The following is a 72,089-nucleotide window of genomic DNA, read 5'->3' as shown; positions in this document are numbered from 1 at the left end:
TTTAATATGTTGTTTTTGACCTGTTTGTTCTAAGCTACCTTTGAGGGCCGATAGGAGATATCAGGTTTGGCTTTTAAGCCTGTATGCCACAGTGTTTGAATATATATGAGACCAACAAGGGCAGGAAACTTTTTATATTTAGAAAAACGTGCAGCATATTCAGTAACATGCAATAAGCCAATGCAAAAGCTGGAAAACAAATACAACTGAGCATGTTGCAAATGAAACATTGATGCTGAAAAAAGCTGAAATGTGCATTATCATCGAATGCATAAGTGACACAAAGTCACGCAAAGAATATTAAGTAAATTGTAATGAAATTTCATATTTAGAGAACAACTGTGAAATGAAAAAGCTGCAAATGTCTTCAAACGAAGTGTTCCAGGCCTGTAAAGGCACCCAACAGAACAGTTAGTTATGAAAGGGGACACAAGGAAGTGAATTTATTGTTTAGACATGAAAACATAGTTTGACAACAGAAAGTCGGGGATTTAAAGTGCAGTATGATACCAGGGGAAAGAGAGCTGGGATGCCTGGAGCTAGCACTAGCCACAGGGCTAACTCAGCCGTCTCTAACACAGAGCCTGATCTGGCATGGCCTTCACCATCCCTGCTGTCAGAGTCCCACCTCAACTTGCTGTAATTATCCTGGCTACTGTTAAACATACTCTCTATCATTAAAAAATGCTGCTTTCTCAGCTGAGAACCTCCTACCTGGGCCTGTAGCTTTTGTCTCCTGAAGGTCCAAAGTTTCCAGTCTGTGCCGGGTTACAGTACTGCTAGCGGCACTGCTAACTCAGCACTTATATTTTGCACCCAGTAACCATTTCTAAAAAAATGTCTGGGTTTTTGTGTACTTTATAGTGTTTGGTGTTGCATGGCAGCACCAAATTATGTGGTCCAATAATCATTTTACATCCTTGTCTCTGTCTGGGTCTGTTGGTGCAGATGCAGAAACCTGGGTGTCAGTTCAGTGAGAGCAGCCCCAGGATTCCTGGAGCCGGACTAGGCATGAAAAGCACCTGGACTTATTTGGTCTTTGGGGTACCGGGACCAATTTGTCCCTGACAGAGCTGACAGTTTAAAGCTCAGTGGGTCCAGTTGTTACCCAGGGCAGACGGATGTGTCATAGATAGCTCAGTTAGCCCTTCAATCAGTGCAAGCTGCAGGCATCCCAGGGCTGCCCCAACAGAACTCTAACATAGCTCTCTCATGTGAGACCTGTTTCAAATCTCCTTGTTTCTCTTATTTAATGCCATCAAAGCAACATATTCACTTTTTTGTTTCCCTCATATGCTCTTGTCAACAATAAAACTGTTCGTTAGTGCTCATGCAGGCCTACGGGAGTTTGAAGACTTGATTTGCAGCTTTTTTCTATTTGCATTTGTCTTCTGAATGTTTTTTTTTACTTTGTCTTGTTTAGTACTTGCAGCTATTTGTCTTTTTTTATTCATTTTACTTTTTGCAGCATGTTGCTTTTTTCCTATTTGCAACATATTGCATCTGTTTCATACATTTGCAAGTGCTTTTTGAATTTGCATGTTTCCTAATATGCTGCGTGACGTTCCCAACATAAGTCGTTTTACCATTGCACTTGTTGACCACCATACGTACCACATATGTATTATGTGGATATGTGAAATATGGCAGCACCTTTATGAACCCTCCAGTCTGCCAGAAAGATCTGAGATAAACTGGTTACCAAAATCCCTCTCAGTGTCATAACCCAAAGCTTCAGATAGTCCAGTATTGCCTTTATTCTCCTTTCAGAGGTTTTCACGGTAACGTGTGTCATGTGCATGAAACAAAAACCCACTAAGACTTGAGGAGAGCTATAGTTTCTCTTTCTCTGTTTCCAGAATCACATCAAACTGTTGGAACTGACAGTGTGCATCTTTGATAAAAGTAAAGAGAAACTATACTGTATATGCATGTTAGGTTTTTTCAGAAACCACATAGAAGTCTATTTTATCATTTCTGTCCAAATAGAAGTGGCCTTTTTTTCTAACGGTTGCTGCCTGTGAGGTAGCTGGTTGTAAATGTCTGCAGCTCCTGACACAACCACAGGACAGGCATGGTAGCACTTTTAGGGGTATCCCAACTAACAAAAGCTAAAAACCATGCAGGGTTTCAAGTTGAGCCTACATGTTAAAAATCATGAAGATAATCAAAGTGACTTTCATAATGAGTTTGAAACTATGCCCTCACTGACAAGAGTTCATGTTGTAGCCAGAAAAGCCTTCAGAATATGGGAGAAATTCATGTAAAGACTCCAAATTAGGAAGAACATTGTACATCAGTGTTACTCAACCCTGCTCAACCAAGCAAAACTGTTTAAAAAAATACCTTTGCAAGAGCCACAATCTAAGTGGTGAAACAGTGGTAAAAATGGGTTGAAGTGGCAATAAAATTAAGTTAAAGTGGTAAACTTGTCAAAAAGTGACAAAAAATGGGTAAATGTTTGCAAAAAGGTGGAGGAAAAAGTGGCAAAAATTGATTAAAAATAATTTACAAGTGGCAAAAATGGTCAAAAGTGGCAAAAGGCAGCTTCAAAGTGCAAGAAGGGGCAAAAAATGGCAAAAAGGGGAAAAATTGAAAATAGCAAAAAGCACGATAAACAAGGCAAAAAAAATGAGTCAAAAACGAGTTATAGGTGGCAAAATTGGTCAAAAATTGTAAAAATGTGGCAAAAATTAGTGAAAAGAGACTAAAATGCACAAAAGTGGCAAATGGTAAAAAACTAGCACAGAAGTGGCAAAAAATGGGTGAAAATTGGCAAAAATGGGGAGACAAAGTGGCAAAATTGATTAAAAACGAGTTGCAGGTGGCAAAAATGGTCAAAACAACTGTAAAAATTTGGCAAAAAATGAGTGAAAAGAGACAAACATGGACAAAAGTTGCAAGAATGTGGAAAAAAGTGTCATTAAATTGAAAAATCGCAGATTAAATGGGTGAGAAGGGGCAATACATGGTCAAAAAAGTGGGAAAAAATTGCAAATAGCAAAAAGCAGGACAAAAAAGAAAAAAAATGTAAAAAGGGCAAAAAGAAGTTGCAAACTTGGGCTTAAAAGCTGTACAAATAGATTAAAAGTGGCAAAAAAAAAGGGGGGAAATTGCAAATAATGAAAATATACATAGAAAAAGAAAGGGTTGACCATTTAAAGAAGACATATTTTACCCCTTTTTCCTTTTAAGTATGTCATTTTGGGACACCTTTAGAATACTTATTGATGATGTGCAGCTCAAAAATCTCTTCACTTATCTTATACTGGCGATAGGAAAACCCCTATTTTCAGCAGATCTCGCCGACTGCTGACCTTACCGTTCTCTGATTGGCCAGCTTGGTCAAAGCTTCCTGGGGGCTGAACAGTGGGCCGAACTGTTTTCTCAGCCCATTGATCACTGACTTTTGCTTAGTTTACTTATTGTGCTTTTAATCAGCACAGGTCAAGACTTAGTAATGTAAAGGTACACAACGTTTCACGGCATAGTTTTGGGTAAAAGGGCGGTTAGTTATGAAAACAACTGATGACAAAGTTTAGCACACATACTGTCCTTTATTCACAAAACAATCGTTGGTGAAGTGACGAGCGCAGAGAAAAAAGTTTGCAGGCGGTCGGCTCGATGAGACAAACAGTTCCCACCGCTTTCCGCTGCTTTCCTCCTTCGGGAGCGCGTACAGAGTAGATTTATAGTCACAACCAAAAAAAAAACACAAATAAGTTTAGAAGACATGCTGACCGGAATAAATCCACACAAGAGCAAGAATCCAAACAACAGCACCGGGGAGGGGGCGTGGCTGAGAACGAGCTGCCGGGAGGGCGGGTCTGAGAGCCTCCTGTGGGAGGAGGGGAGGGAGTCATCTGCTCAGAGCCGTCCAATGGGGATGCCGGAAAACGAGCTGACGTCAGCTCGTATCAAGTCTCGCAACGAGCTGTTCAGAGAGGCCGGTAATCTCGTTTGCAGGGTTTATGGAAAGACGCGTATCTCTTGATAAAATGAAATCGGTATGGTTTAGAAAGGATCCTCAACTTTGTAGCATTGTATGCAAGTGTTAAAATATGACTTAGTATAATATGTCTCCTTTAAGCCAACTGTGCAAGAGTGGGAAGCAAATTGATTAATGTTACTTGCAATGTATAATTTCTGAGGTTAAAGTTTACCTTTTTTCCAGTTTTCTGGGGAAAATATTTCAAATAAAGACATAACAGAGCCACAAATCATCACCAAAAAGCCACGCCTATCACTGTTGTACATACTGATTTGGACTTTCAGTGTGAATTATACATGCATTTTGGACCTCAACAGCACCTTTATGTGGTGTAGCTTTGGAAACTGGTATCAGAGTTGTCTTCCCATGAGAACAAAGCTCCCACCTCTGCAGACCTATAGAACAAGACAGCACATGTCAGAAAAGCTCCTCTTCATGCATGGCCTGAAAGATAATTGCTATTATCATCTTTTTATTACTGAATTCTTTTCCCATTAGCTCCATGGACTGGCAGAGCTGTCACATAGGGCGTGCTTGTTATTGGTTCTAACCTGTTCAGACTAGCAGATGCATGACTATGGATGTATTCTAACGTCACACCAGGAAACGATGTAGGGAATACTCCAAGTACTCGAGTCTTTTCTCAGACATTTCTAATCAAACTGTTTCAGTATGGAACGATAAAACAATAACTAGACACTGATGTTTACTAAATCTGTTTCTGAATGTGCTAGCTCACGGTGTGCAGTGATGAACACTGATATTAGCTGAACTCGGTTGAGATGAATGTGGATGCCACATCCAGTATGTGATATATACAGAATGAAGTTTCAGGATTGAGGTATAAATTGAGAAATTTCAACCAGTCTTGGTTTTGCTGTTGAACAAAAATAGATGTTTTCTCATGTGCAAATCACCACTGACGGTGTTGGCAATACAGCATGGGAATTTTTCCCCATCATTAAATGATTACGATGCAATTTATTGTTTTTTTTGTGCTAATGTTAAATGCAGGTATTTAGTTACACTACAAAAGATTGTTTCCTCATCCACAAGTGACTAGACCTCGTTCCTGTGTTCCACAAACCACGAGTGTGAGCGTTTTTGACCTGTTGATGTTCACTGCCTGACAGAACAGAAGCAAAATGGTTCACTTAATATCCTCACATTTAAGGACAATGACACATAAACAATCACTCATTTAGCCATGAAATGTTTGACTTTCACTAATTTGTGCTCCAGAGAGAAATCACAGGATGTATGAATGTATTGACATGTGACCAGCACACAGAAACTAAGAGGTAAATGGCATATTTTTCACCTTGAATGACTGAACAGTGTGGCACATGAAGGATTGTAAATATGTAAAATAAAATAGACTACAGAATATGGGAAAACCTAAATGAGCTCACAGTCCCTTTCAGTGGTTTATTTCCTGAAGGCTTTTTTTTTTTGCAGAGCACAGCGTGCAGCATGTGAGCACAGAGAGTCTGACATACATGAACATTACGCTGCCATTGTGAACATAAAAATGCCTTATGTTAGATGCTAAATTGTGCCTCATTTTTCTTTTTTTGGGGGTTGTCACTGAAATGTGTTTTACATATTTAATGTAACCATACTTTCCAACCGGTCATTGTCTTGATAATGGGAGGAGTTTTGTTGCTTAGAAGTGTGGCACAATGCTTTGACACAGATAACGACAGTAGTGAGGAGAATGGACGACTTTAATGAGACACAACTGCAGCAGTTTTGGTTTGTTGGCTTCAATTTGCAGTGCTGTTACATTGAAAATACTAAACTAAAGTTACTATTCAATGCTGTGACTGAAGTATTATGCAATATTTAATAAATCATTGAAACCATCTCGTGTTAGCTCTTTTTCTGAGTGATTGAATCTTTAAAGTCATACATATTTTTCAGTTTCCTGCTGAATTATAAATGCATTTCAATTAGGGCTTAACAATTTGCAAAAATAATCAAATTGCAATTTTTTTCCCAAATATTGCGATTTAATATGCGATTATTCTTGGGTTAATCTTATGTATTTATTGACAAATTCAAGCAATAAATAATTCCATAAATAAGACCATGTGTATTGAAAACAATGAAATTATTTCCGAAGCAATTAATCCATAGTAGCATGAATCTGAGTATGAAGGTGCAACAAGCTTTAAGCCACGGGTGTCAAACTCAAGGCCAAAGGGGGCCAAATCCGGCCCATGGCACAGTTACACCCGGCCCACCAGATCATATATTTTTATTAGAACTGGCCCACCAGTATGAGGGCTGCAGATTTCCTCCAGTATAAAAATGAAACTTAATCTTGATGATTTAAAATATCCTTGTTGAGTCATGAAAACTAGAAAAAGTAAACAGTAAAAATAATTAGATAAAAAGTCAGGAACGTGGGGAAGAAATTAGTGTTTTCTCTATATTTTCAATTTTGAATCTCACAGTTATGATTCAAAGTTATGGATTTGAATTTTTATTTCATATTTTAACCTTTACATCTCATAACTTTGACTTTTTAATCTCATATTTTTACCTTAAGATTAATCATTTTAAATTTTAAATCCTATTTAGACCTTTAAAAGTCAGGATTTTGACTTTTATCTCATGTTTTGACCTTTTTCAACTCCTAACTTTTAATTTTATCTCATTTTTTCTACCTTAAAAACATATGATTTTTAATTTTACTTCATATTTTGACATTTGAAACTCGTGATTTTGATGTTTACCTCATATTTTGACTGTTTAAAATTATGATTTTAAAATTTATCTCCGTTTTCGACTTTCAAAATTCATGGTTTCAGTATTCTATCTCATATTTTGTCTTTTAAAAACATTATTTTGACTTTAAATGTCATGTTTTTACCTTTTAAACTTATAAGTTTGAATTTTTATCTCAGATTTTAAGTTTTTAACTTATCATGTTCACCTTTTAATCGCAAAATCATTTACCATCAGTGCCAAGTTTTTTCCCCCAATACTGTAATTCATACCTGGTAAAAATAAGGTTGACATGTTATGGTTAAATATTGACCCTGTAAAGGCCCCCGGGTTGGACCCAAGTTCAGAATCCGGCCCCTGCTGTGATTGAGTTTGAGGAATAGCCCACGCTTTTGTGGAAACTAGTCCAAAACTCTTTTTCCACTAGCATTCGGTTGACTGGGACGGGGACAGTTGATCAGTTATTCAAGGCTAATGTGAGCATTTGTTTTTCTTATATTTTCTTTAGGCTAATGTAGTTTAAATAATTACAGAAAGGATTTTTTATTGAACATATGTTATTAAGGTGGTGCTGTTACTTTATTAGTTTAAAACAGACAAACAGGGGCTTATGGGACATAATTATGCTAGCTGGTGGCAAAAAAAAGCAAAATTGAAGTTGTCAATTAGCATTTTTTGTGTTGTTTATTGGGGGTCTGCACACATTGAATTTGGGAACCTCTTGGGAGAACATAGAGCATGCACAAATGATTTCTATCATTAGGTTTCTGGGCTAATTTTCTTCCTATGAAAAGTATTTTTGTAAAGACAGATGAAGTTTATTATTTTCCTCATCTCATGAATTACAGCAGGGGTGTCCAAGCTTTTTCCTTTGGGAGCCACACACAGAAATATATAAGGATGGTGGGGCCCCTTTTATGTATCTCTCCTCGATATTTAAGTTAGTAAAACCATTTTAATGTTGGTTAAGATATATTCAGTAATTGGGACTGCTTAAGTGGCTTGTTGATTGCTTACAAGCCAAATAGCCAATCATTTTAAGGATTTTGGGAAGGCCAATCAGATTTCAGCGGGCCCTAGTCACCACTGGCTCCGCCCCTGGAACATTAGGACATTATGAATCAAGGTGTTTTTATTATTTTGGTTTTCAAAAGTGTTACTATTTATAGTGTAGTCCTGAAAAAAACAGCATTATATCCTTTTTGTCAAAATTTTTGTTTACAGTATTAGTATGGTAGCACTGCTTTGTGCTGAAACTAAGTAGTATAATACAGTGTAGCACAAGCTTCATTCTCTACTAAGGGGCAACCAAAAATGGGATGCTGGCCACATTTGGCCCCCAGGCCATAGTTTGGACACCACTAAATTACAGGTTCAGTCACCTGATAAATGCGTGCCCCGCCCCCTGTGTGATATCCCATTAAAAAGGTTAGGTAATTTCTAGTAGGAGCGATGATACCACCGCTAGAGCAGAATAGAGTTTGTATTTTCATTAACTGGATGAAGACATAGGCTAAAGCCCTTTATATTAACTGTCCCGTTTTTGTTTAACTGTCCCGCTAAAACTGCATTCACAGAAATGTCCCAGTTTCAGGCTAAGAACCAGGTGAACTCTTTTCTTCAGCTCTAAGACCCTGGAGCTTCACTTTTCAGCATACATGACTTCATTCCCTACATAGTGGGAAGCTTGTTAAGGCCTCATTCATAAAATACGGGACGTGTTTCCTTCTATTACTTTACCCTTGGCATTTTCTCCCCACTTTCAGCTGAGATCCTCTGTCAGGAATTCAGGTTTTGGGAGCGGCACATTCCACATCCTGAGATTTAGCTCTACCATAAATGGTAAGCTAGCATATAACAGGGTGACGTACACCGGCGGGCCTACGTCTCTAAACAAACTTGAAACTCATGTGAGAGGAACGTAAAGTGAAGATGTATCACTCCACCTGACTTTTAAAGTATCCTAAAAAAAAAATACTATCGGTGGCCGTCCTTTTGAAGGATACCAGTTCATTGTTAAACACATACAATAGGCCTTAGGTGGCTAAAAAACCTCTAAATTCACAAAATCCTTAACCACTCTCAGAAAGCAGAATTTTTGTCAAAACTGCATCTCGAATACAAACACAAGCCTTGACCTAATGATTTAAAAGTAATACTCATGTCTTTGAAAACAGTTATTTGCAAAGATTCAGCGGCTACCTTTGCATGTTAACTATGTTTTATATTTTCTCATAGTCAAGCTATGGCATATTGGTATCTTTATGAATGAATTTCCCTTCGGGGATAAATAAAGTTATTGTGTTGTATTTTATTATTTGAATAAAAAGAAATAAGATATTGATTTTCACATCAAAACACAAAATTTTCCACCCATTAAATGGTCGCTGGAATAAAAAAAGCAAGGATGGCGAAGTGTTATTAGGCTACGAAAGTTCAGTAAGATGTGGATGAAGAATGAGGGTGCGGTTAGTGTGAGATTGTCCCAGACAACATAACCAAGTGAGCCATTGTCTTATTACACGATCTTTGTACACTTACTTGTACAAGCATGCAAACTTCAAAACTTATTCGTCCAGCCATAACCTGAGGGCCCACCCCTCCCCTTGCTGCTGATATCGATCACTACACGTGTGATTTGTAGTAGGAAGTGAGCTCGGAGCTGGAGACAGATCTCAAAAACACTTTAACAGCCGATTTACTGTGTTACAGCCAACGTCAACGATATGCCACTTCGGATAGTAATGCAGGGTCCCGGACCCTGGGGATTCAGGCTGGTTGGAGGAAAGGACTTCGAGCAGCCACTGGCTATTTCCCGGGTAAGTTTGCTATCAACTACCAACATTATCCGTAGTTATTGTGTAACCTTACCTGGGCTTGTCCCGACCAAACACTCCCCTGTCCTGTTTGGTCTCGACTTATGAGGACAAGAATGATGCGGGGCTAGATGACATGCTAGCTTGAGCTAAGTTTACCAGGCTTTACAGAAACTAGCCTGACATTAATACTAAAAAAGTTTTCTGACTGTTTAAATGTTAGAAGGCTGTTACTTTACGGTACTGTCAGCTCCTGGCAATAGTCCGCTTCTGCGTCGTTTAGTCCTTGTAGAGATAAGCAGAGCCTCATTTGGTAGGCGTTTTCACTGTGTTATTGCATTTTTTCAAACCAAACGCATTAAAGCAAAACTTTAAGGTACATATTGATTCTTTTTACTAATATCTCATCATGTATCGTCAGTTCTTTATAGCCTGGTTTTTATTTGTAATCTCCCCTTGCAAGTGTTAATGGCCTTTACTAAAACACCTCAGACATGACTAACAATGAAACTCTAAACTTCATTAACTGTTAAACATAATGTGGCTCTTTGCTGTGTACTTTTCCTGAGTGGGCCTGAGTGTTGTCACAGTAGCCTGCCTACTCCACCCATGGAAAAGTGATTAGACCTTCCTGGATTGTTCCAGACTTCTCTCTCTCTCTCTCCTCCAAGGCTTTCATCTTTGATTGTGTCTACCTCGGAGGAGAGCTGATTATTCACATGGCTTTGTCTGTATTTACTGTAAATGATCAAATGTCTGACAGGTCCTTTGCAGACAGGGTTTGAACACACGAGGCTTGATAATATGGGAAGATAAAACGCTGTTAGCCTTGGTTTACAAGAATACCAATCAATCTGTATTTGTATAGCGTCAATTTATAACCAATGTTATCCCAAGATCCTTGACAAGCACTGCACTAAGCAACATTTAGCAAAGCTGCAGTTGGAAGGTAAAACTGTCCCTTTAATAGACAGAACCCTCAAACAGAACCAGACTAGGAGATCTAGTCTGATCTGGCATACATTCTTTTTGTAGATTAGCCAAAATAATCTTTTAAAGAACTACTCCTCTGTTTTATTTAAGAACCAAAAAGTGAAATTTACTTACATTTCCAAGTAGATCCAACAAGACTAATCTTGATTTAACTTATTTTTTATTTGAAATACATGTAATTTCAATTAAACTCAGCTTGTAATAATGACTCATGCTTTCATGCAGTTAAACACAATAATTTAAGTTATATAATTTGTAATTCCCTCCCACTGTGGTATTCATTAGAAACACCTTTAACAATGCTTGCAAAGAAGGAATCTGCATACATTTCCACATTTTCTTTATTACCTCTGCCAAGGAGGTTATGTGATCAGGTGGGTTTGTTCGTTTGTTAGTTTGTTAGCAACATAACTCAAAAAGTTGTGGACGGATTTTCATGAAATTTTAAGGAAATATCAGCAATGGCATAAGGAAGAACTGATTAGATTTTGGGAGTGATCCGGATCACCGTTAACCTTGCAAAGCAGATGGACACGCCCATTTCCTTGTTTTTCACTGGCGAATCAATCTTGCAAAGCTCTCATCTGAAACGTTTGGGCCTGGTTAGAAAGTGACAGGACCAATCAGCGACAAGGGGCAGTACTTTCAGGCGCAGCAGAGTTGTGGTGTTGGTGCAGTCATGGAGGAAGAGATTAGCGTGGATGCTGCTAAAGCGCCAGTTTTATCAGAACTTGACAACATTTCTTTGTTAAAGGAAGAACAAAGAACAGCAGTGAGTTGTTTTCTTTTCAAAAACGACAAAAGTTGAGTACTTACATTTCTACAGTCGCCATGTTTTGCGTTATTCCTCAGTAGCTGCGCACGCACTGCTCGATAGCAGCTACGTCACGTGTTTTGTTGCTCTTACTGGCTCGCAGAGATGTGACAGAAGGTTCATCCAATCACACTCCGAGCAATAAATAGGCCTAATTCCATAAATAAGACCATGTGTATTGAAAACAATAAAGTTATTTCTGAAGCAATCAATCCATAGTAACATGAATCTGAGTATGGGGGTGCAACAAGCTTTAAGCTAGAGAGGAGGCAGCTGGGGTCTGACTTTCCTGAAGTAATGCTAGGCTTCATCAGTTTCAGATAGAATGAGCTAACTTTTTTGCTGGTATTGAAAATGTGATGTCATTTGCTTTGTTTAAGGGCGTTATCATTTTTATGTTACTCATTTTGATGAAGAAAAACATATATAAAACACTAAAAGGAGGATTTTTGTAAACCATTATAAGAAAATGACACTTGAATGTTTGCATAATGTGCATAAAATCTCTGCCGTGGCAAAAAACTGATTTATTAAACTGGTATTTTGACACGTTTCAAGTTAAAGAAATATTGCAACTCCTGCAATTTGGGAATTGCAGCAGGCTATATTGCGGTTTAATCTAATTTGCAATTAATTGCCCAGCCCTAGTACGATCAGGTATAGGTGGATGCCTAGGGCGCTATGTGTCCAGGGGGCCCTCGGTGGGCCCTGAACACTTTAAATGAAGCCCCTAATGTAAAACACCTACCAGTCAGCTCCTCTCTCAGCTCTTCTAGGCTCAGCATATTTTTGCATTAAAAAATATGTTTATATATCAGTATCAGCTAAAACAGGTTTTGGGAATATCAGCAAAAAATCCAGTATTGTGCATCCCTCCATGTAATGTGCAAACCTGCTATAAATGATGAAATCTGTTTTCACTGTTGTAGGTCACCCCTGGGAGTAAAGCTGCTCAGGCCAACCTGTGTATTGGCGACATAATCTTGGCTATTGATGGAGAAACAACAGAGAGCATGACTCACTCGGAAGCGCAGAACAAGATCAAGGGGTGCATAGAGGAGATGGTGCTCTCCATCGACAGGTAGGATGTAGCAACATGAGGAAGTCTGATGTGTCACACAGTGAGCCCAGAACACATGAAAGAGATCAAACAGCCAAAGTCCACACACTTGGAGGAGTGGGGGGGTTGAATTGTATTTCTTCTTTAACTGAGAATTTCCCTTTATAGAGGGGGTTGTATGCAATACTGTGTTTAAGTCTGTGTCATAATTGAAGATGATGCCATGCAGCTGCAATTTTTAAAATGGGCCTGAATGAAGAGGAACACTAAAGGTATGGTGAGGTAAACTGTGAAGGAAGCCAATGCCAAGATGAGACTTGTCCTCAGTGTTGCATTTATAATCACATGCATAACACAACCCCCCCCCCCCCCCCCCCGAAACACGGAAAGGGCCCAGGTATTTAATGTTAAACATAAATATGTTTCTGGTTCTTTGTTTTTTATTTATTTTAAGTTTGTGTCTGCTCTGTTCTGCAGGTCAGAAAGTAAAATGTGGTCACCACTTTCATCTGAGGAAGGGCGGTCACATCCTTTTAAGATGAATCTTGCATCACAGCCTCAGGTACGGGCTTGCTGTCTCAACTTTAAATCATTGAACTTTGATAATTACTGTTCGAACTCTCTAATTTAGAATGAAGTCAGAAAAAGAACAAGTAGCCATACAGTTTCCTGAAGTCTGAGCACTATTTTTCCTCTGCTTGAGGCTTTTTCTGTTGTTGCCTTACTGCCAACCATGAAGTCATTGTTTACTTCCCAACAGGAGGTTTCCTAGGAGATGCTAGTTTATCAGCCAAGCCCTGATGCAAGCTTCACTTCCTGTCCACTGAGTTGAGGCCAAAGTATAAATTCATGTAGGAAACATTATGATGTGTCCCAGCTCGCTGTGTTTTCAGAGGTCACTGATGTTGCATTTTTCTAACACACAATAGCATGTGTTTATAGCACTTGTTTTGCTTCAGCCACTTTGGTGTCTTCACCATTTCATTTCTGTAAAACCATGACTTTTTACTTTTTATGCCATTATTACATTGGTCAAGTTAATGTTGCATCTAGGTATCTAGGTGAACAGAACAGTTTTTGGTTATTTTAAATGTAAAATGCTTGGAGCCTAAGCTATATTTGGAGGCATTTCTGTGTTCTTACTTGGAACCATAAGCTACGTTTGATGTTTTGTGTGCCCACATTGACAGCATGCCAGTGTCACAATGCTTCCAAAGACAGTTGACTTTAATTCAGACATCACTGTGGTCACAAATTATCCTGCAAAATTATGAGTTACTTTGCATTAAATTAGAAGCAGCAGTTGAACTCCCGAGGAACCTGCAATGAAGTTGTAAGCCCAGTAAAGAGCAAAGATTTAAGACAAGATGAAACTGCAAGTAACTGCCAGCTTCAGCGAGGGCCGCCTTTACTTTCATTACTAGAAATGTGTTTTCCTTTAGTTTGTGAGTCTGATACTTCTCTAAAATGTAGGTGCCTTTATTAACATGAAATATGAATAAATGATAAGCTAAATGTTGACAGGCTCTGCTACTTCAAATAGCTTAGATGGACCAGAGACTAAAGCAGAAAAATATCTTCTTTTAACTAGGGATGTACAACATTATCGGCATGATATCGGCATCAACAGAACATTTCTGCTGAAAGTTACATCCAGTATATCAGCCGAACTGTCAGACTCAGGTAGGGATAGAAGGGGTCTCAATCATGTCTGCAGCTGGGTCTTAGCATTACAGCAGTTATCCTCACACTCCAGATGCACTCCTTATTGGAGGGCCCATCAGGTAAGAAGGAAATCCAGTGCTGCATTCCATGTTGAAATCAGCAGGATAGACGTTAATTAGTGCACTTACAGAGCTAACTTGGATAATGTGTTCAAGATTGACTGGGAAATTTGAGGATTAGAGGAAAGGATATCAATGTGGCAATATTTCAGTAAGAGTAACCTACTATTTGAAAAATGTATTTCAGTATTTACATATAATTTTTTCAGCCTATTTTTAAAAAATATATATTTTTAATGTCAAAAAAGCTTAGCATTATAAAAAGAAATTCTGTGTTTTGTTAATTTTAATTACTGCACTGAAAACGTACTAAACCGTGACTTTAAAACACACCTTCTGACTACAAAGTAGGGCAAAAAAGAGAACAAGAAAAGCACTCAGAGAGCGCAGACCTCCGCCATCAGCCCTATCGCCCAGTGAAGAATCCTTTAAAATCACTCCTAAAATCTAATTCACCGAGTACTCCTTCCCTGGAGGGGTGGAGGCACGGTGAGGCAAAGCATTGGCTTCACTACGTGTGGAAGTCATGGCAGAGGGTGAATGTTCCTCTATTCCTCCCAGCATTGTGAGTATTCTTGCTACAATTCGCTGTCTTTCTCTCAGTTACGCTCCGACTCATCTCCTCGACCGGGCGTGCGTCTTGCAAACTCTACAAACTCCAAAAGTTTGAATAAGTTACTCATGTCCGCCATTTGCTGGTGTAAAGTGGTAACAGCGCAGACCTCTGCCATCAGCCCTATCTCCCAATAGTACAGAATCCTTTAAAAATTCCTGGATCTAGACGGTGATCTGGATCACTCCCAAAATCTAATCAGTTCTTCCTTATGTCATTTCTGGCATTTCCTGAAAATTTCATGAAAATCCGTCCATGACTTTTGAGTTATGTTGCTAACAAACGAACAAACCCACCCGATCACATAACCTCCTTGGCGGAGGTAATGATAATCCACATCACATTCCAAAAGCTGTTGTAGTTTTTGTTTTTTGGTTTTTTTTTTTTATTATAAAGGTATTAACTTTACCTGAACAACTGGTATGGAGATCCATAATCTCATGTTGTTATTGCCAGTAAGGAAAGTTTATATTTTACTATACAACTCCTCAGTAGCTACTAAGACAATAAATCAAGATTCAGATTAAATCGCAGTAAGTCCTTCTAAAATTTTCAAATTTAAAATTGCAGAAGTTGCAGTATTTCTTTGACCAGAAATGTGTGACAAAAAACTGTACAATATTTTTTGCAGCAGAGATGCTATGCTCTACACATCATGTAAACACTGAAGCATCGTTGTTTTCAAGCATTTTTACCCACGCCGATTAAATCGTATCTTTGTTTGTTTGTATGTGTACAAGATAACTCGAGAACGGAAAGTTGGATCTTCACCAAACTTTCAGGGAATATTGGGATAGTGACAGGGAAGAATCGAGTAGATTTTGGTGATGATCCGCACACCCGTTCGGTTTTTCTCGGACTTCGAATTTTGAACACCATAGTAATCAATGAGAGCGTGAGTTCCTCGGTGGCGCTGCTTAGGCGTGGGTCTGCGGCCTCAGACGGCCATTCTAGTTTTATTTGTTAATGTTTTAAATGACAAAAGTGGTCATGCCCTTCAATACAGAAGAGTATTGTACAGAGTTTTTCAGCCCTGCTCAACTGTGATGGACATGTAAGACACACAACAAGGGGAGAAGTCAGTTTTAAATGTCTGACAGCCTACCACCATCGGCCGTATCCTGTCACTTCTTGTCACCAAAATAAAACTTGGCTTCCATCTGAGTTTCAACCACAGAGTTTTATTTTGAAGGTCGCCGGTATCTCATCTGTGCCATGGCAAAACGGTCGATGGTGAACATTTTCTCCCCAGAATTTTCCCTTACCTTAAACTATTGCAATAATTAGTGAAAGTAGGGATGCTCAAGTATAGCAACCATCAGAACCACAATTATTTAGATTGAAATAGAGATCGTGATTATTGGAAACAATTACTCATTGATTTATGCACTCTGCATTACAGAACTCAAACACCATTTAACACATTGAAACACATGCATTAAAAGAAAAAATAAATTAGTTGAAAAAAATCTAAATGCATAAAATAATGATGCATGATGAAAATGGATAAAATGCTGTGTAAGATCAAACAGTGAAATATTAACCATATTTAACCCTAACACCAGGAATAAATCATTCTACGTTATAACCAACACAATATTAGATCAAACCAGGGCTGAACAATGTTGAAAAAAAACTTAATTGTGATGATTCTGACTCATATTGCAAACTGAATATGAATCATTTTATTGAAGGGAAGGGTAAATTTCTATGTCATCCTCATATTTAATCAGAAAAACTTATAAAAATGAAGAAAGTAGGAGTTTTTTGTAGACTATTCTAAAAAATTGAACTTGAATGATTGCAAAATATCTAATGCATAACATCTCTTCTGCAAAAAAAAAGAGTTTTACTCCAATATTTTGACACAAATTTCAGATTAAAGAAAAATGGCAACTTCTGCAACTTGAAAATTGCAGCAGGCTATATTGCAGTTTAATCTATTTTTGATTTATTGCCCAGCCCTTCTGACAGAACAGGTGCAACACAGCAACATGCGCAGAAATGTCTGATCCTGATCGTCTGGTCTTCATGATCATTGGAAAATAAAATTCAGATTGAAGTTGAAACTGGATTAATTGCCCAGCTTTACATGAAAGTGTAGTTTATCATGTGGCTACGTGGGATGTGTGCAGCTCTGACGCTAAAATTCCAGAACAAGAGGAATCACTAACTTCCAACATTTTAAACATCAGTTATAATAGATTGATCAGTCGGCATTGCAGCCCGAGCTTAAATCTTCGGTCTGAACTGGGCTTCAGTGAAAATGTTTGTTTCTGTAGATTTTAGTAACTATGATTAACTTATTGATGACAGTGGCCTGTTTTTTACATTTCAGTTGTCAACTTTGACCGTGAATTGTCAAAAGTTGTTACCACCATTGCATAGACCTGGCACTGAGTGATGCATGTTTCAGACTGAATTCCACATCTTCACAGATATCTTGTATGTGCATTCACCATCCTTACTCTGTTCCTCACAGTATTCTTTGTTCTTTAACTGTGGCAGGAGGTGAAACACATAGGCTCCACCCACAACAGAAGTGCTCTGCCGTTCTCTGCCTTCGGCTCCAAAGTCGTGACTAACCAGTACAACAGCCCCTCAGGTCTCTACTCCTCAGAGAACATCAAGGACTTCAATTCAGCTCTGGACGATGTCAAAACCATGGCTGCAGCTCCCAAACCGGACACCAAGTAGGTTAAGCTAAAATGACCATGCTTAGTGATTCCACGTCTTTTTCTCTGAAGTTAGAGCCTCTCAAACTTTAATCTCAGAAAAGCTAAAACTCCTCATGATCCACACCAAAAATAAAAGAGAGTGACACATAGCTGTCAAAACTTCAGTTTTACATTTTCCATTGTGAAAACCCATAGAAAGTATACCTACGCATGTTTTCTTTCCAAACGATCTTTGTGTTAACGATTTAATAAGTGTTTAACATGATTTTAGTTTAAGTGTAAAAATCTAATTGCAATACCTTCAGAATAGATTTTTTGGTTCTCTGCTTTGGGGTCTCAGACCCCAGGTTGGGAGCCAGTACTTTATTATTCCCTTCTGATGTTCAGACTTAGACAGGAGGGAGAGATTGTTGTTGATGCCATGTGATGAGTGCAGGTTTTTAAATAAATGCCTTGTGTCCCTCTCTACTAGTAGCACCACTGCCAGTGTGTGAAGATGCTTTAACACGATAAATGCTCCTGCTGATGATATCATTTCAATTTGGTAAATGATGAAGGCACTCAGGGCTATACCACCATATCTAAACGTGTGTGCTGAGTGCAACGGCCTCGCTCCCTGGCATGGCGCTGGCACAGCGCTGTGGCCCTCTTTAAAGTCTAAGTGTTTAAGGGCACTGCTGGCTGTAATTTGATCCATGGTATTGTCAGTTTTAAAAACGTGCTAAATCTTCTTTCTGTGTGTAGATCAGTGATGAGAAATGTTAATATTCAGGCTATTAATAACCACAGGTGCTGCATGCTACAGCAGCAAAATCGAGCATAATTACCCCATCAGCAGATTTAAAAAACTTGTGAACTTTTCTTAACCCTTTTTTGGGAAATGTGGATGAAGTTTATTGATGTTTGTAAGTTACTTCAAGCTCTAAAGTGGCCGGTAACTTTTTATAAGCTTCCTCTAAAGTAAATTCGATGGACACAATGGAGCTCACCAGGCTGCACAACCTGGATATAATTAATTAAGGTAGATCTTTATCTGTTTTGGAAGCACACGGGACATTGATTCACACTCATAGATACTGTATTGATAATAGTTGTGGGTTATTATTTTAATTTTTTCTTCATTCAATAGGGTAAAGAGATCATGTAGCTAAGTTATTACGCACAGAGACATGGAGAGGAAGAGAGAGAGAGGACAAAAGAAGAGGAAGGATGATTATATCCTGACATAACTCTGCTTACCTGTAAGGTGTGAAAACAAAGGCTTCAACTTTAAGTCACTTCCAGCTAGGAATGAGCGGTAATACCATATGCCAGGGTATTAATAAACAGCCAAGTTATTTCTTTAATTACCATCATGAAGACGGTAATGCGTAATATGTGCACATTTATAAAAACTGCCTCCAAAGTGTGTGTCCATTCCAACAGTAGCATGACTGTGTGTGTGGAGATGCTTCAGAGGTGATGGCAGAATTTCTGTTAATGATGTCGGGCCATTTTGCAAATGAGCACGCAGACATACGTTGACATAAATGTCCACCAGCCTGGGTGGATTTCTGCAGTGGAGGGTACCACAGTAACTTCAACTAGCAGCTTTGGTAGGTTTAATTTTTCAGTGCAGCACATTCGCCAGTGATAAAGCACTGCCCTAAACACGGCTTTGACAGCCTTGTCTTCACTCTTAAAGTGCTGGCTGTAAGCGCCAGCTTTTGTGTGTTAGACCTTCTCTGCAACAATGTCGATTTGCACATTAAGGGGGGGATTTTTCTTTTAAATCTTCCTGCACACAGACATACCAGTTCAGATCTATAACTTAAGTCCTAGAACACACTGAGCAGTGTTTTGAGCAGTTGGTTTGGATGAGCATCTGGAATGAATACTGAAAATGAGGGTTTGAAACTAGGGATGCGCAATACTGGATTTTTGCCGATATCCGATATGCCAATATTTTAAAACTCATTTTGGCCAATACCAATATTTATTTACATTTTTTTTTTCAACTGTAAAAATCACCAATTCCATTTTGCACTACAATTTTTTTAAAATATTGGTAGTCTGTTTTTTTAGAAATAGACAAAACATTTGATTTTCATCAGAAATGAAGGATGTTTTTTTTATTTTCAAATACAGCCATAAAATAAAGAAAAACTTACAGTAATGTCTTTGGGTTACATGCACTACATGCTACATGTATTTTTAACAGTACAGCCAAAGTCAACTGCATCTTTGAGGGCAATAAACAGCAGCAAAATAACCTGCTGACACTGAGCTCCACAGTGCAAAATAGAAATAGCTTATACATTTAGATTGATTCTCTTTATTACTTGGACAGTTTGCAGGATGGCTCCCTGAGATACTCCTGACAAAGTGCTTTAAGTAACAACCAAAGCAACAAAAAGACAAATTCTTAAATGCAAAAAATGTACCTATAGTTCAGAGCTTAAATATGCTTTTAAGTTCTTGAGACTCAAGATGAACAAAAGAAATAAGACTTTAACTGAAGTAGCTCTCCTGATTCTGCTTTAAACAGCACAAAGTAACTAAGCAGCCAAGTTTAATGGGCATTTCACTGTAAACAGCTCTGTAACAACACAGTGGCACCCACATCTCCAATGCTGGAGACAGGTCACCTGCAGAATGTGCACCATGCACGGGAGACTTGGCACCCAGAAGTCCGTCATTGTTTTTGCCATGTTTCACGCACTGTCACATAGCACGACATGCACGTTCATCTTCTCTATTTTCCGTATCTCAAACATGTTATCAAAAGCGGCTGCAGCTGCGGCTGCTGAGTAAGCACTCCTGTGAGTGCAGGACAGGCTTTTTAAGAGTGAATCCTCATCTATCTACTGAGGCAGTGAGGCTCAACATGCTAACAGGACTAACACTTGATGTCCATATACAGTTGCAAGAAAAAGTATGTGAACCCTTAGGGATATTCTTGGGTTTCTGCATAAATTGGTCATCAAATGTGTTCTGATCTTCATCTAAGTCACAACAGTAGAGAAACACAGTCTGCTTAAACTAATACCACACAAAAAATGATATGTTTTCATGTTTTTATTGAACAAACCATGTAAACATTCACAGTACAGGGTGGAAAAAGTATGTGAACCCCTAGGCTAAGGGTCAGAGGGACGGTTTTTTGGATGCAAAATTAAAATGGTGCTGTTAAAGGCGTGTTGTTGAGTCCTCCTGGCATCACATGTACTTTACAAATAATGCAAACAGCTACTTTGCTGTCTTGTTCCCACACCTCAAACTTCTCACACACAGCCGACATGTTAAGTTTGTTGTTGGCGCATGTCTCGTGTCATCACGTGTGCTTAATTTTGATGTCACATTATCGATCGCACAGATCAGCGTAAATTTTATTATCGGTCGATACCGACAGTTAACTTTCTAAGCTATTATCAGCCGATACTGATATACTGCCGATAATATCATACATCCCTATTTGAAACCATTTATTCTAATAGGTTATAGTCTTTATTATAGTAAATGATAAACACTGGTCTATTATAATAGACCACTGCAACGAGGGTACAGTCTAGACCTGCTCTCTGTTTAAAACGTCTTTAAATAACTGCAGTTATAAAATAGTGCTGAAAAAAAAAAGATTGAGTGATTGATTGAAACAATAAATAGTGCATTACTTATTTTATTTTATTTTTTTAATGTGCAACAACTTTTCTTTTATCATTTACTAATCTTTTTACAGTCTAATTTGTTCTAAAAATCAAAAGCAGACATGGCTGAAGTGATATCTTATGTCTCAGACTTTGTCCTTTTCCCCACCATCCAGTGGCAGTTTCCTTCTCTCCTAACTCTGATGGGAGGGACTAAGACACAAAGAAAACTCTATCATGGAAAGCATGGAAGCAATTTCAGAGATTTGTGTTATTTCTCTGGGTTTTTTGTCTGTTTCTTCTTTATCTTGTGGCATTTTCACAGCCTGTCAAACCTGCTGACAGACTGAAATGTGCATACTTTCTTTTTAGAGCTCCATCAGATGCATCACAGACAAGCAGGCGGCCGCTTGTAGCAGAAGACTCAGAGGTTTACAAGATGCTCCAGGAGAACCAAGAGTCTGATGAGCCTCCTCGACAGTCTGCTTCATTCAATGTTCTTCAGGAAATTCTTGAGACAGGTACAAAGCTGCCGTTCCTTAAAGAGTATTTATCCTATTTGTATTATAATGTGTGGCCTGAGGGCCAAAAAAATATTATTCATTTTGATTTCATCACAGATTTATCTTTATTCAGATCATTGTGTACTTTATTTACTTCATTAAAATCCTGAGTAAACAGGTGAGTTGCTTGTAGTGTGTAGATGCAGTGAAAGCCCAAGAAGTGCCTAAAGATAAGCCAACTTTCCACCTACAGTATCTGGAGACGTTAATCATGAGAGCTTTTTTCTTTTTAAAGACCCTGAACATTGCTTAAGCCTGTTATTTGTGTATTTTTTGCATTTAAGGGGCCTTTGAAAATAAAATAATAATGCTTTTTTATTTAAAAAAAAATTGCAAACATAATGTACAACTATTGACACCTTACATAGGCCAAACCAGAGGTTGGCTTAAAGGGCTAAAGCCCTGGATGTTTTCTCTCTCCTTAGGTTGGTGAAAGTATGTCACTACAGAGTGTCTGCATGAATAAATGCAAAAGGAAATGGATGATAATCAAAAAGCATGACCCTGGAACTTCCTAAGTTTGGGCTTAGCCCTGGACATTTCACACATCTGGCTCCAGCCCTGCCCTGTCCCACACCGTCCTGTCTTAGCAGGCCCCTTTCAGGGTCCTAATTTGGACTCTGGTCCCTGTGCTGTAAGCATACTTAAGTTCCTCATGAGTAGGGCTGGGAAAATAATCAGAATAAATCACAATATGGCCTGCTGCAATTTACAAATCACGGAAGTTGCTATATTTCTTGAAATGTGTCAAAGTAAATATGTTTCCTTCTTGCAGCAGCAGAGATTTTATGAATATTATGCAAAAATCCAAGTGTTTTTTTAGAATGGTTTACAAAATGCTGCTTTTATTGTTTATTGTATGTTTTTCTTAATCAAAACAAGTGAGCAACTGATAAAAGATTTGCAATATCAGCAAAAATAATTGCAATTTCATTCTATCTAATTTAGATGAAGCTTAGCGTTAGTTCAGCATAGTCACACCCCTAGCCACGATCAGCTGATAGCCAGCTGATACTAATCATTGCCTCCCAGCTCCCACAGCCAATCACAGCTCTTTCTCTCAACACAGTGGTCCATTTAAATATGACTTAATTCTCACTAATCCCTGTTTGCATTGATGCTGATGCACCACACTGCTGCTGCTGGTAAAGCTTCACCTCCTCCAACCCAGCCGCCTCCTTTATAGCATAAAGCTTTTTGCATAGTCATATTCATATTCATGCTACTGTGGATTAATTGCTTCTGAAATAATTTTATTGTTTTCTCTCTAATGTATCTATCCATATGTGTGTTTAAAGCTTAAGTCAAAAGCATACTGCTTGACTAAATTTGAATTGAATTTGAATTTGTTAAAAAATACATAGGATGAGGAACCTAATGATAATCTCATAGTAAATTGGAATTGCAATATTTGGGGGCGGGGCCCTACTCATGAGCACTGAACTGGGTCTGGATGATACAGACATAACTCTGCTGTGAAATCAGTTACTTTGTGAAAATCTGGAATGTATCAAAGTTTATATTAGAATATTTTTATATTTACAGGCTCAACCCTGCAGTTGTTTGTTTTTTGATCAAATGAAACGTTTGTTTGTTGTCCTATTTTTATGTTTTTTTATCATTGGGATAGTTTTGTGGTTCTCCTAAAGGCCTCATTGGGAGAGTTTGAGCAGTAGGAACAATGCTGTTATTAATCTGTGTGTTCCTGATGTGTGTAGGTAACTCTGATAAACCATCAGGGTTCAGGAGCGTCAAAGCCCCTTCAACAAAGATTGGGTCATCTGTGGGAAACGCAGATACACTACCCACCTGTGACAAATGTGGATCTGGAATTGTGTAAGTATTCCATGGTTCCTCAGGGTTGTTATCAGATGTTTATATGACAGCACTGGGAAAGTCTAGCAGCAACGTTCATGGTACCATCTACAGTCAAAGCTGGAGTTTCAGTTGAGATCTGGGCTCAGTCTCTCTAACAGTACCTGAATAATTCAGGGTATAATTGAGCATATTGATCAGCACCTGGAAAAACAAGTTGGCATTGTGACAATAGTGTTGATAGAACAGGAAAGCCTCATATTGTTTACCATGCTGCTTGATTCAGAGCCAAGGTAAGTTAAATAGCCAACATGCATGAGGAGTGCTCGTCTGATGGAGAGGATGCTCTGGATTTGTCTGTCTCTCTGCTTTTGCTGCTACTCTCTCCTTCTATCTCTATACTTTTCTCTAAATTTTCATCTAAACCACCCTGTGGTTCATTCTCTGGGTTCACAGAACATGAACAAGGGCCAAATTTGTGCTTGCAGCCAGATAAAGTAGGCAAGACCCAACTGAAACATGTCTCCTTGGTTTTGAAGTACTTGGCGCAGCACCGTGGTGCAAGTATGTTTGCAGAAAGACTGAACCCTATCCATCCACGCCCCCTAGTGGCACCAGGCTGTTCTCATGGCAAGTCATGTGAGGACCTCCATACTCACTTTGGGGAATCTTATTTCCAAGAAATGCTCAGTAATTCTTTCAGATTATGACTGACTACTTTAAAGGGATATTTTGGTGTTTTTGGAGTTTGGTTGTATGAGGTATTTGGCAATAGTAGTGGCATCAAACTCCAAGAATTCTGTGTGCATTTCTTTTTTGAACTGGTCACACTGGGGGAAGCTAGGCTGTATAGCACCCTATATACTGGTACAGTTGCTCCGCATGATTTAGCAAGTTTCAAGTAAAAATGTACGCTATATTGAAAGCCTAAGTTTTGGCACTTTATTGTGAGGCAGCCTTTAGCCACATGTTCTTCTGCCTCAGAGTATCGCTGTCACGTGTCTGGGTCTGCAGTTTCAACAGAGACAACAACAAACTATGCTTTAACTAAAATGAGTAGTTTCTACTTGAGAGACGATGGCATGTGGTTTACTGTTGATATGAGGGGATACTTTTACACAGAGAAAGAATTTTTGCAGATGGAGACTCAGCTAAAGAGAGAGGGGAGAAACTGAAGTGAAAACAGGTCAGCAGGAGAGATCCCGAGTTACCTGTGGTGCAGGTGTGTAAACTGTGAGCCCGTGCCCACAAACCCAGCAAGTTACTGCTGTCACGAGTGGGACTTCACACTTCTTCTGGTCATTTCTGATCACAACTCACATTCACCTCCAGCCTGCATCACTTCCCATCCAGAGTTCCCTGCCATACTGAACGCTGGTGTTTTACTGACCTACTTCAACTTTCCAACTGGAAAAACTGACCCCGACCAGAAGAGCTGAGTGGAAGTTTACGGTCCAGTTTGTCATGTCTCATAGTTGATCAAGCTACAGTTGCAATATGTTTACCTTATGACAGTGATTTCCAAAGTGCCCCCCCCACCCCACCCCAAGGGGGGCACAGTGTCATGACAGGGGCTAAGGCACGGCACAACACCAGCTGATGAATTTAGCACTGCAGAAAGGGAGCTGTTCTTGATGTTACCTCAGATTCAACAATGCAGTTACAGTTCAAGTCCAAGACATGGTCTGGATTTTGGATTGGATTGGAAGAGCAGTATCCACTGCTAGGCAGGAGAGCCCTGGCCACATGCCCTCCTTTTGTTACATCCTCCCTTTGTGAGGTTGTTTTTTCTCCTGTTGCATCAATCAAGAAAAATACAGATCAAGGCTGGACACTGAAAATGAACCTGAGCAGTAGTAGTGGGCAAAATTATTGCAGGGCTTTAAGTATAAATCTTAAAAAATGTTCACAAAGTTGTTGTTTTTTTCAGGGAATTGTTAATCTTTGGATAGATTTATAAAAATCTGTTGAAGGCAGTAATTGTTGGTATTTCTACAAAAATGTGAAGTTCTATATTGCAGTAGAGAAAAAAAGGAATGTTTTATAAGCAAAATCTGCACTGCTGAGGTGTGTTTTTCATGTTTTTACATGAGCGTGTAGCCAGATGTTGCCTTGGAAAATAGTGCCAAACACAGCGGCTTTCTGGGTGAAGTATATAACACTTCACCATTTTTAATATGGCAAATATTTGACCAACTTTTTTTTTTGGCCCATTTTTACCTAAAACTTGCTAAGTTAAGCGGAGCAGCTGTACCTGTCTGTGTAGCCTAGCTTCCTTGTCGGTACCCCCAGGGCAATCTACTTAAAACACTGAAATCTCTGGATCTATCACCTCATGTAACCCAACTTTCAAATAATGAAACATCCCTTTAAAGCTTCACCTCTGGTAGACATGATGACAGAATGGAATGTGGTTTGAAACAGATGTCAGGAGGATGCTTCTATTTTCAAACTCCTGTGTGTGTGTGTGTGTGTACATATATTTATATATATATATATGTGTGTGTATTGTGTACACCGTGAACACACTTGCCTAGTGGATGGATTATTTCGGGGTATGATGATTCTCAATCAGAAATGGCTTTTGTGCAGTTGTCTTAAATAAGAATCCTTCCACTGCCCCCCTGGAGTAGACCAGAGGTTCTCAGCTGGTAGGTTGGGACCCAAAAACTGGGTCACATATGTGTTCTAGGGGAAAGAAAATTGTGCCTCAAAGACTATGAAACTCTGTTAAAACATGCTTGTTTTGACCTTTCTCTTTGATTTTTCACATGCTCTATTCTGTACAGGGTCCAAATTGGACAACATTACGAAATAAATCTGATTGGTCAAAAACAATCTGATTGGACAGTTGATGGTGGGTCCTGGGGCCTGACCAGTAAAAACCACTAGAACAGACTACCACAGATGGGACTGACCCATTTGGGAAAATAATCTAATAATTTTTCCTCCAACATTGCCATTTGATATGAGATTATTTTATAAGTTCCACATCCTATATGTTTTTCAACAAACGGACGCATTAAATCATTCTACATTAAAACAACACAGTTGATTAAACTAGAGCTGAACAGGTTTGAACAAATATCTAAGTTTGATTATTTCTAACTGATTTTGCAAATATGACACAACATAGAAAGATGTACACACTTCTGAAAACCTGAGGCTCATGTACCAACAGACTTGACTAAAATCACACTGGTCCTCCTCAAATATTCTGAATCACAGTTACCCAAATCTCTGAACACACGCAGCGCCTTTGTTTACCCAGACAAACTGACCTTCTCAATAACGCCCGGATTACCAGCTAGTGTCACTCCTGTTATACAAACTCAGAATGAAGAGCTCTCTATGTTCAGCTAAATCCTTATTTTATTGCAATAACCAATGATTATTTCTTCATTACGATTTCGTATGTCCACGCACTGATTCTCTTCATGGTGTTTTCATTGTACTTATGAAGGTGCAATTACAGTTTTACTATTTTTTTTAAACTAGATTAAAAAATGTTAAATACTCTTGTTCTTCTGGATCCTCACTGGAACAATAAACAGCTAAGTTATTTCCACATGATGGCGTACGTTTGAATTTTCAGCGTGGCCTCATAAAGCCAAATATACATGAACACTGTTCATCACATCCGTGTTTATTTGGTGCTGTGGTAGACAGAAGCTCATCAGCTTTGTATTGATTTAGTGGAGGGACTTTTGTGAAGACAGAACAGGGTTTGAGTCGTGTGCTTTAATGTGTGTATTTTTGTTTTGTGTTTGAGTCCGTTTCTGGAAATGTGTGTATAGAAAGAATCTACTTAAATGTATAAATGGACATGAGCACTTCTCTAGTCATTAGACTACTGTTACAGCACAGATCACACTGACCCATTCACACACTGACAGCAGAGGTTAATATGTAGAGCTGGCCATCAGCATTAGCTAATCCATTCTTATGTGGCAGCAGCACACTGCTCAGCTCCTAATGAGTGACTTTATTTTACCAAAGGCAGCATTCTGTGCTGTGGATTGAAACATTGAGCTGAACACCATGTAGACCTTTCCCCTTTTTCATGCAGTCTTGCACCTGCATGCTAGTTATCTCTTTTTCTAACATGTGCCCAGTCTTTTAAGTTTATGTGACAGAACCTGACTCAACTATTGCAAACCCAGGTCATAAAACAGAGTCAAGGTAAGTTATAGAATTTTGTGTTTATGCAGTTAAATGTGATCTTTCCATCTCTGTTTCAGGGGGGCGCTGGTGAAGGTGAGAGACAAGTTCCGCCACCCTGAGTGCTACACCTGTACAGACTGCAACATCAACCTGAAACAGAAGGGATATTTCTTTGTGGAGGACCAGATTTATTGTGAGAAGCATGCACGTGAGCGGATGACTCCACCTGAGGGCTATGACGTGGTCACCGTCTTTCCCAAATAGAGCGATAGCTGCACTTGGCCTCCGGACACTGACCTAACCTGAGACATCTTAACCTTCAGCTTTTATGCTTAGAAACATGGTCTTCTCTAGTATTTCGCTTCAAAGCAGTCATATGTATGCAGAACAGTTATGAACTCCCTCTTTTAAAATGTTAAACTGCACATTAGCTTTAGGAACAGTAAAAGAAAATCTTACAATAAGATGGCAAGCTTTTTCCCACAAGGCTAGTTTCTGTCGATGCTACAGTAGTCATGTGATTTATCTTTGTACAAGTTCCCTTTTTTTCCTTTGAATGATGAAAAACAAGACAGATTACTTCTTATTCCAGAAATAAAAATCTATCATGCCTGCTTCCGTGTAACAGAAAGCCAACTTTTGACTATTGTTACCTGGTAATAAATATTTTAGCTTTAACAAATGTCATTTGCCTTCATCTTTGGTGATCTTTTAAAAATGTAAAGCAAACAGATTTCTCTCAGACAACCCTAATCTTTAAGCAGTTGTAAATAAATTCTGTTTTTGAGTCTATGAATTGGTGAAGTGCTGTAAACAAATAAATTGTGCTGTGGCTCCTGTGTGTGTAGCTCCCTGCATGTAAAGTTCATCTGTTCCAACCTTTGTTGGCATCAATTTAACCACAGAATGACCTGAAGTGATAGGTAACAGGCACAACACAGGACTGCTCTCTAGCTAAAATTCTGCAATTGATTTCATGAGAGAATATTTCAAAGTCAGCGGGGACATAAGCGGGCTCCGGTGAAGACAAGTCCCACCCTGCTGATGAAACACTTGTTGGACTGCCCAAATAAGATCCCACTGGCGTCCGTCTGTGCTGCTCGGGCATGCGCAGAGTCTGCGTCAGTGCCCATATGTAGTTGTGGGCGAGGCGCAGAGTTTCGATCTTGGTCAGCTTGGCGTCCTCGGGCAGTGAGGGCAGGATGCTCCTCAGCACATCCAGGGCGGAGTTCAGGTTGTGCATGCGGTGGCGCTCCCTGTCGTTCGCCTTCATCCTCCGTTTGCCACGCTGTGCTTTTTTCTCGCACGTGGCCGTGTGTTTGAGGGTCTTCACTGTCGAGCTGACCCCCCTCATAACAGTCTGTGGACTTCCTGTCAGTTTTACTCTGCTCTCCTCAGCTGCTGTAGTCTCCAGGCTGCGCTCAGACACCCCGCTGAGCGTCACTGCATCCATGGATGAGCGTGGGTCACGTGGGGCGCAGAGAACTTTGGGTGACATCCTCTGTGAATATAAAAAAAAACTGTAATACAAAAATGATGCACAATAAAGCCACTGTCAGGGAGTAAAACATGCACATTTAAGCTTTAGAATAAAGTTTTGTTTCCACTTCAGTTTCTGTAAATCTTTAGCCAATAAAGAGGGAGAGAATGTGGTTCCACGAGCTTGAAAAATGAAAGGAAAAAAATCGGATTGGCACTTACTGAGCAGCTGATCCTCGGATGAAGAGACAGTCTGGTGTCCTGTGAATCCTCACCTGTGGCTGGAGCTAAGAGAAATCCTGTATGCGGCGTTGACAGCGGGGCATGGATGCGCATCTCTGCTATTTTATAGAGCCTTTATCTTATCTTTTTGCTCGGTGGGCGCCTGAATCAACAGCGCCTGTCAAGTGACCAATCAGCTTCCAGGGAGCACGTCCTCCACGCTCTTCCCATTCTCTTCATCTTCTTAGTTCTGATTTTGTTTGTTCTTTGTGTCTTTCAGCCAAATGTAAGTGGCTGGTAATTCTGAGTGGACACTGCGCCACTAATGCGCTAAAGACTGCCCCGTAACCTCATTTCAGCATTGTTTGAGCTGCTGGACACTTGGTTGGTTTATCTGAGGGTTCACGATCATTTCTGATGAAGATTTGATTTATTTTCTTTGAGAAGCCAAGAAAGCTTTAATGTGGTTCCACATGTAAATACCAAAGTATAAGAGCACACAAAAACTCAGCCACAACACAAGAACAGATGAACAGCGTGTTCCTCATTTTTACGCATAAAGAACGTAATCCATATCCAAACACTGGATTAATTTATTTAAGCTTTGTGGCACATAAGGTCCGGTGGCTTCATTTGGAGCTCTGGTGGCTACACTGTAAGCCTGGATGAGTTTTTAAGTGCAACAAACTAAATGTCAAGTTGATTTAACTTAAAATCTCTTGCAAAGTCATTTGCTTTGCATAATTAATACACTTAATATTTTAGGTCCATTGCACTAAATTGAAAGTTCATTTAATTGATTTTTAAGTGATTACCTTGAAATGTCAGATAGTACTCTCTAAAAAAGTTTTCTGAAGTTATCATCTCACCTAAGGTGGACCAGCTGTGCCACCATTCACAACAATGGCTGTTAGATTCACTGAGCTAGTAACAGAAGGTCCATTAATGTCAGTGCCGTCCATCAATCTTTAACAATAGTAACATCGCCCCCTATGTAACTGAGACAGCAACTTCACTCATGGTGCATTTATTTATTGATTTATTTTATATAACCAGGAGAAAACCTCTTTGAGATCAAAAATCTCTTTTTCAGAAGTGTTCTGGCCAAGACAGCAGCAGCAAACAGAGTGCATAAAGGTTTAGTGCCCAACAGCATTCTGGGAAAACTAACAAGCTGTTTAGAACCAAGTGAGGGAGAATCCGGTCTTCTTAGCTTCTGTCTTAGATGCTTGAACAAGGAAATTTCGCAATTTTGTTTCAAACAAGCCAAGACAAGTTTGAATTCAACCAGCTAATCAGAATTCAACACCTGTAAGCGTTTGATATTATAAGTAAACCCAAAGTTTGAGTTCAAAATAGAAATTTTAAGTTTATTCAACTCAGAACAACAAGTACACTCTACAGTCACATTATAACCGTAGAACAGACCACAGTGACTTAAGTAATGCAAAAAACCTTTGTTTTTAAAGTAATATTTACTTAAATTATTTGATCACAAACAACTTTCGGGTTAACAGTTAATCAGCATTTTTAATTCAACCATCTCTATCAGTAAACTGACACAAAGCTTGAGATTAAACCAGCTCTTTTCACGCGCATGCTCTTATGGGATATCTAAATAAAATGTTCGCTCTCTTGGGGAGGCTTTAGATTAATTTTGTCTTCTTTTAAAAAAAAAAAAAAAAGTCAAATTCATTCATGGTGACTAGTGATGGCGCATTTTACGCACTCAAAATTTTGGCACGTGCCATGCGATTTGTTGTCTTCGGCTGTCAAACTTGCGTCTGAAATAAAGTTAAATGCATCTCCATTATTTATTTATGTATTTATTTTACAAATAAAATGTCTGTAAATGAATGGCCTACTTGTTTTTGTTAGATCTCACACTCCCGGATCTGGGTGTTATTACGCAGGCCACATAACCGGGAGAAGTGGAAACTTTCTGTAGGTATCTGACAGGAATATTTGAGGAGTCCCTTATCTCTGTTGGCTCAGTAGATGAGACGTTTGGTGTGACAACATCACTTTAAAGCTTTTAAAGTTGGACAAACTTTACGCGTTTAGACGCACGGCTCCTGTAGCTGCACAAAGCTAATTACGCATGAAGCTTCCAAACAAAGAGAACGCGCGTGGGTGAAATCTGTGACGTGGGCTGGCAACTTATGGAGTTTTTTTAATGTATCATGTCAATAAAAGTGATTTTTTTCCAAAAAGTGCCAGCTAATATGTGTGCGCCTCGACGTCTCCAAGGATGTCCTCTGTCGCCAAAGGCGCACAGCTTTCTTACATAAATCTTTACTCACTGAAAGGTGAGAGTGGTGAAACATGTCAGCAGCGTGTGGACACGTTCCGTCTCTGCTTCGGGGAAAGGAGAAGTGTGGCACAGCTCAAATATGATTTACAGGTGCCTACAAATGCTAACAAGAAGCTCTCCTTAACTTTCTGTCTAAATATGTGTTTTGGGACCAATCTGATAACCATATGCTTTCAATAAACTGGACAAATACAGGAGGTAGATAGGAGATGGTGCTTTGCTGTTATAAAAGGCACGAAACGTCTAAAGTAAACTGAATATAACCACTTCACAAATAATCATTGATGCCAAATCCATATTCTGATATCTTGGACAGGTGTGGGGTTTACGTTGTGCGTCTCTCCTTGATTTTTATCACTCTATTGTAGTGTCCTGCTTGTTATGCAAAGTCTAGGCAAACACAAGCCCCCATTTGCTGTGGAAATAGAAGCTATCGGAGCAGACTTGGACTGTAATTCAACAATATTTAACAATAAAGTGAGCAAGCTCCAGAGCAGGTGATACCTGCCTGGTGCTCGTGAGTAATACTTCCTCACCACTTCATTTTTGCTTATTTATTAAACCAAATCTATTTATTATTATTTTAGCAAACAGAGGTACCAGGTGGGGCTTTATTTTCGTCCTCAGCTTTTTGTTTGAAGGACGTTTTCAGAGGGGCAATCAAAGTCCAACAACTCGCTGACCAGATTGTTGTCATCCCCAACTAGCAGCGCAGCCATTCAATGCGCCCCCTCCTCTTCTTCTTTCTGCCAAAGAGCTGCTGGCAGGAAAAAAGGAAAAGGGAAACTTCTTCAAGAAAGGAAAAACATCTTAAAAACATTTAATTGCAACCCGGATGCCATATGTACTCCTCTTGTGAAACCCCTCAACAATGTGACTGCCTTTTACAAAGTATGGAGTGCGTCTTGGAGACGTGTGCGCTTTTGGAGAGGTGCGCGCGTCGTGACCAGAATGACCCCGAACACACTTTACACAAGAAGTAATTCACTTTTAATGTGCTTTGGAGTTTCCTTTCACAAGCAACGTATTGTACCCACTCACCTCAGCTTTTGAAGGCGGTGTACACCAATTACAGTGGAATAGCTGTCTTTTGGAGGCAGTTTGTCTTTCAGGAGAGGCTGCAGCTTTGAGGCACGAATAGGGTTGTGGCTGCAATGCCTCCTTTCACCAACACAACCAATGCAGAATGTTTTTCTGCTGCTGATAGCTTGTTTACAGCCCCAACCCTTCTGTTCCTTAGAGGCGCTCTAAACTGTGGCACAAATGGACCAAATCCACAAATAAAGAAATAAAGCAGCTCTGGTGAATAATCCATGTTCATATCCAGCTAAAGATGAAGGAAGAGACTTTTCTGTGAAAACGTCATTAAACAGGAAGTCTTTCCAGTGAGGCTTTTCAGCTTAAATATCATGTTTCTATTGTCTTTTTCCAAAAATGTTCCATGTCCATGAAATCTTCAGCATTGATTCTGAATTTATTTGTGTTTAGTCTCTAAAACAACGATGAATTTGACTGATCAAATGTTTAGAGGTTTAAACTTCTTACTGTAGATCAGTGATACTCCATGTGTGGCTCTTTTATGTCTTAACTTTAAATTTTATTCCTCCAGAAAACCTTAGAAAGGGAAACTTTTTTGCCCTTTTTACCATTTTTTGCCACTTTTCACCCATCTAAGCTACCTTTTGTCAAATAATCCCACTTTTTTCCTACCTTTTGCCCATTTTGCAACTTCTTTCCAAATTGTTGCCACTTTTTCCAATTTTTGCCAAATTTCAAAACATTTTTTTGCCACTTTTTGCCCATTTAAGCAACTTTTTGCCATTAAATACCACTTGTTTCCTTTTTTCCCCATTTTTGCCTCTTCTATTTGCCATTTTTGCCCTTTTTCACAATTTTTTGCCCATTTAAGCTGCCTTTTTGCCATCAAGTACTACTAGTTTCCTACATTTTGCCCATTTTTGCCTTTTCTTTTAGCTTCTTTTATCTTGTTTTTGCACGTTTAACTTTTTTTTCCCATTAAATACCACTTATTTCCTGCTTTTTGCCCATTTTGCCACTTTTCACTCTTTTTTTTTTGCCTTGTTTTTGCCACTTTTGGACTATTTCTTGCCACCTGTAACTCATCTTTTTGTGACTTCCCACCCATTTTTTGCTACATTCTGACTCTTTTTTCCACTTTTTTCCACACTTTCGCCCCTTTTCATCCGTTTTTGCTGTTTTTCTCCATTTTGACCATCTTTAACTTATTTTTTTTTTGCTACTTCAAGCCATTTTTGCCACTTTTCACCACTTAGATTGTGGCTCTTGCAGATTTACAGTGCTTAACACATTCATTAGACCACCCTAACCCTAACCAAAGTCAGGTTTCTGCCACAGCTGCCCGAAATTAACAGCATTGGTAATTACCAAAATCATTTTTGATGTTTCTGCAGTGGTTAATACACCAATATGTAGAAGCTCTTTAACACAAATGATATTTTTAATGCTAAAATAGTATTATTATTGTTATCCATGAATTTTCAAATTGACTGATTTACAAAAAAACTGAAAAAATAGTAAAGCACATTAATATTTCTTGATTAACATGTCAAATTATTTACTTGCATTCCTGAACAGAAAAATGAGTTTTAGTGGTTGAATGTTATGCTTGATTCATTTCTGACTTCTCAGAGAAGCCCAGGGAGCCGGCTCAAATTTGGGTGAATTCAGTTTGAAATTCCTCATTCCTGTTCAAAATGGTAAAACGTGGAGAGCTCAGTGAAAATGAAAGAGTCTGCATTAAAGCACTTCATGATGCTGGATGGTCTCTGAGACAAATATGACAGGTGGTCTAATAAATTTGTTAAGCTCTGTATTTTTCAACAGTTTGGCTCTTTGGTTGAGTAACACTGCTGTAGATGAAGGTTGGTGACTAGTGGGGTTTTGTTTGTTTGTTTGTTTGTTTGTTTTCCTTCAGCTTTTCTCTGTGGTAAAGATGGGATCAGCTCAGAAGCTACAGGAAAAGAACAACCGCTGATTGGCTATTATAGTTTTACCCCGAGGCATGATCATGAGACCGCTCTGTCTGCAGTTACTCACAGATATTTTCTGTATTTGAATAAGTTTATGACATTTTCCTGATTTCTTTTTTCTTTTTTGTCAAACTTGAATGTTTCAGATCATTGAGAAATGTTTAATTAGACAAAGATAAGCAGAGTAAATAAAAAAGTCAGTTTTTAAATGATGATTTCATTTATAAAAGGAAGAAGCCGTCTAAAAATACTCGGCCCTCTGTGAAGAAGTCATCGCCTCCTAAACCTAAGAAATGGTTGTTCTATCTTTTCAGCAACAACTGCCAGGAAACGTCTGGCCACGAGTCTTTTACGTCTCTGTGGAGGAATTTTATCCCACTCTCATGAAAATGTGCTCACTATTCAAAAGTTCCTATTATGCTGAATAACTCAGGATAAAGTGTTTTATTGGTTATTTTACTTTGTATAAATCATGTAAATTTAAAAAGCCGTGTGTGCAGAAATCAGCGCTGAAACTGTTTTAAAAGTGCATTTTTTTTCTTGCTTCATGCCGTTCTTAAAGCTTTGTTCCCTGGTTTGAGAAATTCAGACCAATCAGAAGAAGGGGTGATGGTGATGTCATCAGGCAGGTGTGCTGATCTGTGGGAGGCAGGTAAAATGTAAAGCATTTTTTAACTTTGGCCTAACTCACAGGTGTCAAACTCAAGGCCCGGGGGCCAAATCCGGCCCATGGAACGATTATATCCGGCCCGCAAGATCATATCATATTAGTGTTCTAACTGGCCCACCAGTATGAGGTCTGCAGATTTCCTCCAGTATAATCATGTAAACTTCAACTTGATTATTTTAAATATCCTTGTTAAGCCATAAATCTGAAAAAGTAAAGAGTAAAAATAAATTAGATAAAAAGTCAAGAATAATAATAAAAATAATTTGTGTTTTATTTTATATTTTCAATTTTGCACCTCAAGATTATGACATAAACTTGTGATTTTTGACTTTTCATTTCATGCTTTGACCTTTTCAGCTCATCATTTGGACTTTATATATCACATTTTTATATTTTTGATTCCCAATTTTAAATTTGAAGTCATACTTCGACCTTTTCAACTCCTTACTTTGGCTTTTTAATCCCATATTTTGACTTTTTAACATGAGTTCAATTTTTGCTCATATTTTGACATTCTAAATTCATAATTTTTTACCTTTTAACTATATCATATTTTGACCTTTTACACGCCTAATTTTGAATTTGTCATATTTTTAACTTTTTAAGTCATCATTTTGAATTCTAGCTTATATTTTGACATTTTGAACTCCTAATTTGGCTTTTCAATCCCAAATTTTGAACTATCAGACTCACAATTTAAAATTTTAAGACATAATTGACTTTTAAACTCATGATTTCAAATTTGATCTCATATTTTTACCTTTAAATCTTATAATTTTAACTTTATCCTTGTATATTTGCTCTTTAAAAACATTATTTTTCTATTTTTAATATCATGTTCTGATCTTTTGAACTAATAAATTGGAATTTTTATTTCAGATTGTGAGCCTTTAAACTTATCATTTTTATTTTATTGAATTTCCAAATGATTTAACATCAGTGCTGTTTTTTTTCATATTTTATTACTGGTGAAAATAAGGCTGACAGTTTATGGTTAAATGTTGACCCCGTTAGGCCCTCAGGTTAGACCTGAATCCAGAATCCGGCCCCTGCTGTGATTCAGTTTGACACCCCTGGCCGAACTAGTCAGGCCACTGTCTCTTCAGACACCGGCCTACTTCCATGCCCAAAACCAAACTCCGAAACCTGTGGAGACAGAGCCGTCAGTGCTGCAGCTCCCACCCTCTGGAACACTCTTCCTGCAGACATCCGTAGCGCTCCGTCTCTGGACATTTTCAAAAAACGTCTCAAGCACCACCTGTTCACCACAGCCTACAGTCTTCACTAAACCACCTCTTACACTCATCCTACCCCTCACATAGTTTGTCCATGTCTATGTGTTCCTGTGAATCGTCCTTGGGTTTCTTGAAAGGCGCTATATAAATTCAAGATATTATTATTATTATTACTGTGTCGGACTGAGTCAGTTTGACACTGAGGAATTGTGGGAAATGTGAAAGCTAAAATACATATATCAGTTAGGATATTACATGATAATTAGGATTAGAATTCTACATTAGAGGGAAGCAGGTGGCCTAGTGGTTAAAGGCCCTCCCCATGTATGTGGGCGGCCCGGGTTCGAATCCGGCCTGAGGCCCCTTACCACATGTCTCTCCCCCACTCTTGATCCTGTTTCTGACTCTATCCACTGTCCTCCTCTGTCTAATAAATCTTTAAAGAAAGTATTCTACATTAGAGCTAAGGTTTTTAAAGAACCTTTAGAATGATATCAAACACTGCCCTTCATACACAAGTACAAAATCAGTTTCAGAATGTTGAAAACGGCATCATCCCATCATTTCTACAGAGAAGCCTATCACCATCTCTAAGTTCTATGCCGAACTTAGAGACGGTGAAGGCTGGGTTCACCTGAACACCAGACCCAATGACTAATAAACTCAGGAAACTGAAGAAGGAGGACCGGGACAGCCGGAAAGACGGGCAAAAGTGGAGCTGGACACGGTGATACATGTCCATCATGTCCTCCCACTTTAGTTCTGCTTAAACTGGTGTGAAAACGGGCTGGTTCTCCAAAAAGCACCAAGGTTCTGAGACTCCAGAACCAGAACCAGAACCGTGTCTGTCTGAAAGCACTATTTGTCACTTCGTTTTAGCCCAACATGACAGGACCTGTACTCCTCTGATTGGTTTTTCAAAATAAAAGTCAGATCCGTTGTTTCTATTGTGATGCTTTTATTACCTCCGCCAAGGAGGTTATGGGATCATTTGTTTGTTTGTTTGTTTGTTTGTTTGTTTGTTTGTTTGTTTGGATGGATGGATTTTCATGAAATTTTCAGGAAATGTCAGAAATGGCATAAGGAAGAACTGATTAGATTTAGGGACTGATCCAGATCACCATCTGGATCCAGGAATTTTTTAAAGGATTCTGTACTATTGGAAGATAGGGCTAATGGCAGTGGTCTGCGCTGTTACCACTTTATACCAGAAGATGGCGGACATGACTAACTTTTTTTTAAACAATGTTTTGGAGTTTATAGAGTTTGAAAGATGTATGCCCGGTCGAGGAGACGAATCGGAGCGTAACAGAGAGAAAGACAGCGATTGTAGGGAGAATACTCACAATGCTGGGAGGAGTAGAGGAATATTCACCCTCTGCCATGACTTCCACATGTAGTGAAGCCAATGCTTTGTCTCAGCATGTCTCCACCCCACCGGGGAGGGAGTAATCTGCTAATTAGATTTTGGAAGTGATCCGGATCACCGTCTGGATCCAGGAATGTTTTTAAAGGATTCTTCACTATTGGGAGAGAGAGGGCTGATGCCGGAGGTCTGTGCTCTCTGAGTGCTTTTCTAGCTCTGAAATGTTTCCGGGATAGTTCTCCAGTAGAGATGCACAATGTTGTTTTTCTAGTTTCTAGTTTAGTTCAGCTGATGCTGATATTCAGAGAAGTATTTCAGACCTAAAACTTCAGCCCTGTGAACACATTTGAAGTTGAAGGATGAACAAAGAAACACATTTAAGCCCTTGAGACACTTTAAAGTGTAAAGAATGAGGATGAACAAAGAAAAAGACCCTGACTGATGTAGGTCTGCTGGTCCAGCCTAAACCTCCACTAATGTATCAGTAAATATGGCCGTAATATACAGTAGATTTATGCTGATATTCACAGCCAACATATCGGTTGTCGATATCATCAGATAAACTGATATCTGCTGATACTGATGTCAGGCTGATAATATCGAACATCCCTGTTCTTCAGTCTTTGCAGTAACTTGTAAAGTTTCTTAGGTTTTCTCTGCATCTGTGTATGATGTTCTTTTCTATTCTATTTAAATGCTTAAAAACATCAGATTATTAGAGATCAGCTCATATGTGATCTCCATCCTCTTCCCTGTCGTGTTTTTCATAAGTTCTGCTTCTGTGTGTCAGTTTTAGTGTAAAATTGTTTTTTTGTTTTTTTGTTTTTTTTTAAACAAAGGCTGAAAAACCTCAAACCTGTATAACTGAAACACACTCTGATCAGGTAAGACGAACAACCTGTACAGTTAAAAATGAGGAATATTTCGGTATGGAGACCCAAAGTCTTGAAAATAAACTTTTTATAATTTTCAGGATTATTGTGTATCATCGATGGTTAAAAAAAAAGTATTCATTTTTAAATTTGTACTTGAATAAATCAGTAGTTCTACTTTTACCTGAGTATTTTCTCCCTCAAGTATCCGTTCTTCTACTTCTAGACAGAATGGGAGGACTTCTGCCACCTCTGAGTTTAACACTGGAGTCCCTCCCTTAAGAATAATAATCCCACACATAATATGTGGCGCTATGTTCTGTTTCATGCAACTGCTCTATTATTATTGTAAACCAACATGAGACACCGGGGTCTCCCATTAACCTGCGTGATCTGTAGCCGATCAGCAGCATGTCCTCATACTGTTGTTGCTACCTGCAATGTTCGGGTTCGGCCGCCTCGAGGCGCTCTTTCAACGCCTACAGAGAAAACAGCCTGAAACAGCAAGAGACCAAGGATGCCTTCAATGAACGTCGAAAATATGAACAGCGGATGTTAAATCATGAAAGCGAAGGACAGACTCAACCTGTGTCTGTCAGATGGGGTATGAGAATAGAGGGTACAAAGACTGAAAGGCGAGACGGGGGATGACAGAACAACCATTAAAAATCAGAAAATAAGACTATTTGTGCCAATCACATATAAACACATACACGTCCGTTCGATGTTATTAATCACTGACTATCTAAATGTCCAATTTTTATGATGATCTTACAGTTAAAGGACGAGGGACTCCATGTAATAAATGAGAAATGACAGAAAGAACAAAGCAGTGGATTGCTATTGCTGTTGATTAAAGTCAAGACATAAATCAGTGCCGTGAAAAACTATTGACTACGTGCTGTCTAACTACCATCTCAGAATGTACTTTTCCTGTAGAGATGACTGTTTTCTGTGTGGCTCTTTTGTGATCATTTGTGGCTCTTTAATGTCTTAATTTAAAATATTATTCCCCCAGGAAACCTTAAAAAAGGGAAATATTGACTTCAGAAATTGTCTAATGCAAGACACATTCATCAGTTTGCTTCCCACCCTTGTACAATAGGCTTTCATTTTCAATATATTTTTTGTGTGTACATTTCAATTGCCCTTATTTGCAATTTTTGCCCAAATTTTCCTTTTTTGCAACTTTGCATCTAACTGCATTTAGCCCATTTTTGCCACGTCTTTTTGCCACTTTTATCCCATTTTCACCACATTTAGCCATTATATGCCGCTTTTTCCCACTTCTGCTCATTTTTCCAACATTTTTGCCGCTTTTTGGCCCTTTTATGCCATCTGTAACTCATTTTTTTTGTAATTTCTCACCCATTTTTACCACTTTTCTCCCAACATTATAACTTTGTATCCAGGTTTTCCCACCTTGTACCTATTTTGCCCCTTTATTGACTGTGACTGGTTGAGCAGGGTTGATTAACACTGGTTTAAGGGCTGCTCTGTGATGTGGGAACCGAGTTTGATTCTGAGCAGAGATGAGGCTGTTTTTGACCACAGATTTAGATAGTTTTATGGTTTAAAAATGGTATTTGTGTGCAATGTACGGAGAAAATGGAGGAAAAGTTTGAGGAATGTGTCTTGGCACTTGTGAAAAACTGTAATAACAGATGGCGTTGTTGGTTCTGAGACTGCTGCCTGTAACCTTCTGTTGAAATCATGAAACAGCCTTGTATTTAAAGTTAGAGGAGAAACGTTTGTTATCTGCAGGTTGGTGACTCCTCCACACAGCCAGTACTGGTTGAACGCGTGTTTCCCGAGGAACATTTGAACACACCACCAGCGCTTTGCTAACTCATCCACTATTGGGGATGAAAACAGGCGACGCTGCTGTCTCTTTAAGAAGTAGATCTAGTAAAGCTGCAGCGTTACACAAGCTATAGATCTAGGCGTGATTAGACCTAGCCATACTGTTATCAGATCTACACGTACTGTGACTGCACAATGCTATGTTTGCTAGCGGCTACTTCCTGAATCAGGCTAAGCTCGCTTCTGCGGTCGAATATTAAAGTATGTCCTGTAGATGAGAGCCAAATTCTCTGAGCAGGTTGCTGGAGGTGACTTTCTTTGGTAGCCGACATAAAGGGGAGTTTTGGCGAGAGCTTTCCCCGACATCATGGATTACTGGGTATGTGTCGCTTCACTTTAGTCTCTACATGTTAACGTTAAACACAGTATGCTAAACAGGACGGAGGAAGTGTAACAACAGGACGAAGACTTGTTTACCATCAGAGCATAGGACCAGGCTTGTTTGTGGACCAGGGATGCTCGAAGTCCACAGACAGATTTTAGCACAGCAACCCTCCCAGACTAAAGCAGCCAATACAGATGGATCTTCTGAGGAATCACCTCGCCTTTTTGATTGTTGGGTCCCTGAAATGGGTCACTTTCCTCGAGAAGAACTCATTTATGTTGATTAGTAAAAGAAGAGCAATTAAACACATATGTCTTCATATTCAGACACTAATGATAAATAGTTTTTTTTATTATTTTAAAATAAAAATCTTATCAATGAATAGATTAGAATAGATAGAGGATACTAGCCTGTCTACTTTGTCTTTGAGTCGCTTGTACAGTTTTTTTCTGGCACTGTTCTGAAAGGGTTTAAAATTCTTTCCACCAACATCAGTTTAGAAACAGTCTTAGTAAATGTGTAAATCATAAACCATCATAACCTCTCAGAAAGCCAGCCTTTATATCACCATGTGACCAGTGTTCATTTCATCCACTAAAACTATGACTAAATATGTTTGACAGCCTTTTTTTCCATGACAGATACTAGACTAAAACTAACAAAAATAGATCTGTGATGACTAAAACTGACAAAACTAAGTTTAGTTTTCATCAAGATTACTGAAACTAGACGTAAATATAATGTAGTTTTTTCTCAGACATTCAAAATCCGTGATATTTCCCCACTGTGGGTAAATCTGTCTAAAACAACACATCTGTATCTATTCTACCTCTCAGCTGTAGAAAGCAGGGACCCCAGGTTTGGCAGGGTGCAGAGAACACACTACCATGATTTGATAACAGATTTAAGCAAGAGAATAAATGTGAGGACTTTTTCTGAACTAAAACTGGACTAAAATGTTTTGAAGTTTTTGTTGACTAAAACTAGACTAAAACTAAAAAGGGTCGAAATGACTAAAATGGGAGTAAAACGTAAAGAAATTTCATCTAAAGACTAAGACTAAAATAAAAGTAGCTGCCAAAATTAACAGCTGTTGAGGGAGGGGGCTGAAGTTCAGTTGTTCATAATAAAGCTTCTGAATCACTGAACACTAGAGGGCAGCTTGTCAGACACTACTATACTATTAGAGCTAAACTGATCCTCAATGAGAAAGCTGAAAACAACTTTCCAGACACCATAGCTGCAGCCCAACATCACCATCTTTCTTTGTCTTCATGCTCTCTTATCTGTTTTCCCTTGATGTATCCAGGAGCTGCCACCTCACGCCCAGTACATTTCCATGAGAACATGACCTTCCCTCTGAGGCGACACAAGCTCTCCTTACAGAGCAGTCAAACGCTGTATGAGGGGGAGTAAAGGAACGGCTGTTCTCTGCTCAACAATGAGCCGGACAATGCTGGTTCAAGAGTCTTTGTTTGAAGCCGTTCTATGTTTCCTGAGACAAAGATAGCACTGAATGCTTTTTATTTTAAGTGTGAATGGACCTGAAATGTAACACAGGTGTAAAATTAGTTGAATAACAGAGGGAGGCTCGTATCTTGGGGCAGACTTTCCTTTTGCAGTGATGGTAGATAATGCCACATAATCTTGTGTTTATGACATGTGCGTGGCAGTTCTCACTCGTGTGCTTTGTTCCTGTTCTACCTTCACCCACACACAAATATTTCTGTTACGATAACTCTCGTTCAACACACATTAATGGCTGATTTTCTCTCACTTCCCACTTGCCTGTGTGTAGCTTATCTTGCCAAACCTGTATGAGACGTGATCCAGACAGGCAGGTATAACAGCTGTAGTCTGGGCAGGGGGTCAGACCTCTGCAGAAGCTCGAATCACAGAAAAGTAGTATGACTAATTATTCCTCACATCCCTTCAGACTGAGACAAAGATATTGAGCTGAATGTTTCAAACACATGGGAACCTACCTCTCTATAATATTATGGGATGTTTATCCCAGCCATTATAGACTTGTATTACTCAAGATCTTGTCTTTTGAACCTTAAGCTTTTCCCCATCTGATAAAGACTGAGGTCAAAAAAAGTGTCCTCTTTATCTGACTACCTCTGCTATTGAGCCATAAAATACCAATGGCAAAGATAATGAAAGGCAGCTTTGCTGCACTTATGAAATGGATTTCATGAGTGTTTGCTGTGATATCACAGGGATTTGTAGATCAGTAAGAACTCCTCAGAGCTTTTCTAGCAACCTGCTTAGATTGGAGCAGAGTTTTGAGGGGATCTGTTTACACAATATCATTCACAGTTCAGTATGTCTGAAGGGAAACGTGCTGTCATTTCTTTTTTGATCATGATTGCAAAACATCCCTCTCCAAGCCTGCTGTGCTTTTACCTGTTTGTCAGTGGGAGGAGCCTGATGATAGCTGTCTAGTTAGCATAGAGCGGTCTCATTCTCACCAATAGAGCGAGGCAACAGCTGTCAGTCCAGCAGCTTTAAGAACTATTGACAGCATCTGTGTGGCACTGGGTTCTCTGGCAATGTCTTCTCATGTAAGTACATAGACACTAGGGCGGGGCAACTAATCACAAACTAGATTAAATCGCAATATGGCCTGTTGCAATTTTCAAATTGCAGACAGTGCAATATTTTTTTATCCTGAAATGTGTCAAAATACCAATTTGATACATTTTTTTTGCAGAAGAGATTTCATGCTCTACACATTATGCATACAAAAAAGTGTCTTTTTTTCAGAATAGTTTACTAAAATTCAGCTTTCCTGTTCGTGTATATGGTTTCTCCATCAAAATGAGAATAACATGAAAAAAAAAACTATTGTCCCTTCAAGCATAGCAATCAATATCTAATTGGCTTTATGGGCCAAAATCCCAATTATATATATTTTTTCTAATATTGTGTTGTTATAATATAGAATGATTCATGCTTAAGTTTGCTGTATAATACATAAGATGAGGAACCCACAAAATAATCGCATATTAAATTGCAATTACATTATTTTCCCAAATTGTTCAGCCCCAATAGAAACGAGTTTTTAATACATGGTTATACCACGAAAAAAAAACAAATCAATAACCAACAGTTGTATGCATGCTGGTGGATTTAGTACTTTTATAGGATGGTGTAAAAATAGGGGAGCAGTGATATTAGAATATACTTTTAATGCATCATGGACATTTTAAGCTTCATACACTTTTGTTTCCTTTAAAACACAGTTCTTTTTCTTTTAAAAGCACTTTGCAAAGTAGATTTTTATAAGGAGATGTATTTTTGCTTTAATCAGTGTTGTCAGTCACTGCTTTAGATTTAAAAAATGTCTCTTTTTTAGTTTCCCTGTCAGTCAAGGATTGGTTTTTGGATGAAAAAGAAGAAAAAGGCTCTCATCAATATTTGTGTGCTGTTTCTGCACATATACACAGGAACTGGAGAAATCCTGGAGTGTTAGTAGGAATCCTATTCTCAGAATTATTAAAGAAACTGATTTTCATCAAATCAGTCAGTATAAAATGCTGATATCGTGCCCACATAAATCTGTGATATGTTCTTAAAAGATGTATGTGTAAGGAGAATTTATAGGAGAGTTTATACTTTCTGAGCGCTCAGTGTCCGTAAAATGTAAAATTGAAAACAATCAGTTTCACAGCATCAAATGCTGATTTGCACCCTATAAAGTTAATTCAGAAAGTCTTATGCTTGTGTGTGACCCAAACAGAGTGCCTTGGAGGTGTATAAAGAGATGGTCCAGCTGTATCTGGAGCAGGGCAGGCAGCAGGTCAACTCCTACTGTGTTGATTTGGAGCCATGGCAGATCATCGGGGCCACGTTCATCACCACACTGGGAGCAGTCTGGATGAAAGGCTTCCTGTTCCAGCAAGAAAGTAAGCTTTTACACCTGATACAAGCTGTATGAAAGAAGGCTGCAAGGGACTGCAGCAGCAATGTTCATGCTAGTTAAGCAATATTAAATGAGGATTGGTTTTTGGATGATGTTGCTCTTAGGCTGCTGTGATTCAAACCTGTGCCAAAATAATCACAGCAGGTGTTGTCTACCAACTAACTAGCTGCATGGCTGAAGTGAAGTTGGACTGTTACAAATGGGCCCATGCTTCTGCATTTAGCTGCTCTGTGCCCATGATTACCATAGAACAGCTGCTTTCAAGAATGAACATTAACATGTGTGTCAAAAACAATACATTTAATCTTGAAAGCAGTGAAATTAGAGTCTGCTGTGGGATTCTGAGGAATGAGATTGGTCAAAGTGTTTACTGCTGTGCAAAAAGTCTCCTTAAATTCACAGTGTCCTTAAAAGTAATGCTAATGCTTAGTAATTATCTGCCAGGATTCTACTTGTTTCATTTGTGTGACTGACTAAAAAATGCCTCACCCACTTCACCTGAGGTTCAAAGTTTGCTGGGGTCGGGGTCACAGAAAAATAGATTAACGTGCTTTAGTATCCATGGGCCACATCTCATCCTGAGTCAGAGTCAGCTGTTGCATGCTCATGCATAAAAGTTCCAGTCTTCTCCAAATCTGCTGCCTTGTCTCTCTGACTGCTAGGTCTGACGTCCCGGATCAAGAAGCAGTGCTTTCGACTCATCAGGAAAATACCCTTTGTTGGTGGAGCAGTAAGTATCAGTGGTGAATCTGTTCCCTTTTTTTCTATCAGATCAGCATTGCCTCTGTCATCTGAGGCTTTATGAGTCACTCTTGGCTGACGGATTACCTCATGACGGATGGGGGTTGGGTGGCTGAGGACCTTTGGCACACTTAAGATCATCTGCTGGTGATAACACAGTCACTTCCTGTGATTATTTCACCACTACACTGCAGTCATAATCATTTTTACATAAAGGCAGATATTATTGTCTGTCTCTACTTTACATATTCATCTGTTTGCTGTTGGTTTTGTTCTTTATTACTGATGACCTTTGTCTCTTTTAGATAAAATAAATACATTCATTTTAAAAATAATGTTATGACAAGGCAGTTACTCTATATTCCTTCATTTTAACTGAGACCCTGAGAAAGTTGGCGCCCATAAATAACATTTTTCCTTCTTTACAACAGATTCAGAGCCAGCTCAATAAGGCTTTGGATGACATGTCTGCCAGTCTGTGCACGCTAAAGAATGGGATGAGTTATACCAAACAGCTGCCCTCTAAAGGACTCTCTCAGGACCAAGTCCTGGACAAAATCAGAGAGTATGAAACTCTGAGTAAGTCAGCATTCATTCACAGGGTCAAAGTTCATTATCCAAATAGCTGGTTCTTGAAGTGTTTTTCTAGCATCCATCTTTCTGAACAAACAACTCTAACCTCTGAGGAGACCATGTTTTATTTCAGATGAGGTTCCGTGGGAGAAAGGATGCGTTTCTGGTGCGGTGTACTGGGGCGATGAATCCTTGACTAGTCTCCTTGTAAAGGTATGCATCTAATATATTTTGTTGTTAGCTTCAGTAGAGAGAGCAGAGTTATTGTATGTTTTTTTATTTTATTCATTCAAGAAGGACCTTCTGTGTTTAAAAGAGACGTTTGCCTTCCATGGCTTTGTGTTTATAGCTCCAAGTAAACATTTGGACCGTACTGAAGCTTCTTTTTCTTGTTTCCTGTTCTTCCTAGGTGTATGGAGATTTCGCATGGAGCAACCCACTGCATCCAGATATTTTCCCTGGTGTAAGAAAGATGGAGGCAGAGGTTGTTAGAATGGCTTGCACACTTTTCCATGGTGGACCTAATTCCTGTGGCACTGTAAGTTATAAAAAATGAGTTTGAAATAAGGATGAAAGATTTGAAATCCTAATTTTATTAGTCAAAACAAATCTCTGCCTTTCTGGTCAGGTTACTTCAGGGGGGACGGAGAGCATACTGATGGCATGCAAGGCCTACAGAGATATGGCATTGGAACGTGGCGTCAAATATCCTGAAATGTAAGAGGTGCATCTTCAGATATGGCTATTAAATCTCAGTTAGTCCTCTTCATGGACTAACCCAGCCAGAAAGAGGTGAAACTCTCAGTCTAAATCCAGAATTCAGTCACATGTAGATCTCAGTGTTTTCACGTTTACAGAAACCATATTCCAACATATCTGGAGTATTCAGACCACAATTTTTGGATTTCACTGTACAGGGTCTTTAAAGGTCTGTGCTGTTGTTTTTTAGTTCCAATAGTATTTACTGTTTTCCTGTTCTCCCGTTCTGTTCAGTCTTGCACCTGTGAGCGTCCATGCAGCTTTTGACAAAGCAGCACATTACTTTGGGATGAAGCTTGTCCACATTCCCCTTGACCAAAAAACTATGAAAGTAGATGTAAAGGTAAGGATACAGTCTACACAGACAGAAGCTGCCATTCGATCGCTGTTATGAGCCTCAGTCATTTTCTTATTGTTTGCTTCTCTGTCAAGGCCATGAGGAGAGCCATCAGCAAAAACACCGCCATGCTAGTGTGCTCAGCGCCACAGTTTCCACACGGGATTATGGATCCCATTGAGGATGTAGCCAAGGTCAGAAGTGAAACATTTCTTTAGAAATTCTTGTCTGAAATTTTTAACATAGAAGCAGAAACAGTGATACTCTTCCTTGTGTTTTTCCAGCTGGCTGTGCGCTACAACCTCCCACTGCATGTGGACGCCTGTCTAGGTGGTTTTCTCATCGTCTTTATGGACAAGGCTGGTTACTCACTGGCCCCATTTGACTTCAGGATAAAAGGTGTTACCAGCATATCTGCAGACACCCACAAGGTGAATAGAGGCTCTTTATACTCTTAAATCAACGCTGCCCTGAAGTTTCTTTTTCCTGGACTGCTGGAATTTTTGTAATTTTTTCTTCTTGACACTTAAAAAATCTCAGTTGAAAACTTTATCAGTTAAACTTTTATTTTGGAAATGGCATTGCTGTAGGTGTAATAATGATCATAATTTAATCCTAACAGGAGCCAGACCTCTGTTATGGTGTATAATCTTTTTGTTTTACCACAATCTTTTCCAGTATGGCTACGCCCCCAAGGGTTCCTCAGTTATCCTCTACAGTGATAAAAAGTACCGTCACTACCAGTACTTTGTAGCTCCAGACTGGCAGGGGGGAATCTACGCTTCCCCGTCTGTTGCAGGATCCAGGCCTGGAGGTATCATTGCTGCCTGCTGGGCGACCATGATGCACATGGGAGAGAACGGATACATCGATGCCACCAAGAAGATTGTTAGCACAGCACGCAAAATCAAAACAGAGTAAATCCCTCATAGGACTCTTGTTACAATGTGTTACAACAGCTACACATAAGTACAATCATGCATTATTTCATTCATCTTATCTCTGTCAACACTTTAATCTCGTTTTCCTTGTTTTTTGGACAGAATGCGCAAGATTGAGGGTTTGTTTGTGTTTGGGGATCCAGAGGTTTCAGTGGTGGCGATAGGCTCAGACATTTTTGACATCTTCAGGCTGTCTAATGCACTGACATCGAAGGGCTGGAATCTAAACACGCTGCAGTACCCATCAAGGTATGTGAAGTTAAAAAACAATCTACACAGTTTCATTATCATGTTAAAAACTGAGAGCAGTCATGATCTCCTCTTTCACAGCATCCACATCTGTTGCACGGTTCTTCACACAAAGCCTGGTGTCGCTGAGCAGTTCATCCATGATGTCAAAGAGCAGGTCGCCATCATCATGAAGAACCCCAAAGAGAAAACCACAGGGATGGTGAGTTTACTCTTCTTACACTCTAGTTTGTGTATCAGTCATCCACGGCCCGTGCTCGAATGAGGGCAGGAAAGATGTCTATAGAGAGCTGTTGTGTTTAAAAGCAGGGGGCTTCTACAAGCTATGCTAGCTTGTGCACACGTTTTTGGTAGCTAGCCAAGAGTTCTACTGACTGTTTTCCAAACTTCCCACCACAGTTCAATCAAATCAACTAATATCCCTCCCTCTCAGATTCAAAATTATAGAACAGGCCTTTCAGCTGTACATAAAGAGGTTTGAACTGTCTGAACCAAACAAATCACAAAAAAATGTAGCAGCGTCCATTTGACATGTCTGGTTGATAACTCTGTATGCTAGCGGAGCTAAAGTAAGGCTTTTGGCATGTTAGTGGAAATTCTACAAGTAGGCAAAGGGGGCTGACCATGCCCAGATAAAGAAGAAAACATTCTTTAATCAAAGAGAGCGGCAAAAGCAAGGTTTGTTGAATATTAAACACTCACGTCCACTGTGACTTTGAACTTGACTACAGGCTGCAGGCTAAGAAAAGCAACACTTTAAAAATCACCAGCTGACACAAAAGGCCAACAGGCCAACGATGGTTTGAAGAAGTGGAGCCTCATTCTCTAAAACCTTCCCAAGATTTTTAAAAATTTGTTCTTAAGAGAGTTTCTAAGAGAAGCTGACATGGGATTCATGGCATGTTCTTGCTGAATTCTTCACACCTGTGTTCTTCAGTTAATGAAAACCAGGTGCTTGTAGAGTGGAGGCCCATGCTTGTTTCTCCTAATTAGCATTGATAAACGCCCCTTTTATGTCCATATAAAGGAAAGGAGCTTCATTACTTCCTTTATTATCTCCTTGAGCCTAGGAAACACTGGACCATCCTTTACCAGAGGAGAGATGAAAAGACGATCCACAATTATTTGTATAAACTTCATTTAAAGTGATGCACCTGTTGATTGCTCATCGAAACAAGTGATCAATCTGATTGTAACTTTACTAGCCCAGATTTTAACAGTTACATTCACTGTCAAACTTATAATTTATGTGCTAAACAGAAGGAAATAGGGTTGAACAGAGGAGTATTATAGACATGAAAACTAGAATATTCCACTTATGATAACAATTTCATTTCTTCTCATTTCTATTTTTATCCAAACATTAAACCCATCAGTCAGTATGTTAAACTGTATTTGTTTTGCAATTTTGACATTTTAAAGTAAATGTGATAAAAGTTTGTAAATCACAACCAGTTCAAGTGCATGTTGCCATATTGTGGGTATTATATTCATATTTATTGTCATAATTATGCAAGTAAGACATGGTTTCTAGAGCTTTTCTCAAGAAAGAACCAGAATAGACTAATAAAATTAACAGATGACAAAATAAAAGAAAAAAAGATTAGTAGGGAATAAAATAAAACGGTTTATTATCATTGTGAAATAAAAGGTCTTGAATATTATTCATCTAGTCATATTGACTTTGCAGAAAGTTCAGATTAAGAGAAATGTCTTTGCTGTTTTAGATGATCATAGTCACAGTTCCTTGTCCTGAAGAGACTTTAGGATCTTAAAATCTTTATGAGCTCAGAGGTCACCGAGGTTTTCACGTCTGATTCACTGCTCATAACAACACAGAGAACGCACCAAGTGGTAATGTGTATTTTGTAGTCCATCAACATTAAATTGTAGTTTTCACACATATAATGGATTCCCTAATCACAGCTGTTCTCCTTTCCTATCCTCTTACTCCATCCTTTCCTTGACCTTGTGATGTTTTTAAGGAAAAGTGGATAGGAAAGGACTTAGGAGGTAATTTTTTGGACTTTTCACGCAGACTCAGCCACAGTCATGTCAGTCTTTTGTCTGAATTGGTGTCACAGTAAAACTGGTGTTAGATCATTTAGTGACACTGTGAAACATTACAGATTGCTGCTCATTTCCAGATCATCAGGGCCTTTGTAGACATAAAAAAGTAAAATGTTGGTGACTTTGCAGAAACCTGATCAACCTGATTTGTGAACTTTGTGACTTCACAAATCCTTCATTATTGATGTTATGTATCTAAAGGCACTGCTAAATCATTATGATAAATATATTTAGTAATTTTGATGGCCAAAACAAAGCGTTTTGAATGATATTCCTCATTGGTAAAGTAAAATTATTGTGGTATAGGGATTATGGAGAATTTGAGGGTTCAAATTGGGCTACAACTTACTGAAAGTTTGGGAAATGCCACTACAGCCTGTGTATTTTAGAATTAACTATTGAGGCAGAACTTAAATATCATCTTTGGACAGCTCGCTAAATTGCAGACAGGTTTAGAACATACAATGTTCACTTCTATTTGGGCACAAAAAGTGTGTTTTATAGGTACGTAGTTTAACAGAGCTGCTGGGGCATTAGTCTCTGTGAGCCTCCATAGATATGGGTTAAAAAAAACTGAATGTGTTAATTCATGTATTAGTTTGGAATAAAGAAAAAATTCCAGTCAGCAAGCTCAGGCCTGCATCCTGCCTGTCAGGTTCATCAGGAGCACACCCTTCAGTAATAAATCTGTGATGCAGATGGCAAACATGAAAACAAAGACCAGACCGCTACTTAAACATTAACCATTACATCTCTGTTAAACATAAATATGAAGCCAACAAGGTATTTGGCTGTTTCCATCAAACTTTGTTTTGTCTCTTATTTTTAATTATTATTATTTTATTATTTAAATTAATTACATTTTATCAGGTTTTGTCCTTATCAAAAAAGAACTAAAATGTTTTCTCCATCTGTTATTCTTTTATATCTAAAAGTTTATTTAAAACAAAACATTTTAGTTCCAGACATTAGAGGAACAGAAACTGTGTGTTATAAAAGAACAGGAAGTAAATGTCAAAATTCTAGTCTGGGTCATAACTCAGCAAAATTTAAACAAAATGTCATTGAACTCCCATTTTAACAGCTTCATCTACCCGCCTCCACTATTCATTTAAAATAAATTTGCTAATACTGATGAATATAACTGGGATTAGTTAATACTGATTAATATAACTGGGATTAGCTGATAATGATGCATATAACTGGGATTAGCTGACACAGATGAATTTAACTGGGATTAGCTAATACTGATTAATGTAACTCGGATAAACTGATACTGATGAATATAATTGGGATAAGCTGATACTGATGATTATAACTGGGATTAGCTAATACTGATTAATGTAACTGGAATAAACTGATACTGATGCATATAACTGGGATTAGCTGATACTGATGCATATAACTGGGATTAGCTGATACTGATGCATATAACTGGGATTAACTGATACTGATGCATATAACTGGGATTAGCTGATACTGATGAATATAATTGGGATAAGCTGACACTGATGCATATAACTGGGATTAGCTGATACTGATGCATATAACTGGGATTAGCTGATAATGATGCATATAACTGGGATTAGCTGACACTGATGCATATAACTGGGATTAGCTGATACTGATGCATATAACTGGGATTAGCTGATAATGATGCATATAACTGGGATTAGCTGATACAGATGAATTTAACTGGGATTAGCTAATACTGATTAATGTAACTCGGATAAACTGATACTGATGAATATAATTGGGATAAGCTGATACTGATGATTATAACTGGGATTAGCTAATACTGATTAATGTAACTGGAATAAACTGATACTGATGCATATAACTGGGATTAGCTGATACTGATGAATATAATTGGGTATAAACTGATACTGATGCATATAACTGGGATTAGCTGATACTGATGAATATAATTGGGATAAGCTGATACTGATGATTATAACTGGGATTAGTTGATACTGATGCATATAACTGGGAAAAACTGATACTGATGCATATAACTGGGATTAGCTGATACTGATGCATATAACTGGGATTAGCTGATACTGATTAATGTAACTGGGATAAGCTGATACTGATGATTATAACTGGGATTAGCTGATACTGATGCATGTAACTGGGATTAGTTGATACTGATTAATGTAACTGGGATAAGCTGATACTGATGCATATAACTGGGATTAGCTGATACTGATGCATATAACTGGGGTTAGCTGATATTGATGCATATAACTGGGATTATCTGATACTGATGCATATAACTGGGATTAGCTGATACTGATGCATATAACTGGGATTAGCTGATACTGATTAATGTAACTGGGATAAACTGATACTGATGCATATAACTGGGATTAGCTGATACTGATGCATATAACTGGGATTAGCTGATACTGATGCATATAACTGGGATTAGCTGATACTGATTAATTTAACTGGGATAAACTGATACTGATGAAAATAATTGGGATAAACTGATACTGATGCATATAACTGGGATAAGCTGATACTGATTAATGTAACTGGGATAAGCTGATACTGATGATTATAACTGGGATTAGCTGATACTGATGCATATAACTGGGATTAGCTGATACTGATGCATATAACTGGGATTAGCTGATACTGATGCATATAACTGGGATTAGCTGATACTGATGCATATAACTGGGATTAACTGATACTGATGCATATAACTGGGATTAGTTGATACTGATGCATATAACTGGGATTAGCTGATACTGATGCATATAACTGGGATTAGCTGATACTGATTAATGTAACTGGGATAAACTGATACTGATGCATATAACTGGGATAAACTGATACTGATGCATATAACTGGGATTAGCTGATACTGATGCATATAACTGGGATTAACTGATACTGATGCATATAACTGGGATTAGCTAATACTGATTAATGTAACTGGGATAAACTGATACTGATGAAAATAATTGGGATAAACTGATACTGATGCATATAACTGGGATTAGCTGATACTGATTAATGTAACTGGGATAAGCTGATACTGATGATTATAACTGGGATTAGCTGATACTGATGCATATAACTGGGATTAGCTGATACTGATGCATATAACTGGGATTAGCTGATACTGATGCATATAACTGGGATTAGCTGATACTGATGCATATAACTGGGATTAACTGATACTGATGCATATAACTGGGATTAGCTGATACTGATGAATATAATTGGGATAAGCTGACACTGATGCATATAACTGGGATTAGCTGATACTGATGCATATAACTGGGATTAGCTGATAATGATGCATATAACTGGGATTAGCTGATACAGATGAATTTAACTGGGATTAGCTAATACTGATTAATGTAACTCGGATAAACTGATACTGATGAATATAATTGGGATAAGCTGATACTGATGATTATAACTGGGATAAACTGATACTGATGCATATAACTGGGATTAGCTAATACTGATTAATGTAACTGGGATAAACTGATACTGATGCATATAACTGGGATAAACTGATACTGATGAATATAACTGGGATTAGCTAATACTGATTAATGTAACTGGGATAAACTGATACTGATGCATATAACTGGGATAAACTGATACTGATGAATATAACTGGGATTAGCTAATACTGATTAATGTAACTGGGATAAACTGATACTGATGCATATAACTGGGATTAACTGATACTGATGCATATAACTGGGATTAGCTAATACTGATTAATGTAACTGGGATAAACTGATACTGATGCATATAACTGGGATAAACTGATACTGATGAATATAACTGGGATTAGCTAATACTGATTAATGTAACTGGGATAAACTGATACTGATGCATATAACTGGGATAAACTGATACTGATGAATATAACTGGGATTAGCTAATACTGATTAATGTAACTGGGATTAGCTGATACTGATGGCCAATGCTCTATCAGTGTGTGAATGAGGAGTGAACAGTGCAATTGGTTGGTGTGACCTGTAGTGTAAAAGCGCTTTAAGTAGTTTGATGACTAGAAAGCGCAATAAAAGCTCAGGTTCATTTGCCTAAACAAACAGTGGTTATAATCTCTTAAGTGTGACAGATTTCTAATCCGTGTTCGTCCTTGTTTGCTGCTGCTCTCAGATGTGTTTTGTCTGCCGTTTCAGGGAGCGATCTATGGTATGGCCCAGTCTATTCCAGACCGATCAATGGTGACTGAAATCTCCCGAGGTTTCTTGGACTGTCTTTACAGCACTGAGATGCCCAAGTCAAACACCAGCCACATGAACGGCAACGGCAAAGCCCACTGAAGCAGCCCCCGCCCACTCCTACTGAATGCAGGGACATGCTCAACTCTTTCCAGGGCTCTGAGCTCGACAGTTGCCTTATCATGCATACAGATTATATTTGAAAGATCCTTAAAGCACAAGCCATCAGCCTGGCTGTAGCGCAGATGGAAATCACTTTTAAACTGTGCATCAGGGGGCACAGATAAGAGGTGACTCTTTTTAACAAGTTTAGTCTTTTGATTTTATCAGTGGATTGAAATGTTTTTGTTTTTAAGTTCATTTCAACGTTTGCTTTTATTACATGCATATGTCTTTCCTAATCTCCTGTGATTGAAGAGGAAATCTCCTTTATCTGCCTTAACATTTCAGTTCGCCTTCATCACTGGTTCACTGTTTGTGATGAAAAAGCAAAAATACACTGCCTATTGCACAAGAAAGCCTGTTTAAAGTGCAGTGCTCCCCTCTAGTGTTGAGTCTGATGTACTGCATGCTCCACACAGAGAAGACTGTTGCAGCCGCAAGTCATGATTGTCATTTTATAGTTTCCTGGGAAACAGTAAGGTAAAAGCACGACAATGTCAAGAAATGAACACAATAATCTGTAAATCACTTGAAACTGCATTTTTCATGTAATGGTTTTTTGTCTTTAAGCATGGTCCTACATGTTTGTGTTTTTAGCACTTAGTATGATATTGTTAACTTTGTTTTAAGACTACTATCATAACCCATCCCCAGTTAGGTTTGTAGGTGGGGTTAATGGGTTAGATACTGGGAGCTTTAAATTGTCTTTCAGTTTAACCTGGATGTGAATATTTTGAAAGCAACTTTGAAGCTTATCAGCTAAGTTTTTAAAAAATAATCCAAAACAACTCCACACACACGCTGGCTTTTTAAAGAAAATCATTTAAAGTAGATTTCTTACCAGCCGGAGCTGAAGACTGTTCCCAACCGTTTTGCTGAATGTTGTCAAGAAAAAATCATCTATCTTCTCTCTTGTTCGCGAATTGCAAAAACTTGAGTAATTTGTCTGCTAATTCAATCTACCTCAGTTTCTACTCAATGGAAATGTCCTTTATTGATTCATTGATTCTAACATTGCTACAGCTTTGACATGTCTACACTAATAAATATGTTAGTACATTGGACAGACTGTAGTTAAGTGTTCTTAGACTTACCTAAACCTGTAATGTACTGAAGGATTGATTCTCAGACTGACAGTCTTGGAGAAACCCACTCATTGCACTGTCAGAGTATTGAAATATGCATTTAGCACACATTTACTATCATGCTAACACCAGGAGGACCTTGTGTTGTGATCCTTTTTATATTTTTATAATACTAGCTCTCGTATCTCCATGAAGTGATTTCCACATTTGTGCAATATTAACTTCTGAAGTGAGACAAAGGGAGAGGCTCTGCTCTGGTTCAGATACGCCATTAGATGCATCACAGCAATCTGCCTTGTTTGGGAATTTTAACCACTTTTGTGACCACTGGGAGTTTAATTACTAAATATGTTAGCCTGCTGTGTGAGAACGTGCATTTCTTGTACTGACATTAGTGCGTTTAGGCTCCTGCATGCACTGAAATGTTCCCTCATTTAGTGCCTAGTAACAGACGCACTAGCAGCCCCATGTTTGGTTTTTAACATCTGCATGTACCCATGGGTCGGTCTGCTAATACTGCACCCCGTGCTGGGGTTGCATGCCATCTAAAAAGGTTAGCACTGGTGAAGTGACGAAAAAGTTACTACACCTGTATGGGAAAGATCATATCATATTTTAGTTAGAACTGACCCACAGATCTGAGATTTGCAGATTTCCTCAAGTATAGAAATGTAAATTTCACCTTAAAATATCCTTTGTAAGGCATAATGGCAAATGTAAAAAAAGAGCAAAAATAATGAGATAGAAAGTAAGGAATGAGGGAGAGAAAATAATGTTTTCATTTAATATTTTTAATTTGCATCTCAAAATTCTGACTTAAACTTAGCATTTTGACTTTTAATCTCATATTTTGATCTTTAAAGTCATAATTTTTACTTTCTATCTCATATACTTGCCTTTTGAAAAGAAATTGACTTTGATGTTGTGTTGTGACCTTTTCAACTAATATTTTGACTTTTGAGCTCAGATTTTGAGCCTTTAAACTTATCTTTTTTTTTTATTATCTCAAAATCATCAATTTTTCTCCTCCTTAATTTATTACCTGTGAAAATAAGGTTGACAGTTCATGGTTAAATGTTGACCGCGTTGGGCCCTCAGGTTAGACCTAAATTCAGATTTTGGCCCCTGCTGTGACTGATTTTGACACCCCTGCCTGAAAGCTTCACTGAAAATGATGACATACTGCGTTGAGTTCTTAAAACACCTGCAAACATCCTGTCTTGTCCTGGTTCTGTTGCTATAGTGATTGTTCACCTCTCTGCCTTATGAGGTTTGAACTCGTGTCATAATACCATCCTCAGGGATTTGAAAAAACAGGATCAGCTGATCTTTCACACACACCTTTAAGTACAATGTCTAAAATACTGTCTTATAATAATGAATTTTATCCTGAACACAACCTGTCTTTAAAGTAGATGATTGAATTATATGTTAATGTCTTTTGTGCCCCTGGCTTTATCATGTGGGGATTCTTAATGAACTTTTTCACTATTTTATCTGTTCTGTTCCTGTAAGCCCATCTGCATTTAGCAGTTTTCTGTTGATGCATCATTCCTTCAAGCAAGCAGACGTTCAGCAGACTGTCTCTCATGTTCTGTTTTAATAAAATGCTTTAAGTCTGATAAGAAATTTATTTCTCTGTTTTTTTCTGCAATGCCAAAAACAAGAAAAACATTCACAGACAGTGATTTAGAAAACATTTGGCACAGAACACAACACTGATTATAATCAGGAAGCTGACATTAAAAACTGCATTTAAGGGTAAATTTGGCCCATAGAGTCTATCACTTAGTGTCATGCCACAACACTGTAATAGGCTTATTTCTTTACGTTTTCAAGTCACATCCTTGAGGATTTGTAAAGGGGAATGAAGAAGTGAAGATCTGAGACTCCCAGCACTACAGCTGTTGAAGTTTTGTCATTGATCACATCAGCGAGGCCTGGTCAATGAAGGTAGCCAGAGTGATGTCCCGCTGGGACAGCCCCCCGCAGTCATGTGTGCTGAGAGTAATCTGGACCTGGTCAACCAAGTAAGACGGAGCAGAGAGGGCAAAATGGTGAGAACTTTTTATTTAAACTTATTTAAATATGTTTGCTTCAGAAGCTGCCACCATACTTTAAGAAAATCTTCCTAGCCTTCCCACCAATAAACATTCAACATCACAAATGTGTTTCAACAAAGCCATACCTGTCTGCAGCAGATCTGACTTCTAGTTATAAAACAGTGGCCATCTGAGGTGGAAACCCTGCTGTGCTGGGAATATGTTTTAACTGTAAGCCTGCTGCAAGAATAACTCTATATTTTAAACCTGCAGGGACTCACTAAAACTAAGTTTAAGTCTTAAACTAGACTTAAATGTATTTCAGTTTTCGTCGGACATTCAAAATCCGTGATAGTTCTCCACTGTGGGTAAATCTGTCGAAAAATGACACATCTGTAGTTATTCTGCCTCTCAGCTAGGGGTGGGTAAAAATATCGATTAATCGATGCATCGCAATATTTCCCCCCTCAATTCAATATCCATTCAGCAAATCCTCTGAATCGATTTACCTCCTGGCCAGTGGGGGTCACTTTGTGTGTGATTTGCGTTGTATGGACGGAGGCCGCACTCAGCCAAACAACAACCAACCATAACCATGTTATGTGAGGTTTATCACAATTTCCAAGAGGAAAGAAATATTATTGAAGTTTACATACACTTTAATTTTTCAGTGTTTGTACAGAACTGGCATGTTTTTTAGTTTTGTACTCCTTATGCACAATAAGTTATTATCGTGCAAATTTTTATTTTCAGATGTTTTATTGCTAAAAAATGTGAGGTGACCAACTACATTTGTTCACATGGGCATGAAAATAATTATTAAAAATTTTCAACAGGTCATTTTGTATTTCGACTTCTAACTGAATTAACATCAAAGCATTTAAATCAATATATTGAATAGATATCGAATTGAATCGCATCCTAAAGAATCGAAATCGAACTGATGTTAGCTTAGATGTTTATCGAATAAATGTTGGACTAAAAGATAAAACTAAAATGTGAGGACTTTTTAAGGATTAAAACTACACTAAAATGTTTTGAGTTTTCATCGACTAAAACTAGACTAAAACTAAAAAGGATAGAAATGACTAAAATGTGACTAAAACTAAAATGCATTTCATTTAAAGATCAAAACTAAGAGTAAAATTTAAAATAGCTGCCAAAATTAACACTGATGTGCTGACCATACTCACTTACTTACTCTCTACTTACTCTGCCTGTCTTGTGGCTGATGCTGAACGAGAAGAGTAAAGTTTTTCAAACCCTTGAACAGATAACCTCCCTGCTGCGCCTAGAAAAAAACATGATGAACCCCAAAACCCTGACCAGCTCTATTTTATACCTTATTATAAACATTAAACCACTCCGGATGATGATCCATCTTCTCTGCTTGTAGAGCCACTCTGGACATGAAACCAAACGCCTGAAAGCAAAATATATATATCTTTTAATCACCAGTTAGCATTTATTTAACATTTTAAGCTGCTAAATTAGAATGCATGTGTTTGGTACCTGGTTAAAATCTTTAAAGATAAATTCTTTGTAAATGGCGTCCCGTCCCACAACCTCAACCCACTGAGTGCTGCGTAGCAGGGGTAAAAGGTGGCTCCTCTCCTCCTCTGTCAGACTCTGAATTTTCCCAGCCTACAGAGAAAGAACAGGGGTAACAGTGGAGCAGATCTGAGAGGGGCAGTTTCAAAAACACAAACTGTGATTGGTTGTGCCGGGTCCCATCTGGATACAATGAAAGGCTGCATTCCTGCTTAACAGAATACTGGGTTCAAAGGTATGTGGTGGGTTGGTGGGGATGGGAGGTCTCGGGTTTCCATTTGGTCCCTGCTCTGGTCCTAATCCTCACACATGATGCAGGATCACATGAAATGACAGTAATCTAGGATCAACTCTAAAAGTCAGTTTTACTGCCAACATTTTCAACATTCTTCAGAAAAGGTTTGATTTAATTTAAACATCAAAATTATCTTTGAATGATTTTATCACAGGAGCGTAAACATGCACACAAACCACAACAGTAAACATGCAGTGTGACGTCATCAGGTGTCATAGCAACACCCTAATTTTATCAATGAAGTGAATAAGCAGGAAAGCCCATTCTCCTCAGCTTTATTCATGACACACAGACTTAATACACACAAAGACAACCAGAGTGTGGTTGAGTTTCTCTCTTTTATATCCTCCACCAAATCAAACGGTTCAACTGTATCTATCTGAACATCTGTAGTAAATTATTGTGGAGGTAAAATAAAATAACGGAGATGACGGCGAGAGTCTGAGGGCAATCATGAGTGGTAGCCTGGACAAAGAATGTTTACTCACCATGTTTGCAGAGGGCTTTCCTGCACGGAGAGGTTCAGCTCGGTTCAGCTCCAGCTGCCTGTTGCTCACACACTAATCTGCTATGGCCGCTACAGAGAGCAGCTGGAGGTCCTGTTTAGCTGCCCGTGCACGAGCCTGAGCAGAAAGCCTTAGCCGTGTGTGTGCGAGAGGGGTCCTGGATTTCTGGGAGGGTACAAAGGAGGGTCACATAAAACTGATAGGAGAGAGAAAGTGATGAAGATAGATAAATAAATAATATCATCTTATACAGTAAGTTTTGAGGTGGCATTTCATAATGTGTAATGCTCTATTTCTAGGCTAATCCTTCAGTTAAACAACATGCTACAGAATCAAGTAGTCACCATGAAGTAAGGTTATAATAGTTTTGGATTTTTCAGTAGTTTTTATTTTTATTTCGCTTTCACTTTCTGTGTTCAATTTCAGTTTAGTTTTTATTAATTTTGACTGCTGGTTTGTTAGTTTAGTTTAGTTTTTATTTTGCAAAAATGCGTCGTTTTAGTTTAGTTTTCATTAGTTTTAGTTTTTAACGGATAGATGTCGGAGCTGAGTGAGAGTCATACATTTTTAAAAACATGTTAAAACAGACTACTCTTAACTTATCATTTTATTTACTTAACCCTCGGAGGATCCTTTAAAATCCAGCTTAATTTGTTCCTTTGGGCAGAAATCAGCTACCTCCCCAAAACTGCTGTAAAAATATGGTCCATTAATATTTTTTCCACTTTAAATGGGTCAATCTTGTTAAAGTACTTCAGCCTGAAATATACATATAAAATAATGACGATATTTTGGAAATTTTCACCCTTTAAAGGCAAGTATGGTTCCATAACCCCCTGTTTTTCATTGAAAAAAACTTTTACTGCTGTAACTTGTTTTTATGATTGAATAAACACAGAGTGTGGGTGAAGCTGGACATGAAAGAGCCTCACAAAGACACACACACCCTCACACACACCCACACACCCACAGACACACACACCCTAACCACATACACACAGGCACTATACAGTTATTTATTCTCTCAAATACACTCATACATACACATAGACAATACATAGTCACAAATTTAAACTCATCCTCTTCCTTGAAAATGACATCACTAAAATTCCTAACTGGGAACATATAAGGGGAATTGGTTCTCAGGCAAAAAGAATAAAAATAATTAACCACTTGGCCAAATTAAAAGCAGATGTCTGTTTATTACAAGAAACTCATCTTACTGACTCAGACCAAGATAAATTAAAATCATCACAATTCAGCCATGATTTCTCCTTAAACTATAACAGCAAACAGAGAGGGGTTTCTATTCTGATTAACAATAAAGTTTCATTTGTCTATAATTTTACAGTTACAGACCCAGAAGGACGTTTCATAATAATAAATATATCAATCAACAATAACCCCATCACACTCGGCAATGTCTATGGCCCAAACTCTGATGGCCCATCATTTTTTCATAGCTTCTTCTCATCCATCTCCAACAACTCCAACTGTCCAGTCATCATAGGAGGAGATTTCAACACAGTCATTGACCCATCCATAGACCGAAGTAATAGCAGAAACAAACGAACCTGGCAGTCATCTGAAACAGTCTATGAGTGACCTGGGTCTTGGCAATAGTTGGCGGCTTCAACATCCATCTACAAGACAATATTCATTCTTCTCGCCGGTTCACTATTCTTTCTCATGCATTGATCTATTCTTTACCAGCAATTCAATTATATATAATATTTTAGAATTAAAATTGCACCCCATCATCATCAGTGATCATGCTCCAGTGACATTCACATGGAATAAAACCACTTCATACAAACCCACCACCAGATGGCGCTTCAATACATCCCTCCTAACAGATTCAGAGTTTGACAGTCTCATTAGAAAAGAGTGGGCATCCTTCCTGGAAATAAATGATTCCCCAAAGTCATCTCCATCTATTTTATGGGAAACAGGTAAAGCAGTATTAAGAGGCATAATCATTAAAAAAAGAAAGAAAGAACAGCAACAAGAAACTAAACTGGAACAAAAAGTCAAACATTTAGAGGACATCATCGCTAACAACCCAACAGAAGAATCCCATTGTGAACTTAGAAAATACAAATTTAAACTGAATGAAATCCTGAATAAAAAAGCTAATTTCCACATACACAGACTCAGACAGAAACATTTCAATCATAATAATAAATCTGGCAAATACTTAGAAAACCAAATAAAGCAAAATAAAGAAAAGACAACTATTTCTACCATCAAGAATTCAGCAGGGAAGCCAGCAAGCTCACCTGAAGAAATAAATGATACATTCAAGGTATTTTATGCACATTCATATTCATCAGAAAACAACCCAAACCAAGAAGACATCCTCTCATTTTTTAACATTTATCTACCCCAACTCAATCAAGATCATATCTCTGCACTAGAAGCTCCAATAACTCATGAAGAACTTTCTACTGCACTCTGTCTCATGCCAAACCACAAATCACCAACACTTGATGGCTTCCCTGCTGAGTTCTTTAAACATTTCAGGTAAATTCTATTCCACAGAATATTTACTGAAATAAAACAGTACTCAATACTGCCTCCACATATGACCCGACAAAGACCCATCATTCCCATCCAGCTAACTTCAAAAAAAAAAAACAATCTCTCCCATCCAGCTATCGTCCCAACAAAGAACCATCACACCCATCCAGCTATCGTCCCAACAAAGACCCATCACTCCCATCCAGCTACAGTCCCAACAAAGACCCATAACTTCCATCCAGCTACTGTCCGGACAAAGACCCAACATTCCCATCCAGCTACCTTTGAAAAAAAGACCAATCTCTCCCATCCAACTACCGTCACAACAAAGACCCGTCTCTTCCATCCAGCTACCGTCCGGACAAAGACCCATCACTACAATCCAGCAACCGTCCCGACAAAGACCCATCATTCCCATCCAACTACCTTCGAAAAAAAGACACATCTCTCCCATCCAGCTATCGTCCCAACAAAGACCCATCACTACAATCCAGCTACCGTCCCAACAAAGACCCATCACTCCCATCCAGCTACCATCCCAACAAAGACCCATCACACCCATCCAGCTATTGTCCCAACAAAGACCCATCACTCCCATCCAGCTACCATCCCAACAAAGACCCATCACACCCATCCAGCTATTGTCCCAACAAAGACCCATCATTCCCATCCAGCTACCTTGGAAAAAAAGACCAATCTCTCCCATCCAGCTATTGTCCCAACAAAGACCCGTCTCTTCCATCCAGCTACCGTCCCAACAAAGACCCATCACTCCCATCCCGCTACCATCCCAAAAAAGACACATCACTCTAATCCAGCTACTGTCCCGACAAAGACCCATCATTCCCATCCAACTACCTTTGAAAAAAAGACAAATCTCTCCCATCCAGCTATCGTCCCAAAATGAACCATCACACCCATCCAGCTATCGTCCCAACAAAGACCCATCACTCCAATCCAGCTAACGTCCCAACAAAGACCCATCACTCCCATCCAGCTACCATCCCAACAAAGACCCATCACCCCCATCCAGCTACCGTCCCACCAAAGACCCATCACACCCATCCAGCTACCGTCCCAACAAAGACCCATCACTCCCATCCAGCTACTGTCCCGACAAAGACCCATCACTCCCATCCAGCTACTGTCCCGATAAAGACCCTTCACTACCATGCAGCTATGGGGAGAGATTTGTCTCAAAATTATGAACAAATATATATATCCACGATTTACCCGTGTTTTTCAGATCCACAAATATATCCACAAGATCAACAAATATATCCACGATTTACACATGTTTTTTTTAACTTTGTGTGTGCATTTATCATTTGCAAATCTTCAATTTTGCTTGTGAATTGTCGAGAGTGCATTTGTGGATCAACTGGATCAATCATTTATTTTTGAGACAAACATCACGCAGTTTTGAAGAGATTCACTCACACAAGTGGAGCATAGATATTCACATGTGTGGTAAAGCGCCGCTGGTCGGTGGTGTTGCTGACTCTGTTGAGAGCGTAGACGGGTTTGGTGACCCAGTAGCGGTCCGCGTTGTGTTGGACGACTTCTGGCTAGCGAGCTAATGAACGAATAATGGCTCAAGCTAAGTCAAGGTGTCACTGCAGTGTGCCTTTCTGCACATCTAACAAACAGCGGCAGCATTATTTAACGTTTCGCGGCTTCCCCAGTGATTTGGCTGAAAGAAGAAAGTGGATTCAGCTTATTCGCCGTGACAAAGGTCCGGACTTCAATGTTCTTCACGGAGTACCTTCGTATGTAGCCGGCACTTCACAGAGGAAAACGACACCGCGGCTAGCATTGGTGGTGAGAGAAAGCGGCTGAAAATCGGAGCTGTGCCTTCTTGTTTTCAGTGGAATAACTGGGGAGAGTCACAATGAAAGTGAGTCTTTTCTAAGCCTGTTCTATATTTGATAAGCAGCCAGCATTTCAGGGCTATTTATCTGCCATTTCCATGGTTGATTAAATAGTCACTGCTTTCTCAACTAATTGATTAATAGTTAATTGTTATAAAATATTTATTATGATGGAAAATGTGCAAAGAACATTGAAGTCCGGACCTTTGTCACGGCGAATAAGCTGAATCCACTTTCTTCTTTCAGCCAAATCACTGGGGAAGCCGCGAAACGTTAAATAATGCTGCCGCTGTTTGTTAGATGTGCAGAAAGGCACACTGCAGTGACACCTTGACTTAGCTTGAGCCATTGTTCGTTCATTAGCTCGCTAGCCAGAAGTCGTCCAACACAACGCGGACCGCTACCGGGTCACCAAACCCGTCTACGCTCTCAACGGAGTCAGCAACACCACCGACCAGCGGCGCTTTACCACACATGTGAATATCTATGCTCCACTTGTGTGTGTGAATCTCTTCAAAACTGCGTGATGTTTGTCTCAAAAATAAATGCGTGAGCCGGTTGATCCACAAACGTACTTTCGACAATTCACAAGCAGAATTGAAGATTTGCAAATGATAAATGCACACACAAAGTTAAAAAACACATGTGTAAATCATGGATATATTTGTGGTTTTTGTGGATATATTTGTGGATCTTTTGGATATATTTATGGACATTGTGGATATATTTGTGGTTTTTGTGGATCTGAAAAACACGTTTAAATCGTAGATATATATATATATATATATATATATATATATATATATATATATTTGTGCATAATTTTGAGACAAATCTCTCCCCATATACATGCCGACCTGTGTACTAACACCTGCAGCAGCCTCTCAGTGCGCTGTCAGCACAGAGACCGAGGGGCTTTCATTAATTTACGATGTCGAGATCAGTGAGAGAGCCCACTGGGTACAAGATTTTAAATAGATTAAATAACCTTCTTGATAGTCCATGTGTGCAAAATGGAAAAAGGTCTATGACTGTCTGTGTGTGCTGAAATGCAGGCTCATCCTCATCATTCCAGCCCATCAAAGTAACGGACAGCCTTCAAAGTTCTCCGTCATCCTTCAAAAAATCAGTCCATGTCGGAGAATATTCGGTTAACGCAACCTCTGTTTGGGAAAGACTGTAGATTTTGGTCTTTTATTTAACCGTGGTTAATGTCGCTGCTCTGCAGCCATAGCAGCCAGCCCGCTGCTGCGTTAAAGTGCTACCCTTTGGTCAGTACCATGGAAAGCGTTTGCAGGTCCTTCTGATGTACTAAAACATACACAGTCACAGTAGTTTATCAGTCAGTCGTTTTTATTAATTTAAGCAGCCTAGTGATCTACTATAAGGGGGAGGAGTTTCAATCTTTGTTGAGAACAGTTTCCACCGCATTGAGAGGGCAGATCTGAGCCCTGGCTTAGAGAAAATTAATGTTGAATCTCTTTTTACTGAAATACCATCTATGAGTATTTTCAGTGGAAAAATTGTAATAATTGGCTGTATTTATAGACCTCCTGATACTGATGTTAAATTGTTTAATGATGTTTTTTCTTCTACTGTGGAGCTAATAAGTAACAAGGTTAAAGTTTGCATTCTCCTAGGAGACTTTAACATCCATTGACTTAAAAAGGAATCAGATTTACCAAATTAGTTCCTAAACTCTTTATACGCATCCTATTTTTACCCTCTGGTTTACAAGCCAACCAGGATAACAAATACATCAGCAACTTTAATAGACAGTATATTTACAAATTATTTTGAGCATATTGTCGGCTCTGGATTACTGCTAACTGATATTTCTGATCACTTTCCGATATGTCAGTTTTTCTTAAGTACTACTACCCCAAAAGACAAATGTGATAAGAGGAGAAAATGTGGTAGGTTCACTGTGAGAAACAAAGAAGTCTTTTCTGCATTGATGAAGGAGGTATCATAGGAGGAGGTTCTCAATAATCAGGATGCCAAATCTGCCTATATTTTATTTATTGAATTATTTACATCCATTTTTGACAAATGTTTTCCACTTGTTCAGTTTAACACAAAATGCAAGTCAAAAAAGTGTTAGCCCTGGATTATTTGAGGTCTACAGAGATCTTCTATTAAAATGAATACAAAAAAATACAAGAACTATTTTACTAAATTACTACAAATCGCTAAAAAGAACTATTTCTCTTAAAATTGTAAACAATCTCGCAATGATATAAAACCAACATGGAACCTCGTTACTGCATTATTGAATAAAAGGACGCATTTACATCAGTTCCATCTCAGTTATCTGATGGTTTGACAGAATTTGCTAAACCTCTGGAGATCACAAATAACTTCAATGAATACTTTGTAAAAATTGGTACAGTTTTGGCAAGGAATATACAAAATACAGACAAATCCCCTCCAGTAAATATCACAGAGCAATATCCCACTATCAGTACGTTTGACCCTCCTACCTATAGTGAAGTAGAGGACATCATTATGAAAATCAAAGATTCTGCTGCAGGTCATGATGAAATAAGGCCAAGCGTGGTTAAGTTGGTAGCTTCTTCTGTTGTTGAGCCCTTGACCCATGTTTTATCTTTATCACTCAGACACGGTTTGTGCCTAACGAGCTTAAAGTAACTAAAGTCACGCTGCTATTCAAATCAGGTGACCCCAGCAGTGTCACCGCCCCATGTCTGTTTTGCCATGTTTTTCTAAGGTTCTTGAGAAACTCATGTATTCAAGAATTCAAAAACACTTGGATGAAAATAATATACTTTATAGTCATCAGTATGGTTTTCGGAAAAAAATGTCAATAGAAATGGCCCTTTAACAGCTCATCCATAAAATCTCTTCAGATATAAACAAAAAAATCTCTCTTGGCATATTCTTAGACCTCTCAAAAGCTTTCGACACAGTTGATCATAATATCCTTATTGCTAATTGCAGAAATATGGCTTTCATGATGTCTCGTTAAAATGGCTGGTGAGCTACTTAAAGGGATACTTCATAATTTTGGCAAATTCGCCCATTGCCATAATTCCTATAGTCTTAGTAATAGGTTCGTTTCCTTTAGTTGTCGGTGCAAGCTGGTTCTAGATCTGGGGGGACCGATATACCAGCTGCACAGCTAACGTGCTATTTTTTGCTTTCACTCATCAAACTCATCAAATACAGAATCCAACAACTCGAAAACGCTCTCGTGGACAAGTTGTGACCTAAACCACGCTATGAAGAAATAACATATAATTATGTAACATTACGACACATCAAGCAAATACTCAGAACTATTTCTTGAGTAAACCACTGGGCGGAGTGACACAGTGCAGCAGCCATGTCTGGAGTGTAGTTCCGGCTTTGCATTTAACTTTGAAACATCTCTGTCTTGTTCCAGGATTATTTTAAGTAGACGTTTAAGACACTTCAATTGTGAGGTCATTTCAGTAGATCATAAAGCTCTTTCATCAGTTTAAGGGACTTGATATATAGTTGAATTTCATTATAGAGGCTGAGAAATATGGTGGATCTTTTATGAACTTAGCCTTGTGTATGAAAAATTTTGCCATAATGAGGAATACATTAAAAAAATGTCAATTTTCTTATTTTTTAGTGAAACACCAAACATAATAGCATTATAATCTGAAATAATTCTTGTAGTGACTTTGCTATGTAACCATTCTGACTTGTTTCCAGAATGACTGGGTATGAGAGCATGAGATAAATATATGCTCTGTTGTCTCAATGTCTTGCTTGCAAAACACACATTTGTTGTTCTCGAAGCCAAATCTTAACCTCAAAAATTCATTTGAAGGGTAGATATTATTCATTATTTTGTAGTGGATTTCTTGTGTCTCTGGATATTTAAAGAACTTTTCTCTTAGTTTTGAAAGAGTCATTTGGGCAAAAATGTTACAAATATTATTCCGAGGGAACTGAGAATAATTAGTTAAAACAGGCCTTATGTATTTATTTGAGCAGTTATTGCCAAGAAAATGAATTCCATCTATTGAAGCTGTGGGGAGATAAGTTGGGAATTGTGAATTTTTGAATGTGTTTTTTGCCAAACTAAGGAATGAATAGGGAATAGCATTGACGAGAGAGTGAAATTCTCTCAGGTTAAAAGCAAAATCATATTTTTGACATATTTCATTATACTCTATTATGTTCCCATTTATATCAAAAAGGTCCATTATACACCAAAGATTTTTGTTCATCCAGTCCCGATAAAAAAATGGACTTCCCTCTGTGGAGGATTTATCTATTGTTCCATAAAGGAGTATTATGAGGTGTGAAGTTGTGACTGTAAAATAATTTCCAGAATAGCAACACTTTTTGATGGTATTTTGAAAGCTTACAAGGCAGTTTGGTGAGATTGAAATCATATTTTAAAATAAATTCTCTAGGGGGAGTGGGGTGATTTGTGCCAAAGGGCCTGGGTTAAGTTGTGCCAGTGGCACACCCACAAACCCAGACCCTCAGACACACCCAAGCCCTGACACCCACACAACCAGACCCAAATACCCACAAATCCAGACCCACACACCCAGAGACACAAATCCCAGACCAACAGACCTAGACCCTAACCTACACACCCTCTCACCCAGACCCACACACCCAGAGACACACTGACACACCCACCCTAACAAATCCACACAACCACACACCGAAATCTACACACCTAGAGCCCAACAAAGAAGGGCCAAGAACGGCTGGATGAGTGGGGAGATGGGCATGCCTCATCAGTGTTTGATTTACCTGCCATTTGTTTAATTTAGCGAACACTGATTTCAGTTTTGAGTTTGCACTGTTATTACAGAGCAGTTTTATTCAGTTTTTAAGTGGCCTAAGTCACAATGAGATGTTCAGAAATTGGCCTAAATCACTTTATTCATATATGTTATATAGTTGACTGACAGTGTTCTATGTATGTCAACAGGCATCTATTGCCAAAGCCTTGTTGCCTGAAATGATTCACAAATATCATATAATGTGTTTTAAGGTTTTTTTGTGTTTTCCCGAAAACTAGAAAATATGACTTATGCCATTAGTTTAATAGGGTGATGATATCTAAACAAACCCTAAATGAGTAATTTGGTATTGAATTTGTCTTGCTTTTATATAGCATTACAGTTTATGAGATTAAAATGTTCTGTTTTACTTCAATAATCTTCAGTAATCACTGGCACAGTTTACCCCTATGTATTCTCCCCAAAGGCACAACTTATCCTGCACCAGGGGCGAGTTGTGCCACGAGACCATTTTTTTTCCAAAAGCTATATTTCTTAAACAGTTTATTTCAGATCCAAAGTTATTGTTCCCAGGGATGCACCACATCCTGGAATATACACACGTGGACAAAATAGTTGGTATCCCTCTGTTAATGAAAGAAAAACCCACAGTGGTCACAGAAATAACTTCAATCTGACAAAAGTGATAATAAATAAAAATTCAATGAAATTAACCAATGAAAATCAGACATTGCTTTTGAATTCTGGTTCAACAGAATTATTTTAAAAAACAAACTCATGACAAACTCAACAAACTCACTCTCAGCTGGTATTTTGGCCCCACTCCTCATGAGCAAACTGCTCCAGTTGTCTCAGGTTTGAAGGGTGCCTTCTCCAGATGCCATGTTTCAGCTCCTTCCACATGTTCAATAGGATTTAGATCAGGGCTCATAGAAGGTCACTTCAGAATAGTCCAATGTTTTGCTCTTAGCCATTTTTGGCTGTTTTTAGCTGTGTGTTTTGGGTCAGTATCCTGTTGCAAGACCCATGACCTGCGACTGAGACCAAGCTTTCTGACACTGGGCTGTACATTTTTCTCTCTAGAATACCTTGATAGTCTTGAGATTTCATTGTACCCTGCACAGATTCAAGACACCCTGTGCCAGATGCAGCAAAGCAGCCCCAGAACATAACAGAGCCTCCTCCATGTTTCACAGTAGGGACAGTGTTCTTTTCTTGGTATGCTTCATTTTTGTGTCTGTGGACATGGAGCTGATGATCTATAACCAGGTTGTTTTTTATAAGGTGAACTTAACCTAAAGTCAGATGCAGCAGCTGTTTTTGTATGAAAAGTGGAATCATCCTCTCACTACTGACCGTCATGTGCTGTTAAAGTCAAACTTCTGGTCATTTTATTGTTGGCTGAAAGCTAGAATCGCCTCATTTTGGCTTTTAGTGTTTTTTTACTCAGTACTTATTGCTTTTTAAAATTTAGTGAAGCACAAAACTTCTCTCAAAATACACTTAAGTAAAAGTAGTGATTTTGAAAAGTACTCAAAAAAATACAAGTACACAAAAACCACTACTCAAATACAACAACTTGAGTAAATGTAATTAGTTACTTTCCACCCCTATTTTCTGTGTGTTTTGTAGATAAATCTAAGTTATTACCATTAACACATTAAAAAATATGTTTTATTTTTTTTAGTTTGGATGCATGCTGATGAGGCGGGTCTATAAAAGAATGACTGACAGAGAAGAAAGAGAGGAGGAGGCCATCTCCTTCACAAGTGTCCCCTCCAGTCAGGAGTGGATGACGTGGTGCTCTACATGCTCCACTGGGTCCACTCGCACTTGGATGTACCAGGTGGATATATAAGGATTATGTTCTTGGACTTTTCAAGAGCATTTAACACCATTCAGCCCCTCCTTCTTTGAAACAAGCTTGAAGATATGGGGGTTGATCCCTCCTTCACTTCCTGGATTACAAACTACCTCACAGGGCGGCTGCAGTTCGTCAGGCTGGGAAACTGTGTCTCAACGATGGCAGTGAGCAACACCTGGCTCCACAGGGAACTGTTCTGGCCCCATTCCTGCTCACCCTGTACACTGTGGATTTTAAGTACAGGTCTGGGTCCTGACACATTCAGACATATTCTGACAATGCTGCTATTGTGACATGTATTAGGAATGGGCAAGAAGGGGGGTACAGGGACCTGATGAGGGCCTTCAGTGGCTGGAGCTCTGAGAACTGTCTCCTGCTGAACACCTCCAAGACCAAGGAGATGGTCATTGACTTTAGGAGATCTAAGCCCCAGTTCCTGCCTGTCACCATCAGAGGAGAGGACACTGAAGAGGTACAAACCTATAAGTACTTAGGGGTGCACCTTGACAACAAACTGAACTGGACTGCAAATACAGATGCCCTGTACTGGAAGGGGCAGAGCCGGCTCTTCTTCCTCAGGAGACTCAGGTCTTTTGAGGTATGAATTT

At 38.7% G+C, this 72,089-nt stretch overlaps 5 protein-coding genes across 9 annotated transcripts in view; 3 read left to right on the top strand and 2 right to left on the bottom strand.

The window, feature by feature from the left end:
• LOC121510876 (sorbin and SH3 domain-containing protein 1) overlaps positions 1–2,420 on the top strand; it is a 76,146-nt gene extending 73,726 nt beyond the window's left edge. For all 4 annotated transcript variants that reach the window (XM_041789194.1, XM_041789195.1, XM_041789193.1 and 1 more), the window contains one exon: positions 1–2,420. This exon is cut by the window's left edge and continues 511 nt beyond it. The gene's annotated coding sequence lies outside the window, so the exon portion shown is untranslated.
• A 6,852-nt stretch (positions 2,421–9,272) lies between these two features.
• pdlim1 (PDZ and LIM domain 1 (elfin)) lies at positions 9,273–28,337 on the top strand. Its single transcript, XM_041789191.1, has 7 exons — positions 9,273–9,543; positions 12,277–12,428; positions 12,885–12,969; positions 17,313–17,497; positions 21,481–21,629; positions 23,390–23,507; positions 27,728–28,337. Exons 1-7 carry the CDS (start codon positions 9,451–9,453, stop codon positions 27,912–27,914), a joined length of 969 nt encoding a protein of 322 aa, XP_041645125.1. The 5' UTR covers positions 9,273–9,450; the 3' UTR covers positions 27,915–28,337.
• Positions 28,338–28,530: 193 nt separating this feature from the next.
• On the bottom strand, positions 28,531–29,148 carry neurog3 (neurogenin 3). Its single transcript, XM_041789759.1, has one exon. It carries the CDS (start codon positions 29,146–29,148, stop codon positions 28,546–28,548), a length of 603 nt encoding a protein of 200 aa, XP_041645693.1. The 3' UTR covers positions 28,531–28,545.
• An 11,631-nt stretch (positions 29,149–40,779) lies between these two features.
• Positions 40,780–57,655, top strand: sgpl1 (sphingosine-1-phosphate lyase 1). 2 transcript variants are annotated; one of them, XM_041789325.1, is made up of 14 exons: positions 40,780–41,001; positions 44,753–44,918; positions 45,598–45,665; positions 46,108–46,255; positions 46,383–46,462; positions 46,659–46,787; positions 46,878–46,966; positions 47,243–47,351; positions 47,441–47,539; positions 47,630–47,776; positions 48,024–48,262; positions 48,389–48,535; positions 48,617–48,737; positions 54,784–57,655. In XM_041789325.1, exons 1-14 carry the CDS (start codon positions 40,990–40,992, stop codon positions 54,925–54,927), a joined length of 1,698 nt encoding a protein of 565 aa, XP_041645259.1. In that variant the 5' UTR covers positions 40,780–40,989; the 3' UTR covers positions 54,928–57,655. The 2 variants fall into 2 exon arrangements, with proteins under 2 accessions (XP_041645259.1, XP_041645260.1); XM_041789326.1 differs by lacking the exon at positions 40,780–41,001 and adding an exon at positions 43,509–43,574 and having other exon boundaries at positions 54,784–57,551.
• Positions 57,656–57,689: 34 nt separating this feature from the next.
• pcbd1 (pterin-4 alpha-carbinolamine dehydratase/dimerization cofactor of hepatocyte nuclear factor 1 alpha) lies at positions 57,690–60,577 on the bottom strand. Its single transcript, XM_041789327.1, has 4 exons — positions 60,449–60,577; positions 59,627–59,758; positions 59,457–59,537; positions 57,690–58,090 (listed from the first exon to the last, which is right to left on the bottom strand). The coding sequence occupies exons 1-4, from the start codon at positions 60,449–60,451 to the stop codon at positions 57,998–58,000; spliced, it is 309 nt and encodes a 102-aa protein (XP_041645261.1). The 5' UTR covers positions 60,452–60,577; the 3' UTR covers positions 57,690–57,997.
• Between the last annotated feature and the right edge of the window lie 11,512 nt (positions 60,578–72,089).

Source organism: Cheilinus undulatus, linkage group 6 (genome assembly GCF_018320785.1).
Source record: "Cheilinus undulatus linkage group 6, ASM1832078v1, whole genome shotgun sequence".
NCBI lineage: Eukaryota > Metazoa > Chordata > Actinopteri > Labriformes > Labridae > Cheilinus > Cheilinus undulatus.
This window is presented reverse-complemented; position numbering and strand designations above follow the sequence as displayed.

Bases quoted from the DNA above. Each gene is read 5' to 3' on its own strand.
- pdlim1 (XM_041789191.1), top strand. From the start codon at position 9,451: ATGCCACTTCGGATAGTAATGCAGGGTCCCGGACCCTGGGGATTCAGG. The intron at 17,498-21,480 runs GTAGGTTAAGCT...CTTTCTTTTTAG, and splicing joins GCTCCCAAACCGGACACCAA to AGCTCCATCAGATGCATCAC. The intron at 21,630-23,389 runs GTACAAAGCTGC...TGATGTGTGTAG, and splicing joins TCAGGAAATTCTTGAGACAG to GTAACTCTGATAAACCATCA.
- neurog3 (XM_041789759.1), bottom strand. From the start codon at position 29,148: ATGTCACCCAAAGTTCTCTGCGCCCCACGTGACCCACGCTCATCCATG.
- sgpl1 (XM_041789325.1), top strand. The intron at 46,463-46,658 runs GTATGCATCTAA...TGTTCTTCCTAG, and splicing joins TGACTAGTCTCCTTGTAAAG to GTGTATGGAGATTTCGCATG. The intron at 47,540-47,629 runs GTCAGAAGTGAA...GTGTTTTTCCAG, and splicing joins CCATTGAGGATGTAGCCAAG to CTGGCTGTGCGCTACAACCT.
- pcbd1 (XM_041789327.1), bottom strand. The intron at 59,538-59,626 runs GTACCAAACACA...TTTTGCTTTCAG, and splicing joins TCTTTAAAGATTTTAACCAG to GCGTTTGGTTTCATGTCCAG. The intron at 58,091-59,456 runs GTATAAAATAGA...TTGGTTGACCAG, and splicing joins GGTTTAATGTTTATAATAAG to GTCCAGATTACTCTCAGCAC.